Here is a 70,413-nt window from a genome sequence, read left to right as displayed (position 1 = left end):
CAAGTTTAGCTCCTATAAATAATGAAAAATCGAGGCACTGTATTGGATGGAATGCAGACATGTAACAGATCTATATTAACGACAACTTAACTTTGCGTTGATTGGTCTGATTTTCATGAATTCGTCATCTCATGGTTATCATCAAACCAGCTTTTAGGATCCCCAGATGATTCAGATCTTGGATTTCTGAGGAGTGATAATGCTCGCAAGTACGTGAAGCAACTTCCGCACATCTCAAAGAGGTCTTTTTCCCAGAAGTTCCCGAATGTTTCCCCCTTGGCTATTGATCTTGCAGAGAAAATGCTGGTATTCGATCCAAGCAAGCGGATAACAGGTACATTTACAACTGTATCATTTCCATGAATTCTTCTCATTCACTTTCGGAATATAGTCTTGATTATCTCGTGACTTGTGTCAAGTCGAGGAAGCTCTGAACCATCCATACCTCTCGAGCCTCCATGAGATCAACGAAGAGCCCATTTGCTCTTCCCCTTTCGTCTTTGATTTCGAACACGCATCCTTGAACGAGGAAGACGTGAAGGAGCTTATATGGATGGAGTCTTTGAATTTCAACCCGGACGAGAAGTCGGGATGATCGGTGCACTTACACGTCCCCATCTTTTCATTGGAGATTTTTTAATAGGAGGGGTTGGCGCAGAGTATATGTATATCTGTATGCGATGAGATTTAGCGTGCGAGAGTAAATAGAGATTCGGTTTGTCTTCCATTGGTGGTTTTGGCATGATGGCTTGCTCACGAAATCACGGTACGGAAGCAGCAATCGACCGAGTCGAGAGGAAATTGTTATGCAGGACGGGGCATTTTCCTTGCTGCCGCGGGGCTTGAGAACCGATGTTGTTTGCATTTGTGATTGTTGTTGTAAGACTGGGTAAATGAAGAGAGAGTTGTTGGGTGTAAACAGGGATTGTGTTTCTCGGGAGGGAAGAAGGCCTTCTCTCTAATTGATATGTTTCTAGAAGTATACTGTAGAAATTCATGTTACATGAGGCCTGTGTCATGTGGCGTGGATTAAGAGTTTCATTATAATAAAGAATTTTACTTATAGTTGGATTTGATTTGGGATTCAGACGTCAATGATGTGAAATTAAAGTGAAGAAAAGAAAGATGTGACATTCGGCTGTGTGGTGTAAATTATCGATTACGAAATATAGAAAAAAAGAAAAGAAAAGGAGGAGAAAAAAATGAAAAATAAACTTTAACAAAATATAGGCTTTATTCAGGGGCAAAAGTCGACGAACATGAGAAGAAAAGAAAATTCCAGAAAAAAAAAAAAAGAAGGAGGGAAATATGGAAGAGAGAGAGAGAATATTTTGTTGACGTCACGGAGATCGAGCCTGTCTTTAGCTCATCCAGCAACCAGCCCTAACCCAACCACCATTCCCTTTAAAATGGTTTCGAAGGACCAATCAGTGCTCAACGCGTGGCGACCGCGGGGGAACTCTCCCCGCGATTGGTCGGGATGGGAGATTCTAAATGTTTGGATCCGAAATATTTTAATGGAATTTCCCGTGCTCTGATTGGAAAGTCTCAACGCTTATCTGAACGTGGAGGGACCTTATTCTTTTTGCATAATCGTGGGGTGAATCGGTGTCGATGTGAAGGACGTATCTTATTAGATTGGCATTTTGAAAATTGATTTGTATCTTTTATTTTGGTGCCTTAAATTAGGGAAGCTTTTTAAATTTTATGAAATCTTATATTTTTATGAAATTGGGACAGACTTAAATAAAATGATTATTACTCAAAAATTCCAAACCTGCACTTTGCGACAAATTTATCCAAAATTATTTTTTTGACCACTAAAAACCCCAAATCGGTATATTTTTGACAAATTTACTTTATGTTAGTTTTCGTTAAATTTTATTGTCAAATTGTTAAGTTAAATTACACGTGACAGTTAACTAGTATATCGATTTATGATTTTATGCATCGTTTGTCACAGTTTACAATTTTTTTGATTTTTTGTGGTATTAATCTAATTTAGCGGAGGGTATATTTATTACAAATTTATCAATTTGAGGTTTTCTGCAGTCGAATAAATTAGTTTAGGGTAAATTTGTCGTAAATGTACCAGTTTAGCGTTTTTTATAGTTAGATGGGTAAATTTGTCACAAGTGTACCAGTTTTGGGTTTTTTGTGGTAAAAAAAATAGTTTGTGTTAAATTTCTCACATGTGTACCAGTTTGGGATTTTTTAGGGTATTAACCCTAAATAAAATGATATTTTCTTAATTTCGAACGCATTAGTGGGCTTTCATGTTATTATTATTTTTTTTTTTTTTGAAAGAAGATCTAGTAAATATTGAAATAAAATATTAGACACTACAACTATTATATTCCATATTTTTATCATACCGCTTAGTGTCGGTTATATACTACTGTATTCGTTTTGATACAATAATATTTAATTTGTGGCTAATTCGTAAGATAATGACATCGAGAGTACTAATTAGATGATGAGTTTTATTCACAATAATTTCTTAAGGTCAATTGATGGAGATAAAGTTATTTGGATTTTCACAATATGTGATTGCCATGCAACATCGGGATATAAATGAGAAATGCGTATTTTCTTGCGTAATAACTCTTGTAAATAAATAAATATATTTACATAAAAGAAGCCTCCAAATAAAATTATAAATCTTTTTCTATTTTCTCAAAAGCGCAATTCCTTCTTAGGAAATTATCCTACGGTTCATTTAGAATTTCTTTAAATTATGGGGGAAAAAAGAATAGTCGAAAGCCAACCGCAGATTCAAAACTTGGCCGGAAAAAAAAAAAATGAAAAACTTTAGATTCAAAACGCAATCCTTGAGCACGCACTTTCAGGTCGTTATCTGAAGAGCCAATCATTAAAACGGCGACGTCTCGTGGGCACGGGATCTAGTAGTCCCCGAACCTTTAATCGCGCGTGGGGCGCGCCACGTGGCGAGCCACGATCTGGACGATCTCGCGGGATCCGGAGGCGCCACTCGCCCTTCGAGCTTTTGATACTGCCCACGTCGGACGGGCCCACGCCACGCGCGGACCACGGAGCCGCTGCGGACCTTCACTTGTGACACGTCAGCATCCTTCCCCCAAAAAAATCTAGCCCCTCTCCTACTCTCCCCACTCTCTCTCCTCTCTCCTTTCTCTCTACTCTCTCTCTCTCTCTCTCTCTATCTTCTCTCTACCCTCTCGCTTCTTCTCTATCTGGAACTAGAAGGAAGAGCCTCCATCGCAATCTCCACTGGTCAAGCTCACTCCCCCTGCCGGAAGCGCCTCCTCCAGCGGCGGAACTCCCTCCGAGCGCGCGGTTTCGCAGCTCGCCTCTGCTCTGACTTCGTGCTCTGAGCTTCGGGATTGCGGATCGCCTTCCGTTCTTCGTTTCTCTTCGTCCACTGCGCTGACGTCGGTTCTCTTCCGCCGCTGCTGAATCGACCTCCGGAATGGAGGTGCTGGTTCGCTAGGGAACCGGAAGGAGGTAAAACTCGCTCCCTTTCCGAATTTCTGATTGCGCGGTGTCGTGGTAGCTTTCCGGTGCGGTGACGTTTTTGAGCTCTTGAGGTTTCGACGCATCGTCTGCGGTCTTGGATTTTAGGTCTCGGCCTTTCTCTGTTTTGAAAAGACTGAGGCCGTAGCGATCTATTAGAGTGGATTAGTTTGGATTTGGCGCCACGGTCTCACGGACGTGGAGTTAGAAGATTGGGATCGTGGTTAGGTTTTTGTTTTGAGCTACTCTGTTCTATCTTAGCTACAGAATCGGTTCCTTAGTCAGGCGTGCTTGTGCGCTTCATGTATGTAGACGGCTTGCATGCTATGAGGTGTTTTGTTTTGAAGTTGGTGGGAGGAGATTTCTGTTGTAGACGGCGTTTCTCATCAGCTCCGTGGATATATTACAGAGTACGCCGGGGCCTTAGGGCTCAAGGTCTCTTCATTAAGTTCAATTTATTAGCTGGAAGTGTGGACGTTACTGTCCTTCCTCATCATTAAGGGTATATTGATATGTATCGGTGCTGAAATCTCCATTATGGGGCACAGAAAGTCTGTATAATCAACTTATTTTTATAGGTAGGGCGAGCAAGTCATCAATTCGTAGTTGGTCCATATAAATGATGTGGATTACAAGCATACCTGATCCCTTGTTGTGTTCTTGTCTGGGATGACTTCACCTTGGTGATTAATATGATCTGTATTGACAGCGTGTGGCAGTTTTGCTGCTACCATTTGACCACTTGAGTTTCCATCTATAAAATCACAAGTGAATGTTATGATTATCTTCTGCTGCTGTGGCTTATGAGATATTTTATTACATCCAAAGATTGTCCCTGGCTGTCAGATTTTAAGGGTTGCTTTGAAGTTTTTGTTTCCCCTTATTATATGATGAGAACAGTTCTTCTTGTCATCATCTCCATCTTTTGTTTAATTATGGGTCCAGTTATTGCTTTTACTTCTCAGGCGAATTCAACCTAAACAAGTTGCTTCATTGTTTTAACTGCACTTATATAACTCCCAACATATTCACTGGATGCAGCTGGCATTTGGATCAGACTTTCTTTTGTTCTTTAGCATATAATGACTACTGATGAGTGAAAAAAGAGCTGGGTTCAATAAAGATTTCTTTTTGTTCTTTTCCACTTGCCTCATTTTTCAGAAGTAGTTGTTGGATTTGGAACTCCATTGCTATGTTTGTCTTGCAGACAGTACTTCTAGGGGACGTCATGCATGAGTTATATGGTCAATCGAGCTATCAGGCGTTTCTAGTTGCTGTTGATTTTGAGTCCGGTTGATGGGGGCTCTACCAGTGGCCATTGATAGTGGCAATGATAGGGCGTCTGTTGAACAAAGCATTCATATGCACAATGAGCAGAATGGAGGAACCAATGGAATTCTGCATGGGGAGCAATGTCAGAATTCATCCGAGGAAGACAATTCTAGGTCTAATGACATAGCAGAGTATGGTAATGGTTGTCCTAGTCTGGATATTCAGGCACATGATGGTTTTCAAATACAGCCACAACAGCCCCAAGGGTCACAACAGTCTCATGGGCCTGCGGTACTATGGGATAGGTTCCTCCCCATCAAGACAGTTAAGGTTCTTCTTGTTGAAAATGATGATTCAACACGGCAAGTTGTTAATGCGCTGTTACGGAATTGTGGATATGAAGGTTAGCATGTGTTATTGACATGGGTTTGATATTCACATAAACATTCAAGTTAGTGGCAGTAATTCTGCTGTTGTTTCTGTGACATCTTCATAGTACTGTTGTTTCTGTGATTCAACATGGCAAATTGTCAATGCACTGTTATGGAACTGTTGATACGAAGGTTAGCACATGTTATTGACATGGGTTTGACATTCAAATGAACATTCAAGCTAGTGGCAGTAAGTCACTGTTGTTTCCATGACATCTTCATAGTACTGCTGTTTCTGTGACATCTTCATCGTAAATTGCAATTCATGTTCATAAATCGGTTACCTGCATATGGACTGAATTGAAGTATTGGCTTGACACGTGATCTCAAAAGGTTTTCTTAGTTTATTTTGTTAATCAATTGAACACAAGAACTCATTTATGCACTTTTTTTAAAGGATATTCCACTTTCCCTCTAGAGCTTTTAGGATAGGATAGACATGCACGTGATTCCATATTTCTTGTTTAAAGGGACATTTTTGTTGTCTGAAAGAATCTCTTACTGTCTTTCTTTTCGCGATTCTTTTAGTCCCAATGCACTTATCCAGTAAAGGTTTAAGGTTTAAGTTTGGCAGATAGTGTATTAGGTTCATGTTCCTCGAGGGAATGTTTGGTAGGATTGAGTTTGCCTGTTTATCTTTCCCAATGCCTGTGATATTAAGTGGGGGTTAAAAAACCTTTGATTGGGAGTTCATGTTTATTGCTGGTGCTCTAATGTGTCTCATTTTACGGGATCCTCAATTTCTACTACGATTGATTATCCTGACCGAAATCGGATGTGTTTGTGGAACAGCCTTGGCTTCTTTTTACAAAATGAACCCTCTGTGTACTTTTACCTTTTCCTTCAGACCTTTTATATTCATTTTGTCTTGGCAGTTACTGCTGTTGCAAGTGGTATTCAGGCATGGAAAACCCTAGAAGATCCAAGAGATCAGATTGACCTTGTCTTGACAGAAGTAGTCATGCCCTTGCTATCGGGAATAGGTCTTCTTAGCAAGATAATGAGCCACAAGACCTTGAAGAATATTCCAGTAATAAGTAAGAATTAGTTCACTACAAATGAGCAGTTTGATGTGGTAAAGCTTTCCGTGAATATGATTGCTGATTTGATGCTTTTGAATATTGCATCTGATGAGCTACTCTTGCAGTGATGTCTTCTCATGATTCTATGGGCATAGTATTTAGATGTCTGTCAAAGGGTGCAGTTGACTTTTTGGTGAAACCTATCCGAAAGAATGAACTTAAGAACCTATGGCAGCATGTGTGGAGGAGATGCCACAGTGTGAGTTGCGGCTCATCTTTTGCGATAGTCACTCTATTTTAACTTCTGAACTTGTTTGCAAGTTTAGCATAGGTGAAAATAGTGCCTATAGGGACTAGAAGCAGAAGGAGCTCTTCTTAGGAAGGGCATGTCTTCTCTCCTCTCAATAGGATGGGAAAATCTTGTGGGGACCTTGGGTCCACTTGGACAGGGTCAATGACAACCGTTGCATGTGGGTCCCATTAAATGGAACGGCTGTACCCAGTCCATGGACCTGGGTCTCCACAGGAATATCCCTCATAGTATTTCCGTTGTTTGACATTTTCTATTTGATGAATTTGTCTATCTAATCTATTAATGTTTATCCTGGTTCAGTTGGCTATATTGAATAAAATATTATTGTTGTAATTCCCTGTTGGACATTGTGTTAAGTATCATATTTTCTCAGTCTAGTGGCAGTGGAAGTGAGAGCGGGACACACACCAAAAAGTCCAAGGAAATGGGAAGCTATGATGATTCTGAGACCAATAATGGTAGTAGTGAAGAGCAGGATAATGGAAGTAACGGTTTGAGCATGCGGAATGGAAGTGATAATGGAAGTGGCACTCAGGTAAATTTGCATGTGGACTGGTTACATGACAAGAAGTTCTCACATCTGTTCCTTGTGTGTGGTATGTATATCTAGCAGTAAGGCAGTGATTTTGGGGTTTCTTGTTTCTTAGAGGGATCAATCTCTTCTTGCTATGGTGCTTCAAGGCGTATGGAACACCTTTCCTTTCCTAATGCTTTTCAATGAGGAACGATCTGGTCAGAATAAAATGGAGTTGAACCCTTGCTGAGTCAAGTAGCTCAAATTATTTGCTGCATCGATTACTCTAGTTGAAAGTAGACTTGGAGAGCTTCTCTTAAGGTTTAAATATGTAATCAATAGTCAATGTTTCTTTCTTATGTGTCTTTGATGAGCATATGACATACTAGGAGAAGGTCTAGGATTTGGATGCCAAAGGGCAGATTTGGGAACAAAAATTAGTTGCACAGTGAACAAGGTGGATCGGGACTTGTCCACCGGAGTTGTGCGTCCATTGGATCCCTATTATTAAATGGCTACACTAGGTTCCACGTCTACAATGAATGATGAGAAATGACATCCTTGTCTTTACATTTGGAGAAAAACATTATTGAACTCTCTCTATTAATTTATAGGGGATAAGTGCATTGGAATGTTCTAAAACTTGTCATAAAAGTACAATTGAATCTTGTAACTTTAAAAAAATGCAATTAAATCCTAAAACTTGTTAGGAAAGTTCGATTGACTCCTAAAATTATCAAAAATTACAATCAAGTTTTAAAACTTGTCAAATTAGTCCAGTCAAATCTTTTCATTGATTGCATTTTTTGTAAGTTGTAGGATTCGAATGCACTATTGGATAAGTTTTAGAACTTGATTATATTTTTTGAATGCTTTATGATGCAATTGCATTTTCGTGACAAGGTATGGGACTTGATTGCATTTTTTGAAAGTTTTAGGATTTAATTGCACTTTCGTCACAAGTTTTAGGACTTCTAGTGCACTTATCTCAATTTACAGTGATTGTAATAGCTGGACGGCAGTGCTCGGAGATTGAGGCAGTTCTACCAGGATAACTGGGGGAAGAAGGAGAAACTCAAATAGAAATTAGGTATTGCTAAAATTAACATGGGGAAAGCAGCATTCCTGTCACTAATCGAGAAAAATAGAGTCAAAACTTCCATAAGAGTATTCGTTCAAATCTGTAAAAGTTTCTTAAGTTAGATTCATTATTGACACAAAACATGGTGCAGTTACATAACAAATTGTGATGACTTATGTCAAAAGAAAGAAGGGTCCATTTTTTTACTGTTGGTGTAGAGTCCGTTTCTTCCAACTTAATCTGCTTTTCCACTGACATCATAAATACTATTCCAATTCCAAAAACGTGAAATAATTATACGAGAAGCTACTCATCAATATTTGCACTCTGTGAAAGTTCAAGTGTTTCGGACTTAAAAAAAAAATGAAACTATAAGAGCCGCAATATTCGGACTAAGCAAAAAAAGTAAAAAGTAAATGTCAATCCAAATAGACCTATAGCCACTTGGTATAATGAAAGTAACACTATTGATGCTTAAAAATGTTTTCATTATTTGTTCAGAAAATAAAATATTCTGATCTTTTAAGAGCTAGAATGAGTACTACCTTTGGGGGGAGCATTCAATCTTCGGTTGGTTGCACATATGTCTTGTCTTTTTTGCCCTCGCGCTTGTGTGTGTGTGTGTGTGTGTGTGTGTGTGTGAGAGAGAGAGAGAGAGAGAGAGGGAGATCTGTTGGTACTATACAATCAGAGAAATGAATGACAAAAAGAACAAAGAAAAGATAGAAATTCAAGGCTGCATTGTACTTAGACGTGTTGTGCAGTGAGTAAGGGGCCACTAGTCTTGAGTCAGTTAAGTATCTTTCTATTCTCTCCTTCATGCGCCGAGGATCCATCCTACTGACCTAGGCAGAACTATGCCATGGAAGGGATTTTCCCCATAAGTAGAATATATAAAAAACAGGTGCAAGCAACTCATGAATTTCCTGGTTAGATGGCTAGCATCCTCGATGAGGCTTTCATAGCCTCTCCAATCCACAATAATCAATGTTTTTTTTGGTAAAGCACAATAATCAATGTTAAAATTTAGTAAAGAGAAGAATGTCTTAAATATCTTAATTTCTCCTTTCTCAGGAATTTTTTGGACTTCATAATATTTTTGGTTGAATTTGCTTGAAATGAATGTTACATTTGAATAAATGAATAACCGGGTAAGATGGTATGTGTGGATAGTTCAAAAATGAGATTGTTCCAATTGCGGGTGAGGCAAATGGGAACTGTCACATGGGCTTAATGTGCATGCGCATGCCATTCCTTCACAACCAAGCAACATGGGGTCGTAAATCTTTTACCCTCACCCAAGCATGTCTCCATATTACCCATACTCTCTCCTTAAATGTGTGATTGCCTTCTTGTAGTGAGCTTAAAAACTTCTGTGCAGAAACTATTGTCCAAGGATTTGGTTTCAACAGGTGCAAGCTATCAGAAATGAGAATTCATTGTAATGCTTCAGTGCCAAAGAATATACAATAAAAATTAAATAAAAAAATAGCAGGCTGCATCTTAGTTTGTTGTTCTGTTTCCCCCATTAAAATGTAAATGATGGAACTCAACGTACAACTGGTTTTGAGATCATTTAGTAGATGACTATGTTATAATAGCACGAGTTATTTTAGGTTTTCTCCATATACATGGACGCACATACCACAATCTTAGTGCAATAAATATTATTGATTTTTGGTACAGTGTCCTCCTCTTTTGTCTGAAAATAAGTAGAGACCTATGTAATATTCTGTGCCATCTCTCTGTTGACTTTTTCACAAAAAATGTCCCTACTGCTGGTGATCTTACCGGCATGTATGGATTGACTTTTATCTTTTCTTTCCTCTGGATCTTGTGTTGTATGCACTTTGATTTTCTTACTCCAAACCGCTCAAAGCTTTCACAATAGATAAATGTTGATGTAGATTGGAGTATAATTATTAATAGTCTTGTGACATTTGGTAATATGTTAAATTTTGGCGGGAAAGCTAAAAAGTAGTACTTTTTGCTTTTGCTAAAGCGTAAACAGATGCATTCCGACCAGATTTAGGACCTATCACAGAACTTTTTTTTGCTCAACTAGTAGTACACCAGATAAGTGCAGTTCAACAACTAAGGTATAGTGGCTAGTATTTTTAACCAGTCCCTATGAGCAATGGCATGGTAGATGACCTTTTGATTCATTAAGATTGCTGTCCGCGTTAGCATGGGAAGACCAAATTCTTAATAGCCACTATACCTTGCAGACTAAAGAGATGCCTTAAATTTTTTCATTTTATGTTGATGGTGAAGAAAAGGCTGAATATATGTAAACAGTACAAGCATAAAGACTGAAGTTTATGGGAGATCAGCGTGTTTTACCACTATCTCTGCTTATTAATTCTCCATCTTCTCAGAGTTCATGGACAAAAAAGACTGCTGAAGTTGATAGCCCTAAGCCAGTATCACCTTCCGACAAATGGGCAGATGCTCCTGATAGCACTTGTGCTCTGGTGGTTTATGCTGGGGCAGAAACACTCAAAATGGACGAAGAAGAACCAGGTACTAATCAACATTAGCAACTTGAATTGAAAAAATTCCTGTACTTCTGGTTGGTCATGTTCTCATCTATATATTTAAATCCTGTAGGCACTGCTGGAATGGGCAAGGATGCAAAAAAAGCCTCTAGATGTCAAGATTCTAAGCATGGATATCAGCATGAGAGATGTCAAGATTCTAAGCATGCATATCAGCATGATAGATCCGAGAATGCATCCTCTGTTATAGAACCTAAAACATTTGATATAGGACAACTGGGGCTCGAGCTTGATTTAGGTGGCAAATCTAGAAATAAAGTACCCAATATGGCATGTAAAAGGGCCAATTGCCAAGAGGCACAGACTGAAAGTACAGTCTTTGACACCAGAGATGGTACTTCCAGGAACTCACATACAAAAGCAAAAGCTGACTGTGATTCTAAAGAACTTCCATTGCTTGAACTAACGCTTAAAAGGCTGGAAGGAGTGGGTGAGTCTGGAAGAAGTACCCTCGGTGATCACAAAGTTTTGAGGCATTCTGACCTTTCAGCATTCTCCAAGTAAGGAGGAAACTTCTGGGTTCTACTCATCTAAGCTGTCCTGCAGATCTAAATAGACTTCTTGTTTTGATTTTTTTGTTTTTTCAGGTTCAATGCAAGCTCTTCGGTGAATCAGGTAATTTGTCTATCTTCTAAGTTGACACATCATGTGATTGCTATACTGAAATCTACATATATGCCTCTATATTATTGGCATGAAGAAACTGTTGTGCAGCAGACTAGACCAAACAAGCCTCCACACCAGTGCTGCTTTTAGCTAGGGTGTTAACAGCATCTCTCTGTTCATGTTTATTACTTATAGTGGGTGTTATCTTAGTGATGATCATGTCCATTGTGGAGCAGGGTCGGGCAGGAACTACTGGAAGCTGTCCTGCATTTGATAATTGTTCGGTTGCAGTGAGATTGGAGAGAGATTTTCCTTCTTGTTCACTTGGTACTCCTCCATATCATCAGTCTAACATGAGTGGTGGCAACAATGAATTTGTTTTGGGTAGTAAAACTCCTACAAAGCCAGAAGGAGTATCAACTTTTAAATCTTCAGAGTCTTCCGCCTTTCAACCAGTACAGCATGGTTACACGTCTTCATCCTGGCAAGAGCTGTCTGGAAGGGCAAATGATGCTTGTTCTAACACAGTCCAACCCCCAACAACCAGTCCACGTCAGCACATTCATATCCGGCACCACCATCACCACCACCATCACCACTATCATCATCATCTCGACAGCTTGCAGCAGCAGCAGCAGCAGCAGCAGCAGCAGCAGCAACAACAACAACAACCTGACCACAAGGATCTTTCACTGAAGAACATGGTAGCAGCTGCTCCACAATGTGGATCATCAAATGCATTCCAAGACCATTTAGAAGGTAATGCTGGGAACTACAGTGTCAGTGGGAGCGTCTCTGGGAGTAATCATGGGAGCAATGGGAATACCGGGAGTAAAAGTGTGCCAAATGGTGGAGAGAATGATAAGGTAAAGGATGATGGAGTTGCTGGACATACTGGAGATGGTGGTGTTACTGAGAAAATTAATGGTGGTGGAACAGATGAAGAGCGAATTGCACTGAGGGAGGCAGCCTTGTCCAAATTTCGACAGAAGAGGAAGGAAAGATGCTTTGAGAAGAGGGTAATGAGCACTCTTTCTAGTTCTTTGCTGTGAAGCTCCATAATTTTGATCCTAGACCTAGGCCGCCGTATAATCCTTTAGTGAACCAATGATAATGCTTCAAATCTAATGACTTTGTAGCTCTTAACTGACTTCTCCTTTTGTGGAGAAACATGATCGTTGTAGGAAAAATTATACCTTTTCCTCTCTAAAATTTCACGGTTCTCCTAATCAAGACCCTATGCTTTTAATTTGTCTAATAAACTTATTCTACTTTCATGAATTTTTAATCACTTCTCTTTGACACCAAGTCTGATCAAATTCAACTGATGTGGCTGTAGGACAGCTCCAAAGTATGCTGTGGATAGAGTGTCCGGATGTCAATGTGGATGTGTGTTGAATAATTTAGCCAATCCAGATAGCGTCAAAATATGATGTCAATAAAATTTAGCCACTGTAGACACCCATGTGGATGCTCACAGTATGTTAGATAGATATGGGAGAATCTGGTATCGGAGGGACTTGATTAGGAAATTTGTGAAAATAGGCCTACTTGATTAGACAAACTAAAAGGTAAATTGATTTAATAAGAAAATGCGTGAAAGTACATGATAGAAGGTAGAATATTTATCTCGTTTTATGTAAGTTTCGGAATCCACCATGCTTGATATATGAATATCTTTAGACCCGAGAATCATCTTTGCTTATTTTGTGAAGTTGACTATAATACTCAACTGTCGTACTTCCATGAGAGCTTCGTATATGCTTTGTTGTAAACTGCTGGTAGCTGACATGGCATTCATAGAAGCTATCTCTGCGAGAATGATGACTTCATGGACCCCATTCTAAATGTTCTCTGTTCTCATTAGTGTCTCCTTATCTTTTGTACTCCAGGTTCGTTATGAAAGCAGAAAAAAACTAGCAGAGCAGCGACCTCGGGTGCGAGGACAGTTTGTTCGGCAGATAACGTATGAAATGGCAATGACAAGAAATGATCACTTTTGCTCAATCTGATACAATATCATCTTCTAGCAACAAGCTGAAATAGTAATCTCTTATTGCTGGTACTGCAGGTCTGACAGCAAAATGGGTGACGACTGCCAGAGCAACGACTCGATCTCAAAGGACAATTCATGCGACAGTGTTCAATGACAGGAGGAATGCACGTTCATGGTCGATCATTGTTGTTCAGAGTGCAAAGTTGTGTATGAGCACGAGCCTTTACACCGGCCTTGTCTTTTACCAAGAGATGTGTCGGCCTTGTCATGGAAATTAACCTGCTCTATTGGTCTTCCAAGGTTTGTTATGAAAATTCAAAGATAGCACCTGGACTTCATACATATCTTGTATCTGGGGAAGATGACGAACAGATAGAATTATGGATTCCATAAAACTTTGCATTGTTAATGTGTTCCTTTTGGTTCCTCATCTAGTGAGATTGACACACAACAGCTCCAGTCGTATATAAGTCTGATACAAGTTGATTGAAAGTGAACGCCCATGACCCGTGCCATTTGCGGCCTCTAAGTCATCTTTGTCGGTTTGCCTACAATTACTGTTATGTGAACGTCGATTATACACGGCGATGTGTCGTAGAAATTGGTAAGCAGCTCCGATTATAATGTTTCACCAGGTTACAGCCCTTTCCTAGTTGTGAATACCGGCCCAGGTAGGTCCTGCAGCGGAAGATGCTGAGTTCGATTCTATCCAAGCTGCGTCATTTGTCAAAACTTGTTCGCTCTGGCAGCCTGAGAAAGTAGAAAAACTAGGACACGACGTGCTCGGTCAGGCACGTAGGTCGACTCGACAAGGTGCTGTCACACCAGTCTTGGAGTAACGACATAGTTCAGAGGTTTTAAAATGTTTGAGAGGCAATCTCGGCTACGTCCACGTTTCTCAGAGCCTAATTGCCCCAAGAGACACGAGAGAACATATCAGCCAAGCATTCTTCCGAGAAACTTGATGAAAGAAGACAAACCCATCATGTCTTTGACCAATTTTTCTAGAAACAAGTGGGAAGGGGGAGGTGTACTCAGCAATCTGGCCAAGATAGGCACTACACGAGACAGGGTGTCGATGTCACCACCATATAGGCTCGGCTTAGAATTATCGAATTTGCATACGCATAGGCTTTTAGGGCTACAAACTAACTTTATCTCGATTTTAAAGATGCGTTTGCTTCTTGATAAAGGAAATTGCTTTTGGGAAATCCTTTTTCGTTTTCCTAACTTTCCGAGTTTCATAGCTCGACGTGCTCTCTCTTTCTCCAGTTCAACTAATCACTCGATGTCGATGGGAAATCTACCCCCTAGGATCTTAATTTTCTCTACATGATTGCACTGATAACATCACTCCAACCCCTCCTCCCTAGACACGTTAACCCGTCAAATAAAAAAAATTGTCATCGCACGGGAGCAAGACGTTGACATCTCGCAAAACCTAAACGGGGCTTTTGACTTGCCCACGGAACCTCCGCAAACTCAATAAAGTTGTTTGGAAACTGAAAAAACGGTTTAGTCCCCCTCTTCGGTTCCCCTGATGATTATCTCCAACAACTCAGTGGGTTCGCGACACGTGTGCACGTCGTGCCAAAAGACTCTCTTGGTTTCCATGTGTTGCGAAGTTCATGGTTTATAAAGAAAGGCCGTGCGAACGTGTAAAGCTTCTAGATCGAAAGCGATCAAAGCGAAACCTGTCGAGTCGTCATGAGGTCTTTGGGCACCGGCCATGCACGCCCCCGGATGATGGACGGGCCACTAATCGAGTTCCAATTGGCACCTGGCTTGCGAGGGGATGTCATCGAGGGTCGTTTTCTGGAGTTTGAATTTTCTTGCCTCTGTCGATAATATGATGGATCGATCGATCTTGAAAGTTCGTTTTCAAATTGAAAGTTTTTGTTGCGTTGCTATTATTATTATAAAGCTCGACTTCCACTCAATGTGTGGATGACTTTGGCCTGAATAGTGACTCGTAAGCTTGGCGTGTGGAATTTTGTTACGACACGTCCGTCTATCCTAGATAGTTGAGCTCACATCTTCCCCACCCAACATCCTCACATACATTAAAAGTATTAAAAAGACCATAAACTTATTGCATTCGTATCGATTCAATCTTAAACCTTTTAATTGTACAAACTGAGTATTAAAAGTTTTGACAATTTGTTAATGTAGTCAGTCCGACAAATATTAGCTAGAGATAATTGTCATGGATATTAGCCATCTTATGTAGAATGATGGGAAATGGAGATAAAATTTATAATTTTTTATTATTTTCTTTTCATTCTTTGTTTGTCAATTCACAACTCTAAGTTGAGAAGGGCCACGATGCCCTTGCCCGTGGCAGGCGAGGGGCAAAGGCCCTTGTCAACTCATTGTTGGGGAAAAAAAGAAAGGAAACGAAAGAAAAATGAAAAGGATAAAAAATGTAAAAGTGAGTGCTAATCATGCCACGTAAAATTACCAATGTTCATATTAGTGATTTTTTGCTATAATTGGCCGAATTGGCTATATTGATATATTGTTAAAAGATTTAAAATTTAATTGACACAATTAAAAGTTAAAAATTGAGTTAGCATGAATGTGATACATTTAGGCTGCGCATGACAACGCTTTTGTTCCCGGGAAAAGTTTTTTTTTCAGAAATAGTTCTTTTCTATTTCGCTCCGGGAACAATTTCGAGTAAAAAAGAACCCGTTTGGTAACGACACAAAATTTCTACTCTTGGAATAGAAAAAGAATAGAAATGCGTTTAGTAACGCAACAATTTCTTTTTTGTATTTATTCATTTTTTATTCTTGCCGACGGATCGCCGGCGACCGGCGGCGGCGGCGGCCGACGGTGGGCGGTGGCTCCGAGCGGTTGATGGTGGCCGCGGCAAGAAAAAGAAATAAAAAAGAAAATTAGCTTATTTCTAAAAATTGTTCCTGGGAACAAGAAGCAACTTTTTTTTGCTTCTCGTTTCTGCTCCAAATCTATTCCCTGGCTAACTTTCTATTCCCGGGAATAGAAAAACATTTTGGCGTTACCAAACAGGTTTCTGTTCTTTTTTTGTTCCGAGGAACAAAATAACAGAAACCATGAGAAACAGAAACGTTCTCATGCGCTACCTTAAAACATTTTTGATACTTTTCCCCCGCATCATTGCCACACGTCAATCAAAGAGATAGAATGTCACATTGTCGGACACGTCATTTTCATTAAAAAAAAAAATAGGTTAGAGAATACTCGAAGCGAAGTGACTTGGATAGTTACGAATTTGATGTATCAAATGCAAGAAACTGAATTTTAGTGATGCGAAGTTATCGGAGTGCTTGAGATAGGGGTGTGCAACGGAAACCGCCTGAACCGGAACCGGACCGGACCGGCCGGTTTTGGGCAGTTCCCGTGATCGGCGGTCCGATTCCCGGTTCCTAATCTTGGAACCGGCGGCCGGTTGGTTCGGTTCCCGGTTCCAAGGTGGGAACCGGACCGACCAGACCGACCGGACCGGACCAAATTTTTTTATATATAATTTATATTCATATAATATATAAACACATATAATATATTAATATTATATATGAAACTTATTGCAATCGGAATTGTAATTTAGGTAACAACCTCTTATGTGGCCAAGAGACCACCAAAACTCTTGTTGTTACTCTTTATTTATAGAAAAAACTCTCCTCCTCATGCTCACACTCTCTCTCTCTTGCTCCCCTCACTTGCAAACGACAAGGCACTTCAAGCCCTAAAAAGTCTCATATCGACTAAACATTCAAAGTATAGAAGAGAGATTGTCTATAAAACCTAAGCCAAGCACAACTTTTAATCACGTTGTTCATGGGTTTTATGCTTAAAATTAAGCATGAAACACGTAAATTATGATTGATATTCACACAAGTGAAGTTTGAATATTTTGCACGTGGAAACATGTGTGAATAGTTTTATTAGATTGCTCGAAAACCGAATTTGATTGATCGGTTTGGAGCATGATTATTCTTTAGTGAATGATCATTCTTTAGTGAAAAAATAAAGTGCCAATTCTTTTGGACCGGACCGGACCGGAACCGGTCCGGTTCTCGGTCCTAAGACCAACGGTCTGGTCCACGGTTCCCAAAATTAGGAACCGATTCTCCCGGTCTGGTTCCCGGTTCCACCTTGGAACCGGACCGAACTGGGAACCGATCACCCCTAGCTTGAGAGCGAAAATGTCTGAAGGTTCAAAGCGAATATCAATCTATATGCATGACAAATCAATTATTTCATGGGCAACTCTGCAAGTTTTCCTAACTTAGCAGTTAAATCATTGCACTTACTCAACATGTTTCCTAACTAAGCAATTAAATCATGCCAGTTACTCATTCTATTGGGCTAAAGCATGGATGCACTTTCTTGTAAGAGTCCCGTTCGCGAAAGTACAAACCTAATTATTATATGGCGTGTTTGACCACCCAGAAAATTTATTATATGATGTGAATAGGACGGAATGGCTGCAATACCGAAAAACGAATTAAATGATAGTAAAATAATCTAGACACCCCCGATCGACAACGGCTTTGCAGAACCTCAGGTTTATTAGTTCGTAAAATTTATGTTAACAATAAAGTTAAACCCAGTAAACTTCTCTTACAATCTAAATTTAACTCCTCTCTCTCTCTCTCTCTCTCTCACGTCTTTCTTTCTGTCTAAAAATCAATTTCTAAATTGATTTAAAATCTTAAAAAATTCTCCTTATGAACATATTTTACAGGAATCTCTGCCGGCAGGAAAAGAAGATGAGGATTTTGTCTTTTTGTGGCGGTGGTGGTGTGGACAGAGCTGAACATTGACCCGTTCAAACGGTCAAAATATGCGGACGGTAATTTCTGGCTTGGCCGGCTGCACAGAAGACCGCGTCTTTCCGTGGATGACAGCGGTGTGAACTTGAGTGACAAAAAGAGGAGGAAAAATAAAAATAGATGCAGCAATCGCCGCTCCAAACTGACAAAAAAAAAAAAAAAACTCGTTCAAGTTGATCATAATGAATAATTCAGATTTAATTTGACTTGCCTCAATTCCAACGATTGCTTGAATCGAATTTGAACTGGCTAATTGTTTAGCCATTATTGACGTATAGGTAAAATTCTTTAACACACGTATTTTTATCCATGGTATATGGACTTAAGTTGAATTCAAATTTCTTTAAGATGGATTGATATCAAGTCAAATTTCAGCATCCGATTTTTATGTTGGATGAGCTCACGCAGGTCAATTGAGCTTGAGTTGAGTCCCAAGCCCCAATCACGCGAGTCTAATTGAGCTTGAGATCGACGTTATATTGGCTTTGCTTGACTCGATTGCTGTTATACTTCAAATCGAATCATTCCAAAAACATTTTAGATTCAAATAGTTTACAAGTTTGGGTCATATTGTGCCACCATAGTGAACATGGAATTCGCTCCATTTGTGCTTGGGTCAATTGGCTCTCAACTTCTCATATGATTTCTCGAGTTTTATTTTGTCGGGTACAAATCAAGTCTAGGTCAAATAATGCTGGATTGCTAGTGCAATTTTCTCCGATTTTGCATTAAATCGCGCCAAAATCGAGCATCAAGACATCGAGGTGCTTTGCTTTCGGATTTGATTCGAACTGATAATGAATTGAGTTCATCTGGAGCTCGAGTTGGGTGGGTTTCAAATTATTCAAACGATGTATTTTTTGCTGAGTGTGGGTCGTTCAATTCGACCATTCTTTCTATATTCGACTCGAGCTATGGGTGCAAGTTCAGGTGGGGTCGGAAATGATCAAGGTACGTATAAAAAAAAAGGAGAAAGCAATTCGTTCAATGCTTTTTTGGGGCGGGGGGCGTTTTAAATGTGAATGAAATCGGGTGCGGGTCCCGCGCGCTTTGGCAAACTTCGAAAAGGTTGACCTGGGAATTGGTTCTTTTAATAAGATCAGACGGTGGAGGATCGGTGATCAGATGGGTGGTGGTGGTCAACGCGAATGGTTGGGAGACGTCATAAAAGACACGACCAACCGAGTCCGCAGGCGGTAATTTATAATTAGGCAATTAATGCCCCGCACGTCACCAATTGTGGTTGATCAATTATGACCGGACAAAACACCCCATTTTCTTCTTTTTTTTTTCTTAAAATAAAAAAAAAAAAAAAATAGAGGAATTTACTTTTACTTTTATTTTCATTTTTATTTCTTATGTTCATCGGTGCTGATATTTCTGTTTCCTACTCACTATTTGATCGATTGAAAGTTGAGGCATTTGAAAAACACATGCTTATCATGTGGACTAATACTAAAAGTAGCTCGGCTTGTTTTTGGAAAAAAATGAAAAATCAAAGTGAAGATAAATGGATTTGGCATTGATTGAATTTCGACGGCCAATAGATATATGATTATATCTTTAAGTTATAATCCCAAACCATCTATTTAGATTTTTGACTTGTCACGCACCTTGTTTGATTTGGTCGAATTATTTTATGGGGACGAGTTTTGCCAGTTTAAACTAAATTTTCTTACCATTAATACAAATTAAGAGTTGTTATAATGTTGTGCTTTCCTATTTTTCCTTTTTTTTTTGGATGGTAAGTTGGCATACAAAGTGTGAAGAGTATCGGATTCATAAAAGATTAGAATTTTAACATGCAATCTCATCAAACACGATTAACAGAATGAGGTTTTAGAATGCATTCAACATTTTTGAGATTATGTCTTGGTTGAATGATCATCGAATTAGCTTTAATCATGTTTCGTCGCTTATGGCGTACCCACCGATTACCAGATTTCACTGAAGACTTTCAAAAAGCAATTGAAGTTGCATCATTGGAACTTGTCCAATGACACTCATTTCATCATTGATGTTGGAGTCGAAGTTTATTGAAAACTTAAATTTACCTTCCAATTATCTCAACTTCTTTGAATTTTAACTCACGAAAATCTAAATTTTTTTTTAACTTAGAAAGATAATAGAAGAAGAACTCGAAATGATCATCGATAATCCTAAACGTCTACACGCAAAGGTTCTAAGGAAAAATGATAATGTTCATTGTCACAGACAAGTCAAAAATCATAAAAAAACATAAGAAAGATAAATTAAAAAACTATCCATAGTTTAATCGTTACTTGACTTAAAGTTTGCAACACACCCATTTTGATTCTTTCTTAGCCATAAGCGCCCTAAAATCGCGTAATATACAAATCGACCAATAAATTTCCCTTCTATTTTTCATAGTGATTTTTAGAAGTGTAGATAATATTTTATTCCTTTTCAAATAAGGTCCAAAAATCATTGTATTTGCAACTTCTTCTTTGTTTTTTTTTTTTTTGGCACTTGCATGAGGGAACGCGGAAATTCACACATACATACATACATATACATGTATATTACGTGGCTATATTTAATTGACACGAGGGAATTTATATAAATAATTCACACTCCACCCCCCCCCCCCAAAAAAAATAGCCATAAAAAGAAAAGAAGAAGAAGAAGAAGAAACCATCCCCCAAAAATCTCAGAACTTTCTTTTTGCCACTCTTCTGTTCCCATTCTCTTCTTCTTCTTCTTCTTCTTCTGCCTCCTCTCTCTCGTGTTTCATGTTCTTCTCTCCTCTCTCTTCGCCTTTTGGGGCTTCGACTTCCCTCTCTTGATTGCACGATCGTATCGCCGAGGAGAGAGAGAAAGAAGAGAGAGAGAGAGAGAGAGAGAGAGAGGTTGTGTCATGGGGTGTTTCAGATGCAGCGGGAAGTCAGTGAAGGAGCCGGAGGACGTGAACACACGCAGCGGCGCCACCGCCGCCGCCACCGCCACCGCCACCTCCGCCGCCGCTGCCGTCGCCGCCAACAACGGCGACGGCGACAACCTTCATTGCCCGGCGAAGAAACCGGAAGATCGAGGTGCTCCGGGTACTTCTTGAAGAATTTTGCGATGCCCCCCTGTCACGTCTGTTGTCGAAGTCGCCGGATTTTTTCCGCCGGTTTTTGTGAAGTTTTGATTTTGTAGCTTTTTTTTCCGAGCTCGGAAACCGAAGGGTGGTGGGTTTGGAGAATCCGTTCTTGATTTCGCGGAACTGCTGTTGACGGTTCCTTGAATTTTCGTTACAATTTCTCCAAGTTTTCTTCTCGGGTGGATTTCGTCACCTGAAAATCTTGCATGTTTAGAAGATCAAAGCTAGAACAGCGAAAGAAAGAGGAAAAAAGGGAGCTTGAGCGTGAAGTCTTGTTATACTATGATAGCATGGTTCTTCAAATTTTCCGTGAAACTTTCGCTGTTTGTTCCCTCTGTATGGGTGACTTCAGTTGCATTCGCGAGGAAATAAATTTCAAGACTTGATGTTTGTTGTTTGCTTTTGGTGCTTGTTAGAGACTGCGAAGGTGGATGCTCGCGGAAATGCGAAGGAATCCGAGGTGGAGAGGCACGAGGTTGCGAGGGACGATGACCAGCTGAATATGGACATGAGGGATTTGGGTTTGAGGGATATCTATAAGGATGCAAAAGCTAACGGAAAGCGGGCTCGGACGTTCACATTCAGTCAACTCGAGGCTGCCACGGGCAATTTCAGACCGGATTGCTTTGTGGGTGAAGGTGGCTTTGGCAAAGTGTATAAGGGGCATTTAGAGGGAACTGACCAGGTTGGTTGAGTCAATGTAAGCCTTGTACCCCGTGTTCTGGCTCTTATTTGCTTCATTAAATCTCTGCTATTTATCCTGTCTCTGAAAGTTCTGGCGCTGAACTTTATGGTAAAAGATAGCCTATGTTGAGACTGAGGAGGATTATATTGCTGCTCTGTTATACTTCATGTTTATGAAGCTTGATGTTCTGGTGCAGATAAAAGGTATATGTTAGGGCATGTTGTGAACTGTTAGTTTTCTTTGGTTAGTAGGTGACAAGACATTAATTTTGTCGTGGATTTGGTGCAGGCAGTAGCAATCAAGCAACTTGATCAAAATGGAGTTCAAGGCACAAAGGAGTTTCTTGTCGAAGTAACGATGCTAAGTCTGGTTGATCACCCTAATCTTGTGAAATTGATTGGCTTTTGTGCAGAGAGAGATCAGAGGCTGTTGGTGTATGAATATATGCCATTAGGATCACTAGAAACCCATTTGCATGGTAAATAACTCTCCTCCAGCCTGCCTATTCTGTTGTAATGCTATCATCCTTATGATCCTTTAACTTTTGCTTATAGCGGGCGTTGATTTTTGTTTCACATGAGTTCTTTACTTCATCCAATTAGTCTTTTGAATTTGCTTCTTTTATCCCTGATCAGATCTTCCGCCAACTAGAAAAGGACTTGACTGGAACACGCGAATGAAGATAGCAGCTGGAGCAGCAAAAGGTCTCGAGTATTTGCATGACAAATTGAAGCCTCCTATTATATATCGTGATTTGAAATGCTCAAATATTTTGCTCGGCGATGAATATCACCCTAAGTTATCTGATTTTGGCCTAGCCAAGGTGGGTCCAAGTGGGGATAGGACCCACGTGTCAACAAGGGTTATGGGTACCTATGGTTACTGTGCACCAGATTACGCAATGACAGGCCAGTTAACATTCAAATCAGATATCTACAGTTTTGGAGTTGTTCTTCTGGAGCTGATAACAGGAAGAAAAGCGTTTGATCCCATGAAAGAGTCCAAGGATCAGTACCTTGTTGCTTGGGTAAGATACAACAACCTTTCTTTTCCTCTGCTGATTAGTCATAACTGATTGGACCGATAGAAAAAATATCTTGTTTGATTTGCAATGTTTCCTTATTTGTTCTTATTGTCCTTGAAATGTTATCTGCTACTCTGTCTTTTTCCCTGAGATACCCTACATGGTCTAGTTTGCTTGAAACCTTGTTATGTTTAATTTTGCTTGATCTGAAATTCAATATTCAAGGCAGATGGGAAACTTTTTGAAGAAGCAGATTATGTAGCGATGCCTGGAATCCATTTTGCCTTGGCCATCTAGTAGGGTGCTGAAAATTGTCATCATATCCTTGATCTCTGTCATAACTTCTTGAGCTGGGTGACCTAATAGACTACTGGATGTTTTAAGTAATGAAGATTAAATACATTATACCTTTGAATGTGCATCTTCTGATTTTTTGGAAGTTAGGAGACCTTCTAAGGTACTTACTCCTTGCTCTTAGATGGCGAAACTTTCAAGTAGTCACAATCATGAATTTCAAGTAAGAATGAGCTTACGGAGCAAAAATATTGATTAGAGTCTTCACCTCTCTGATGTGTCCTGAATAATTTCTGGAATGTTGCCTCTATGGCTTAGATTCCTTTGTGATTTTATTTTCCATATGATCTGGTATAAGAGTAACTTCAACTAGAATGACATTCACATTTCCTATTTTTTGTGCTTTATGATGTAAAAAAATCTAGTCATCAGATGTTGGCCTCTTGAAGTTTTATCCACAATTTTTGAGTGTTTGTAGGTGGATCATTTTGATAAACCCTGCACATCTTTTGCTATTTGGGTTTAGGCTGAACTGTTGTGTTACATATCGGTACTGTCCAGTTTACTACGTGTTTTGACTGGTACAAAATAGCTTGTATCTGAAGAAAAATGTTGTATGGGAAGAAGAGATTCTAAAACTAAAAAATATTCGAGGTCATGCTTCAAGCTCTTGATTATTACCTTCGAGCTGTCATCTTTTGAGGATGAGGTTATGGTGGTTGTGACTGCATTTATGTGCCAATTTTCCAGCAGAATTCCATGTCTGATGAACTCCTTAGCCACCTGAGAATATTTTTGTCTTCCTTACCTGTGGAATTGCCTTACATTTATCTCATCCTGCTGGAAACTCTCTTTTGTGAAGCTGATGAAAAACACAAGCTATTATACGTTGAAACTTTGATGTACATCTAAATGATATGAAAGACAATAGCATGTGTATTAGCAGTTTAGCTTGATTAAAGAGTGATGAATATTGGTCAGGCACGCCCCCTTTTCCGGGATAGGAAAAAATTCTCCCAAATGGCTGACCCAACACTTGAAGGCCGGTATCCTGTAAGAGGCTTGTACCAGGCGCTAGCCATTGCTGCAATGTGCGTCCAAGAGCAACCCACCATGAGGCCGGTCATAGGTGATGTGGTCACTGCGCTGAATTACCTTGCCTCTCAGAAGTACGATCCAAGTACCCACTCTGCGCAAAGCTCTGGGAAGGCCACCGGCAGTTCTTCTTCTAGAACGAGAAGAGAGGACAGAGTAAGCATTTTGGATGATCCGGCCTTCTCATCTTATGGATACCAAAACTAGGAAGACTGCATGACTTTTGGCCTTGTTCATATATGAAAATGCCGACTCCGTCGGTCTTCATGGGGCGCACATATTAGGTTTGACACGTCATCCTCAACTTCAATACAGGTAACTCTTTGCCCTCCGAGCCCCCACTTCATCCCCCGTGTACATGCGAGCTGAGTTTTGTATGTAATTAAAGATTCCTCTGTGAAGAAAGGAGCTGTTTGTACCCTTCCATTTAGTTGGAAAAAAAAAAGCCTCTATTCTTTCCTTACATTGTTTTGCCATGATCTGAGACACATTGTGCTGAAATTTTTTAATCCAGACACCGAGAACTCAATATTCGACCATTTGGTAGTTTTATTATTTGCCCTTATCGAGTTTACAACGATGCAATGTGAGCCATGCCTATGCGGATCTCGGGTTCCTTCTCTTTGCCGAGGCAGATGACGAGAGGATGGGCTATATAATACTCGAAAGTAAGAAAATTTGGCTCAACGCTCGAAGCCAGATGAGAACCTCATGACGTGAGAAATGCATTGAAAGCAGAACGGTAGCTCCATGCATCATGTGATTTCCTAGCAACTTGGCCCCGTCAAAGCCAACTCAAAAACTCTGAACAATCGTGAAAGGTTCAAGAGGCATGGACGAGTAACTATGACTAAACTGTTTTCTGCCTCTCTCAGGAGTCTCAGAGCCGTGGATTTTTGGTTGTTGTTGTTGTCTACCGAGCGATGGGCCGACCAAAAAGCAAGTCAGCCCCGCTCCAGCAACTCGGCCGGTGTTTTCTTGACAAGCTTGACGTTGATTTCTTGTCTAGTGTCACTACCTCTGGTATCAGGACCTTACTAAACTACCAACACTCTCACTCGTGGAATCTAAATCGAGTCAATGTCAATAGTGCGTAACCTGGATTCTTGGGAAATTACATTAGGGCATTACTTTGGGCTTTGAATGGAATAAGGCCCACCATTTTAGGATCCAACCTTATGATACGATACCGCTATTGGGCCATCAGGTTGTTCTTGTTTCTCGTACTTTACTATTAATTAAGATTTGCTTTGGCAGCAGGTAAAACAAATGGCCTTTAAAGTAACCCCTGTTGTGCAAATCACGGAGTTAGTATAAGCTGATTCTGTCCGAAACAAAAATAAAGAAAAATCTGGTTTTGCTAGCGTTTTCTTTTACTTGTAAATCTGGTGACGAAAGGAAAGATGTCCACCGATCTGAAAGCCTAGAAATATCGTAGAAGTCTTGTGAAATGGTTTAGTTCAGATCCATGACTTGTATATGCCATCCCCACTTAGAGCAGCACACGTTTGATGCGGGCTGACAAATTCTTGGTCGCAGAATAGCCCTTGTGGCACCTGGTGAGCGGAGATCGCCAAACCAACCTCTCTTTTGTAGTTGTTCTTAAGAACAATACAGCGAATCACATCCTCATATTGGACTATACCCTATCTAGTCTAGCTTGGGCATCTAGTTCCTCGAGCAAGTTACACAAAATATTTCTGTATAACAACTGGTTTCGGCCTGCTATGCCATCATCACAAGAACAACATTAACTCTTAATCAGTTTGTGCACAAAAGGCCAACCTCCTTTCAAAGTTCCTCATTAGAGTTAAAACCATTATATCTTAGAAATCTTAATACAAGCACCCTGACCCCACTTTTACGAACCGGTTATATCATCCCTTTACATTACTCATTTTTTACCTTAATGCCACATAACTCTACTCACTAGGGTACTAGCATATTGGAGAATACGGTTTGTAACATTCTCCCCACTCAATTTCGTAACACCCTCATTGTAGATTGCTTCATTGTTTCCCTAGTTCGTCAACCAACGCCACTCCCTTGGGACTTATATGAATGGCAATGCTCGCCCAACAAAATATGCAACTCCACTATATTGGCAGCTTCCCTCTGTCAAAGCCGTTCTTGTATCTTTGGTCACTTGTGCTTTCTTTGATAAGTGTGGCATTCGAAGACAATCGTGCTCCCTCAGTATCACGTCTTGCCTACTAGGCTTCTCCTTTTCTCAGCACACCAATGGAGGTTTTCCCCTTGATGGAAATGCGGTAGCAGATCTCCTCTTGAGATTTGCCCATTGATCTAGGAATGTTTTCCCTATTTGGTGAGTAGTTTAGTTCATTCCTATCTCCCCAATACCATCTTAGAAGCTTGATGAGAGTCGCATCTTGTCTAAACCCTCTTCCCTCGATGATTACTCCTCACCATCACAGGATTGTGTAGAGAGCATGCTTTCCTTAAATGATCCACCTACCAAAAGGATCTTGCTTTAATAACATTTGTGGTTGCGGAATAGCCTGTGTAGAACTTGATGAGCCGAGATCATTAGGCCAGGCCTTTTTTCTAAAGTTGTTTCTAAGAATGGTATAACAAATTTTATCCTCATATTGGATTGTACTACGCTTAGTCTAGCTTGGGTATTTGGTTTCTCAAAGGAGGTACACAAAATTTCAGTACAATAGCTAGTTTCGGCTTGTTTATGCCCTCATCATAAGAATGACATTAATTTTCCAACCAGTTTGTGTTTGGGAGACCAATCTAATTTCAAAGTTCTTTATTAGAGTAATAACCATTCTATTTTAAAACTCCTAATGCAAACGCCTTGATGCATCATTGCTTTGTAAAATGGGCTTTCTAGAGACACCCCCCAACCAATTCTCGCATGAAATACTCACTCTTCACCTCATTCACAAGGACACTAGCAAATAGGAAATTTTGCTTTGTGACATTATTCCGCACTCAATTGTGCAATGCCCTCGTGGTAGGCTACTTTGTCGCTTCCCTAGTTCCTCAACCATCAATGCCTTGGGACTTACATGAATGGCAATGCTCGCCTGATAAAACTGGTAACTCCCCTCTATTAGCAGCTTCCCCAATTAAAGCCGTCCACGTATATTTAGGAACTTGTGGTCTCCTTTACAGTGTGGCATTCAGAGCCAACTGTGCTCCCAAATGATGCTTTGTTTTCGTAATTCGCATCAACCACCCTACTAACCACGTGGAATTTTCTTCTTTCGGTCGGAGTACCACGTGTAATTTTGGTAAGCGGAAAAGTAAACGAAACTTGCAGCGCGGGCCCCGGGGGGGCAGGATCGGAGAGGAGAGGACGCAAAAGGCGAGAGCGGGTCCCGGGAGCTCAGTCTATCGTCCGCGGTAGGGACTAGGGTAAGGAAAAAGGGATGGCATGATGTGACCTCCCGCGACCGTCGAAATGGAAGATGGGTCGGTTCACGTGGCTCGTGGGACCCACGACGGCACGTGGGGTCTACCCCTCCCCCTCCCCCTCCCCCATCTCCCATCTCACATCCCTATCATCGTCATCATCGTCATCATCATCTTCTCCGAACCCTCCAAGGTAAAAAACGCGACGTACGAAGCTAGGTTGGACTTTAGCACGCACCCGAGAATCACTCCGACATCATTCGTGAAAATAATGACGTTCTAACTATCGAATTTATCTATGTTGCCACACATTTTTATAGCGCGAAGAGAAGACGTGATTCCATGCATTTATTTTCGCATTTATTTGATTAGGAGGATTTGAATATGCCGATCTAATTATAACAAGATAGATTCCATTAGTCTTGAATTGGGTCAGTTGAAAGTATTGATTTGTCTCTAGATCCTAACTTAATGGCTCAAAAGTGTTAGATAGTTAGCAAGTTTTTCTTGAAAAATTGACATTTCGATCACCCATTTTCATTTCAAGTGATGTATCTTGGAGTACACTGTCACTCGTTTCTCTCTCCAATGCTATTTTAGGGGTACAAACTTGACGAGGGAAGTGATTAAAGCCTAGTTGAGTTCTAAGACAGATATAGGAAGATAGTTCTCTCTTAATTCACTCCAACAGAAATGATAGATGATGTCTGTCCCTCCCCTCTTTTGCTATTTTTTTGTAAGTGAGAACTTGTGCGTCATCCTTTCATCTTTGTTCAAAGAAAGAGCAATGCCACTAATTATATACGGAGTGACTGCTTTGATTCTGATGTTTTGTTTTTCGTAAATCTTGCTACGCATATACTTTAATCTGATGTAGCTTGGAATGTGTGAAAGAGTCATGCTTGTCTTGAGACATCTAAGCTCCGCTCTTAGGCTTCTTTCATTGTCGAGAGGGAAATTCAAGTAGCTCAAGCAATGTATATAGTTGAGTAACAACCGCTAGTCTAATTAAAATTTGAATTTTTCAGGTTATTTTGTACATTGTTTACTATCAAAATTGAGCTCGAGTGACCTCGAGCTTAACTTGATCTCATGTCGATATTTACATCTTCATAACCAAGTTGAGCTCAACTTTATGAGCTACTTGTTCAGGGCAAAGCTCAAGCCTCGAAAACCAAGCTTTGGTCAAATCATATATCTCGATCATCGAAAAAATACCTAATTAGTTCTAAATCTATTGTATAACTATTAATTTGATTTTTAAACTTTTAATTTCCTCAATTTAGTCGTTATTCTCTATGCAAATTTTCAATGTAATCATTCCCGTCAATTTTCATCGGAAACCGTCTAACATAGTAGTTTAGTTATCATTGGTCGCCCTGCAATTGCATGGCACACATTCAAAACAATCAATCCAAAAGTAGCACCTTCCTCGCAAGGCCAGGGCCATGCTTTTCCGTGACCACCAGATGCAATGTGCCAATATTCTCCATTTGCATTTCCGACCCCTACAATCTCACTCCTTCCTATTTTCCACCACCATTTATTTATAAAAACGGCATCTCTCTCTCTCTCGCGATTATAGCAGTCTCTACCCTAAAAAACTCAGCATTTTCAGTCGGACACCGGCAACCCGCGAGAGACAGGACGACACTACAAGCGCTTCGACAGAAATCGAAAAGGCCAACTTTTGCCTCGAAGTGGAAAGGGGTAGGATAGAGAGAGATTAACGAAGGAAGCTTTCTCTCTCTCTCTCTTAATCAGAAACTTTTCCAATTCCTTATTTTTCACATTTCTGATATATTTGGGGGACTGTTGCTTTCGGTTTCATGATTGGTGGCGGGTACAAGGCAATACGTGAAGCGCCATGTGAGTTCGTAGTTGTACAGGCATGGGAGCCCAACCCCTCTTTGTCTCCGTGCGCTTATAAAGTCGTTTCCGGTCTTAAACTTTTTCCACACGTTGCTTGACATTATTTGCTCCTCCTCCTCCTCCTCCTCCTCACAGAATTTCGTGCTGCAACTTTCTTTAACCCAGGATGGTGTAGAAGATTCAGCTCGTCAGCATCATCATCATCAGAGCCTCTGAGTCCCAGAAGCTCAGTTGCACGTTCTGCTCCCGCCAGTCGAGGTAATTCTTCCCACGATTCTCGCCGCACTATTCCGACCCCCTCCCCGCTTAGCAGTTCAGATCATAGAGCACGGGCACTCCTTTCGATTGCACGTCTCGGCAAGTAGCGTAGAAGAGAGTAGGTTTCGAGAGAACGAGTGAGCTGTCGCCGTACCGTTTCAGATGCATCGTCCATGCCGGTGAAAGAAAGAAAACACAAGAAAGTAAGCTGTGCATAAATCTGCGCCGGTAAGAAGTTTCAGGGTTCGGTAAGGTCATGTCACTTCGGCTGTCCGTGCTTTTCTAGAGATTGAAGAAGAGAGAGAGAGAGACAGAGACAGACAGACAGACAGATTAAGACGTTGATGGAGATGGAGCTTTAACTAGCAAACCACCCGCACATTGATGATGCTTTAGTTGTCTGCACTGTGAAACTACATGATGCCTTTTTCGCTAGTGCAATTTCTGCATGGGACGGAAACATCCCGTTCAACGGGAGGTGAGGAAAGTCTCTCCGCGACGACCGGAACCATGGCTCTTCATTGGCCGGCGGTCGGAGTCGCGATGGCCCCGAACTCCCCCCGGGTCGCTATTCGCATTCCCTCCGTCTGGTCCAATCCCGATGCTTTAAGTTCGGCCTAATCCTATCCGATTCCAATCCTGAAAAACACATCCTATTCGAGACCACCGGCGAGTCCAGTTCATGGATCAGTGGTCCCCCGATTCACATTCACGCTCCTTTCACCATCTGAAAACGACCTTGCCTTACGAATCTGCCATTCGCCCACGTACGTGTTCATACGTGTACATTTCCCTCGTAAATATCTCCGGTTCACGTATTCTCGCACGTCGCCTTTCTTCTTTTTAACCCCCAAAGTCATCTTCTTGTTAATCTAGCCGCGATAAGCGATCTGTAATTGTGTACGAATTGCTGCAATTATTGAGTTCTGCGCTCTAGTTTTCAACTGCGGGACCTGGTCGATTAGTTCTCGGCGAAATTCGCATTCGTGTTTTTGACAAAAGCAGCGATGCCGCAATATTGACTTGTGGGACATTCATCTGGACGGGTAATGCTAGATTTAGTATTGTTTCTTATTTTAGGAGAACAACACTAGACAAAATTCTCTTTTCAACGTGTTCGGATTGATGTAAATCACTCGACTGAGAATAAATCGCAGTAGATTCAGAGCTGTTCAATGCGTGTGTGATCATCTCAAAGTTTTTTTTTTTTTGGGTAATTTATATGTCGTGCAGAGAAATGGAAGCGGCGGACCACAAATTCTCTAAATCGCCGTCGCGACTACCTCCTCTGCCCAGAGACCCGCGCGGGTCGCTTGAGGTCTTCAACCCGCCGGCCTTTTCGACCCGACCGACCAACCCGGCCTTTCGCCCGCCGCAGCGGCCCTGGCAAAGCTGGATTGGCCAGCAAGAAAGCCCGGAACACGATCCGCCGGGGCTCCCCTCCTCCAGGTCCACCAGCAGAGGCGACGAGATCACGGTCACCTCATGGATGGCCATCAAGGGCGACCCTCCGCCCCGCCAATCACAGCCCTTCACGCAGAAGCCCATCCCGGCGGTCCATCAGCATGACGACAGCGGACAATCACAGCCCCTCGCCGCCTTGGCGCAACCGCCCGCCGAAGCGGGAGCAGCTGCGCAGAGGGCGGCGGAGTGGGGGCTAGTGCTGAGGACCGACACCGAGACCGGGAAGCCGCAGGGCGTGACGGTCCGGAACTCGGGCGGCGACGACCCGAGCGGGAAGTCCAGCACCTCGAGGAGGAACTCGAACAACTCGGTCCGGAGCTCGGGGGAACTGTCGGAGGGCGGCGGTGGCGGCGAGGGAGGGAAGGAGAGAGGGTTCCCGAGGGTGTCGGAGGACCTCAAGGACGCGCTGTCCACGTTCCAGCAGACGTTCGTGGTGTCGGACGCGACAAAGCCCGATTACCCGATCTTGTACGCCAGCGCCGGGTTCTTCAAGATGACCGGCTACACTTCCAGGGAGGTCATCGGCCGGAACTGGTAACCCTCTATCTCTCTCTCTATGGGTAGTCGACATTAGTTCATGAGACGACGGGCGGCTGACGATCCGGTGCGTCGGGGCCGGCGATGCAGCCGGTTCCTGCAGGGGGCGGAGACGGACCCGGAGGACGTGGCGAAGATCCGGGAGGCGCTGCAGGCGGGGACGAGCTACTGCGGGAGGCTGCTGAACTACAAGAAGGACGGCACGCCGTTCTGGAACCTGCTCACCATCGCCCCCATCAAGGACGACGCCGGCGAGGTCCTCAAGTTCATCGGGTGGGTCCGCCTGTCTGGTCTGCCTTTGCCCCCGTCCCTCCTCCGATTCTCCCTCTCGCTCTTGTCGTGACGTGATCGACCGAGCTTCTTTTCTGCACTGAATCATGACGGTCCGCACGACACGTCGAATCTTTTCCCCCCGCTTCTTTCGGGACTTGGATTCGGATCCCACCACCACCACCTCGCACCCCTCTCTCTTCCAGCCACTCGAAAGAGGGAGAGAGATTCTTGAGTATGATTTGAAAGCGCGGGGGCTCCCATGCTTTTCAGAAGCGACAAAGATTCATTACACGCATCAGTGGACTGGCTAGTGCTTGCGTGTCTGGATATAGAATCTCTATTCTGATATATCTACGGACAAGACGGGATACTTGTTTGAAAATAATTAATCTCGTGCTTCTTCTTAGTATAATTGGAGTTTCCTTTTTCGTCAATCTTACTCAGTAAAAAGAAATATATTAAAAGAAAAAGATCTGAACAGCGCCATTTTGACCGCTTAAATTTTTAGGATAATTCGAAGGATATATACCTGAGACATGGGTTTTTAGTTTCTGGTTCAAATTTTCGTTTTTATGTCCCTTCTCTCTCTTTTTATTAATTTATTTGTTTATGAAGAATAGAATAATGATTTATGTGGGGGTGATGGTGGGCGTGGGGGCAGAATGCAAGTGGAGGTGAGCAAGCACACGGAGGGGTCCAAGGATAAGATGATGCGTCCCAATGGATTGCCTGAGTCCTTGATTCGATATGACGGTCTCTTTCTCTCTCTCTTCCATTTACTTTTATCTATTCATTTCATTTTATTTATGCTTATTTTCGTATGTGATGAGTTCGATCTTTAAGAGAGATACATTCCCATTACATCTTACTTGTAGGTCCATCACATCTTATCTGTAGGCTCAATTTGTTTCATGAAAATGATTATTTAAAAATACATATATTATTTAAAAACAATCACTTCTATCATTTGAAAATATATTCATTAAATATTTTTATTAATGATGTAAATATTTCTTTATTTATTCATATTTTAAATAAGGGATTCCAGTCTGTAAAGAGGACCTCACTATTTAAAGAAATAACCATATAAACAATGGAATCCATGGTTTTGTTATTCATTTTTATTTATTATTTTTTTTTGTTTTTACTGTTTTTTGATGTCTAGTATCAATACTCATTTCGAAGTGAAATGCCTATAAAAGAAGACAAATCGAGGTCAGGAAGGTTATAGTAGCACAAACCATTGAGTTTTTATTTTATATATTAGAAGAATCCATTTTGTTATTAATAAACTAGGAAAGGGAAACGAAAAACTAAAAGAAAGAAAATTGGTCGAACAACTGATTGGTTTTAGTAAAATGTTTTCCAAATAATTCATTTCCCACAAACAAGCTAATCCTAAAACTGTGACATCATCTTTGCTATGTCAACAAACACGGTAAAGACACCGCTTTATTAATAGTAAATGATTCTATTTATCGGTGGACCAACAATATAAAGTATAAGGAGCGTTAGTATCCTGAAAAATGGAATTCTTTTCAATCCAAAGACACTTGTTAACATGACCCTTTTGTCTCGGAAACATCGACTTTGGCGATGGGATGATTAATTGCTTGACACCCACGCTACTAAATAATGCATGGTTTGTAAGAGGCTTCTGTTATTGCTTGTTTTGCAAGATAATACAGTAAGTTTGTCGTCATCATTTGGCGCAGATAGATTGCACTTCATGCGAGTTTAGAATGAACTGAACATCGATATTGTGAGCCTCTGCTTTTGATGGAAGCATCATCTTTTACGGAATGCCGAACCATTTGCAGTTGTTATGAGGAATGAGCATGACGTTCCGAGGTTCCGTAGTAAAAATTCGAGTTCCTAATTCTTCTCACGCTTAGCACTCCATTCTAGAGCAGTAAGAATGGCAGACGTTCCTAGGTTCGCGAGAAAGGTCTCGTGACCACGTGAGTTGCTTTCCTAGTTTGGAGGTCTTTTGTTTCTTAGTCCTACTTCGTTAACGTGATCGTTTCGCAATTATGTGAAGCGCATGATGCGGGTGTTAGCAGAAGCTTCTTCTTTCCCTTCTTCTAATGCTGGATGCCAATGACGAGCCTGATGGTTTGTTTTCGCAGCCCGTCAGAAGGATATGGCAACGAGCTCGGTATCAGAACTTGTGCAGGCGGTGAAGAGGCCGAGGGCGCTCAGCGAGTCGATCAATCGCCCTCTAATGAGGAGTTCGGAAGGTGGTGGCGAGAAAGAGAGATCAGATGCTACAGGAAGACGAAACTCTGAGAATGTGGGAGGCAGGAGGAATTCAATGCAGCGGATCAGCGAGGTGCCCGAGAAGAAGCAAACGAAATCTGCTCGCCGCTCGTTCATGGGGTATCGCCTTATGTCTCTCACTGTTTAGAATGTATTGGAATTAGTGATAATTTCAGCAACTTGTATCTAGCTAAGATGCTACTGTCTCACTAAATTTATCTCCCCATCCTGGGGATAGAAGGGTCAGGACGAGCCGGTCCAGTTCCGAAAGCTTCGACTTTAGAGGAGCTGCAGACGACGGCGACGAAGACGACGACGACGTGAGTGAAACTGACGAGAGGCCAGACAGTGTGGATGATGTTGTAAGACAGAAGGAAATGAGGAAGGGTATCGATCTTGCTACCACGCTCGAACGTATCGAGAAGAACTTCGTCATCACGGATCCCAGGCTACCGGACAATCCCATTGTAAGGCTGCTGGACAAACTAAGGCGGAGCTTATTCACTCGTTGTACTTGAAAGTGGATATATGCGATTTTAAATTTCATCTCGTCCGCAATTTTCAGATATTCGCTTCTGATAGCTTCTTGGAGCTGACAGAATACAGCCGGGAAGAGATTCTCGGGCGGAATTGCAGGTATCTGCTTTCTGATTACTTCAGTAATCTCTACTTTTTTAAACTTTTAGTCATCTAACTGGCCTAGAGATGGGACTGGCAAATTGGCACTTAGATATGTTTAAGATATGAGTATAAATAGGAAATTTGCAGCTTCATGCTCTCATATTGCATCCTCCTATTTGATAGAGCTATTGATGATTAAAAGGCCCAGAGCTTGTGCCATGAGAAATCTGAAGCTTCATTTGGAAAAAAAAAATGATAAATAAACTGACCTATTGTTGAAATGTAAATGAGCTAGTTGTGAGATAACTTGTTTGAAACTTTGAATCGGTATAGGTTCCTCCAGGGACCTGAAACTGATCCAGCAACTGTGAGGAAAATCCGGGAAGCCATTGACAACCAAAGAGACGTCACTGTGCAGTTGATAAACTACACAAAAAGCGGTACGTACCTATGAATTTCATGTAGAATGACTTGAATAGAAAAACCGTGAAGTGGAATTCCTACTTCAGCATGCCCTTGAAAATTTATGAGCTTCGTGTAGAATGACATAAATAATAATTTCAGGGTAAAAGTAAAGAAAGTTACTCTTAGGTAAACATGCCTCTTGCTTGTGTATAGCAGCTTTAGCCTCGATATGAAGCTGATCTACTTTACACATTCTTGTAAGTATTGTAATGTTTTCTCCTGAATTTCAGGCAAAAAGTTCTGGAATTTGTTTCATCTTCAGCCAATGCGTGATCAGAAGGTGCACTCCACAATTGAAGTTTAGATAGATTAATACAATGCGATAATATTGTTCAAAGTACTAAGGAACTGCTTATGTGAGAAAACAGGGAGAAGTCCAGTATTTCATTGGAGTACAACTGGATGGTAGCGCACACGTTGACCCACTGCAGAACTCCATTCCTGAGTATACTGCTAAAGAAAGTGAACAACTGGTCTGGGCTCTCTTTGCCTCCATCATATATCATTCAGTTATCATCAAACTTTGTTATTTCTTTGTGTGAGGGAATATCATACTTTTCACACTTAACCCAGCTGTTCAAGAATCACTTTAATTGAGTCAAATTTCTGAAAGACGATTCTTTTTTTTAGTTCTTTCAGTGGTTGCCCCCATAAAATGCCAGACTTTCCATATATTAGTTGCTACTAGCACTGCAAGATTTTTTAGCAGAAGAATCTTAATAATCTCCAATATCCTCTGCCATTTTCCTTGCTGATAAATTATAGGTGAAAAGCACTGCTGAAAATGTTGATGAAGCAGTGAGAGAACTTCCGGATGCCAACAAGGTAGCATCCTTATTTTGATTAAAGCTTCAGAAGTCTCTCAACGTGATAATGAGATTAAGAACTTTTCTGTGAGCAGAGACCAGAGGATTTATGGGCTAAACACTCTAAAACCGTTCACCCAAAGCCACACAGGAAGGACAGCCACCCTTGGAGAGTCATTCAACAGGTACTTTATTTCTTATCCTTATTCCATACTAAGATCAGTTAATAAGTAAACCTCTAGCAAATACAATGTCATTCTTCTAATAAGCATGGTGCATGACCTGTAAATATTGGGAAGAATGGATGTGATGAATGCTTTTAAACATCCAGTGTCCTTTACCTATACGGTTCCCACATGTTTTTACTTATCCTGAGTAAATAATTCACGTTCTGCACTTCTTAAAGTAGATTAGATTGACTAGTTAACCTCTCCATGACATTGTCACCACGTCAGTTTACTACTTTGGTCTTTTGTAAGCTTTATCTCATGATTTTCTTGCTGTTATCTGTGCTTAAGTTATTTATTTGGTGAATTGTGCTCCTGACATGCAGATACTGGATAGCGGAGAGCAGATAGGATTAAAGCATTTTAGGCCAGTTAAACCCCTTGGCTCTGGGGACACCGGCAGGTACTTCCTGTGCATGTCATATTGTCTCAACTGGAATTGAATAACATCTGGTTTAACCAAACCCGAAAGCCAAATCTTTTGATTTTTTTTACAACTTTGACCCTTGACTGTCCTTCCCAAATGTCAGAAATTTAGCAAGGAAATCAGAAACTGTCAGTCTCTCTCGCACATGGTTTTATTAAACTTCCTTGGATTAATTCCTTTTCCTCTTAATCTTGGACACAGTTTTACTGCATATTTTTTATGCATATAAGCTGCAGAAATCCAGTAATGCTTAATAAATTAATGATAACTTGGAGTTACTGGCTAGTGAGGGGTAGAAACCTTTGCAATATAAAGTTTGTACTGCTGAGCGCAATGCTCAGACTTACTGATTGCACACTTTGCTCTCTTGATCACTGGTAAGGCTTGTGTGCCAATACTAAAAGTCTGGAAGTACATTAGTCTAGTTGACTTTAATCATGTTTCAGTTGCTTTGGAAATTTTAGCTTGGAAATAAGAAATCTTGTAAAGAGGTTGCTGCAATGTGGGGCAAAGGTGCAGTTGAGGGCTTTGAGTCTTGCTGGCAATTCTGAAGACGTTATTTTTTTTTTTTGGTACTTGTTTCTTTCTGCATCTGAAAGGGGCATTTTCTGTGTGTGAGAGTTTGATGAACGCTTGACCATCATGGCAGTGTGCATCTAGTCGAGCTGTGTGGAACCGGCCAATTCTTTGCAATGAAGTCCATGGATAAGAGTGTTATGCTCAACCGCAATAAGGTATTGAAATTGGTTGACTTCCATCAGGATTCAAGTTCCTTTTGAATTTATATGCGTGACATTCTCGCAATCCATAAAATAAGACTGATCATTGGAAAATCTGAGGACATTACTGATGTGGATGTAAGCACTCGTGTGTTGTATTTCTCATATAAATGGAGAAGTTGCATTTGGTGATGCCAAAATTTTACTTCTTCTATATCTAAGATGGCATTCCTAGTTCGGTTTTTAAGTTATAGGAGGATGATCTAGTGTGTATGATGGTTGGATGTTGTTCAGGAATTGGCTGATAATGTGCTTTCCTTCAATGGATTCCTTATTGATCTGTTTCATGAATCTGGGATTGCATACATCTTATATCCCTTAATATGAATTGTTTTCTTCATTTTCCGAAGGTCCACAGAGCTTGTGCTGAAAGAGAAATCCTCGACATGTTGGATCATCCTTTCCTTCCAGCTCTATATGCTTCTTTTCAGGTAAAGCATATATAATAGATTGTTATAATCCTTGTCTTCCAGCTCTACATGCTTCTTTTCAGGTAAAAGGCATTTATAATGGATAATTATACTGGTAATTGCGGAACATGAAGATAATGCAAATTGAACTGTGTGTGAGGTGCTCATCAATTTCTAGATATGGGTTATTCATAACCTATTGTTAGGCACTTTTCACTTTGCCTTGAACGATCCCAAGTCGTGCTCTCACATGCCCTTTAAGTGATTGCTTGTTATATTATTCGAGTTATGTTCGATGGTCTACCATTAGTAGATGTCAATTATTTACCTCCCCATGGATATAATCCAAATCGATGCTTGCAGTATCCATCCAACATGAATACTAATTTTAAGTTTTCTGCAGACCAAAACCCACATCTGCCTGATAACAGATTATTACCCTGGTGGCGAGCTCTTCATGCTCTTGGACAGGCAACCCCGGAAGGTCCTCAAGGAGGATGCAGCGAGGTAAAAGTTTCTGAAACAATCTTAATGTAGATGCCTCAAATGCTTATGTCAAAGCTTAGGTTCTAAAATTTATTCAAAGAGGTTATAAACTGATTTCTGAAGCTCATGCTACAAAGAAAGTTCCCCCTGATGCCTGAAGTTGAAAATTATGTCATTTAAGCTACAACATATTGTGGACCTGTGATGCTGAAAGTCACAATACAATATATGCACATTCACATGTTTAATCCACAAACTTATTTTATTAGAATGTACTATCTAATGGCAAAAAATCTAGCCAGATGCATGAAGCTCCTGCTTTTTCCTGGGTCTGGGCAAAGGTCAGACCACTTTGGGTCTAATGCACGCAGCCTTACCTTGCAAATTTTTAAGTGGCCTTCTTCACAACTCAAAAGATGCAAAAACATAGAGTAAAATCGGTATTACTCTGGGCAATTCTAACTCCACCTGTAGAAGTTGCAGGCCAAAATGTCAAAAGCCAACTTGTCGTGTTCTATTCCTTTCAATTCATTGCGTATAGTTGATGATTGCAGATTCTATGCTGCGGAGGTGGTTGTAGCATTGGAGTATCTTCATTGCCAAGGTAAAGGTCCATCACATTACATAAACCGAGAATTCATTCTCTGACAGATGCACCTGTTGCTACATTTAAATTCTCGATGGCAAATTTTGATGAAGTTGATCATGGAAATTGCAACCGAATTGTATTTTTTAGGGTCATTTGAGGGCTAATGAGTGAATGGATAGCAAATTAGACACGCTGCCTGGAGTCTTCCCATTTATTGACATCTTTGTCATTTTACAGGGATTATTTACAGAGATCTAAAACCGGAAAACGTTTTGCTTCAGAACAATGGGCATATTTCTTTGACAGACTTCGATTTGTCGTGCTTGACATCTTGCAAACCTCAGGTAATTCAACTACCTAATGATCTTCCGAATGAGCAATTGTTTCTATGATTATTTTTACAATAGAGTTTATGCATTGTGTGTATATATAATGTACTCATTGATTCTGTTATTTGAAGCTTTTGATTCCTAGTACTGATGAAAAGAAGAAGAAAAAGAAGAAGAAGAAGAAGAAGAAGAAAGGCCCAGAGACGCCAATCTTTATGGCTGAACCCATGCGGGCATCAAATTCTTTTGTCGGCACGGAGGAATACATAGCTCCGGTTAGTTTCTTCTTTTCTTGCCTCTATCTAAAGTCCAAATGTCTCCAGATTGAGTGCACCAGTTTACTTCTGTGTGGCTATGCCAACTTCCTTATATGTTGCAGGAGATCATCAAAGGGGCTGGCCACACAAGTGCAGTTGATTGGTGGGCGCTTGGTAAGTTCCTCTCGCATCTTCTAATGAAGAGGAACATGGTAATGCATTTATTTCTAGAAAAGATTTTTTTTAAACAATAATCGGTAAGACCAGGCTTGCTTTTGGGGGAATGTCAAAAGAACTCCAGTTTCTTTTAGTCAACTTCGTAGAAAAATAACATCATCTGTCTTTTAATGCATCAGAAAATTTGACAAGAGAAAAGGAAAGAAAAACTACTGCATCGCATATCTTTTACCAGATAAAATGATCCACCAACACCAAAGGACTAAAAGCATCAGTTAGAAATACTCGCCTTTTGATAGGTACTAGCTGCAATGCTGGATTGAGCTCTGCAATATGGTTAAACTCGATGCATTACGCTTTGCTTACTTTGAAGTCTTTTTTGGACCCGATAATAACATTGAAAAGATAGATATCTTGACATCAGCAGCGCAACAAAAGTTTCATGGGGAGGGAGAATTCTCTCCTATCGTTTGTACTGGTAGTTCTGTAATAGATATGTAATGACGCTTTTTACAGGGAGTTAATTCTGTCATTCACAATGCACTAATGTTGTCACTCATTTGCAGCCTACTTATGTTTCTTCAATTTGCCTGGGAAATCTTATTGTCTCCATTTCTTACAGGTATTCTGCTATATGAGATGCTGTATGGATACACACCCTTCAGGGGAAAGACGAGACAAAAGACATTTACGAATATCCTTAACAAGGATATCAAATTTCCAGGAAGTAAACCGGTTAGATACCTGCCTATAATCATTCCTATAACTTGACACACTTGAACTATGGAATTGGTCAAACAGAAGTTCATGCTTGGTCGGAAGTTTTTCGAAGACCCCCCCACTGATTTGAACTAGGAGTGCTGGAAAGTAGCTTGCTTATATTCTGCTTTTCACAGAATTGACAGTGCACAGATTGATATGCCTGTTTTAGAAACAGACATCTAATATTGGCCTCAGCGTCTCATTTCGGATTCATCATTGGTTCTTTCCCTTGAGCTTAGGTTCAGGGAAGTTTTCCCCAGTAAATAGCAACACATTTGGCCAATAAGTGGGACGTTTTCATCGTAGATTCTGTTCCTAGCACTTTTACTTGGTTGCATGATTATGGCAGCACAAGATATGTTTAAGTCGGATTCCTCAAAAGTTGCTGCATAGAAGATAAGAGTTTTTTTTCATGACCTTTAGCAACTCTCAGGAGAATCATATGATACAAATGGGACTATGTCTATCTGCAGGCAAGTCTCCATGCGAAGCAATTGATGTACCGATTGCTGCACAGGGATCCCAAGAACAGATTGGGCTCATACGAAGGAGCGGACGAAATCAAACGTCACCCGTTCTTCCGCGGCATCAACTGGGCCTTAGTTCGGTGCATGGTAATGTGACAAAAATTGCGATCATAAAGCATGTTCAACTCCTAATTTTGCTCGATGTCATGCAATGGGCTGACATGCGTGAACTATTCAGGAACCTCCTGCGCTTGATGCTCCTCTGTTCGGCGAAGGCAATGCAGAAAAGGAAGCCAAACTCGTAGACCCTGAAATGGATGACCTTCAAAAGAATGTTTTCTGAGAGGTCTAACTCCATGCTCATCCATTTTGCAGTGGTGCAAAGCAAGCAGGAATAAAAACTTCATGATAAGCACATGGACTTCAATCTGCAATAGAAGGAAAAAGAAAGAATCGAGGTCGCATTGACTGGATTTGGAAGCTAGGAGATTGGCAATTCTCTCGCTTCGACATTTGATATGTGGAGATGGCTTCGCAACATCCTGTAAAAGCTCTGCTGATCATTCCTTTTATAGTTTGGTGATGTAATTTCCTATATGCACGTCAGAAGGATTTGAAGTTCTCTTCTGCTTGCAACGCTATGTTAGTGTTTCGTGAGTGTAAATTATGAATTCTTTGTGGTTATATTAAATCTTAAGTACTTCATGTGACACATCGTGTTACGACCATATGAATCAACTCCTCGTCTCAGGGCTTCACCAAGCAGCTGCCAGATAAAAGCATCCGGAAACACATTATGTCTACATCGCACAATTTTTTTCCTGAGTTGCATGATATAGCTTGCATTCGACCGAATCTGAAGCTGGAACATCTCAATTTCTCTAAAGCCGAAATGCCAATGTCATCCAATGTGCTTTTCGGTTAGAAATTGGCTGTTCATGCCCCCATTGCATCGTGTAACTTGTGAAAGAGAAGTGGACGGTTGGTGTGGTCAGAGACTGACTGACAACGAATTCTATGGCTGTGGAGTTTACTGCGATGGAAGTTACCATGCAGAGGCTTAAACAAGAGGTTTTGATATCGGCTCTAACACCATGTGATAACGAGACCAAAGATTGAAGAGAGAAATCGTGCATCGTTGAGATTAGGACTGTCACAAAAGCCCGACCTGGCCCACCCCAACCCAAACCAGACTGACCTGAAAAGTTCGCATCTTTTCGCGTTGTGCCTCCTTTTGGTTGAGGTAATACGTAGAAGTTTGGTAATTACGATGGCTTGGTTCTGGTCATAAACCCAAACCGAAACACATTAAATCCTACTCAATTCCATTTTCTCCTTCCAGCTTATGCTCAAATAGTCCAAATCCAAGCCAAAATTTCTGTTCGGATCACCATTTGTCGACTAACACACAAAGCATCAGCCAAAAATTCACAAAATCAAAGCAATATAACAACTGTCATCAAGTACAGCAGAGTTTTCTGCTCTGCAACCCCCAACGGTCGAATAAAAATAAATTCGCAACATTTTCGCATCATCAGGAACAACCATTCACCAACTACCCACCAAAACGGATGTAGGCCATGTTTGGTTCAGTATTCCCACAGGCTTTCAGTCTCAAAAGTCCCTTGAATAAAAAATTTAAGTATTTGGTTCAGCATTTGAAGGTGTCATTAGCCAAATGCTGGCTTTTGAAATGCAGAAAACGCAAAGCAGGTAAGGACCTGCTTTAAACTTTTAGTATTTCAAAAATGCAAGTCTACCTATACTATTCATCCGTTGACTTCTTTTTTTATTTATTTTTAAACCAATCATTTTCCCCACACCCCAACCGCCATTGATCGGTGACGAAGTTTCATCAGATTTTATTTTTATATTTAAAAAAAATAATAAAAACTCTTTGCAAATGTTGGGTTTGCCTTTTTTAGCATTTTTATCTTTTAACAATCAATAGCCCAACTTTTATCAATACACTAGAATGATCATTAATTAACGAAGATGATTAATACTATAATAATTTTAAAAAAATTATTCAAAGTTGAAAACAAACTTAAAAGAATCCTAAGCCAAAAGTTGAGCTTTGCATTTAATCTCTAATCAAATTCTTTCAATATAATTTTTAAATAAATTTATTAATATATATCTTTTACATTACTCTTAGCATGAAAATGTAAAATGTTATATAATCATTGTTTCTTTTTTACAATTTTAAAAATACTAAAACAAAAAATTTAATTTGGTTACACTTAAGGGCTTTTCAAAGGGCTTTTCAAATATATGTTTATCAAACAGTTTTGCATTTCTCTAAAACACTTTTTAGTTATAGTTTACCAAACAGTCTAGCATTTCGAAAAATTTCTTTACCTCAAAGGTATTTGCATTATCCCAAAGGCATTTCCCCAAAACTGAACCAAACGGGTCCGTAAACCGTAGAAAGACAACAAAGAAACTGAACCATATCTCAACTGGAGAGTCGATCGATAACGCTTGGAAGCGGAATAGAAGCGACCCATGAATGTGTATCCATAGCTCCAAAAAGACAACAAATTGCTTTGAAAAAAACTCGAAATTGTTAACACGATCATTTGCAGCGGTTTCCAATTGATCGTGTTGCGATCCCATTAAAGATAAAGAGAGATTTCGGTTGAGATAGGATTTTGTTGGGAGGAAGAGAGAAAAGAAAAAGGGGGGGCGGGGCGGGGCGCGGGAGTGTATGCTGTGCTCTTTATTCCAATAATCTCACCCAAACCGAACCAAACAAAACCGTGTTTTCGGTTTGGGTCCTATATGTTTGGGTCACCATAAACATGCCATTGAGTATGAAAGAACCTTACCCGAACGGAACTGTTAACACTCCTAATTGAGACCATAAGCATACATTTATACTATGTTCAAGTGTACAAAAGAAGAAAGCCAAAATTATAGAACATTGCACAATCAACAGACATTTTCTATCATTCTATTTCCTATACCTAACCTGGTTAAAGACACAAGATATCCTCAGCTAAAGAAAAAACACAAAATACCTTGTGATTATTTGTTTGCTTAACTTCATGGATCAACCCGAGTATGCCCGATCACTTCCAAGCATTTGCAAGTGATTGGACAGAGAAGCTTGAACCAGATGATCTTTGAAATTTGCAGTCAATAAGCTGATATGATTGGATCTGATGCATATGTCAGTTCTGGTTTTTCATCCCTACGATCAAGAACATAGCACTTAGTCAAAGAATCGGGATTGTGAACATGAAAGGTCCAAACACGAGCACGAGAAGATACACACAAACTTCCTGCAACAAATGGTTCTGGCAAAAAAGTTTACATAGTTATGCATGCAGGTCTGCATTTATAAGCACTTAGTCCATCCTTTATTGTCTCGTGGGTGCTCAAAAAGCAGAGACAGAGCTGCATCACTTGTCACCACAGATGCAGGTAAAAAGTGTCCATTGATAATTAATTAGAATGGCATGACCATTTGCGAAAGCCAGAGCAATTTTAGTGTTTGCAGTCCAAGATTTGGAAAGTTCATTTAATGAAACACGTCTCTCTACGCAAAAGTTTTCACAAGATCTGCATACTACCTATCTGACATTTCTTCTTGATTACTTTACATCGCACTAAAGCAAGCCATCCAAACTGCCTAACCTTAAAATCGAGCACACAACTGCAATCTCACATAAATCACCGGCGGTGTTCTTGTGATATGCACAGTATACATCATTTATGTAGACCAACTCGCATTAAGCCGCCTCCTTTTCATTTATGCATGTACTAGCGAACACGGAATAGATTTAAAGAATGTGAACTGCAACCTTTAAGTAGGGCATATAAAATCTAAACAAGAGGCATACTTACCTTTGGATCACTTTCAAAATTCCTGTGCCCAATTGCATTGGCACCCCCATGATGATGCATTCACTGACACCTTCAATTTTGTCAGCCTTACCACTTGCAGAAGCGTGGAACAGGTGATCAGATGTTTTCTCGAATGAAGCCAACATCAAAACGCTTTTGTCCATTTTCTGTATGCCGAACCTTGTAATGCCAAGAACTTCACCCTGATAATTCACATCAGACTCTAAGAACACACTAGGCCAACAAAGAACAAATAAATAGCACATTAATCAGCAAAGTACTGGTTAATTCTCCCTCACAGTCACTGTGCACTGGATTAAAAAACTTCCCTCTAGACCACATAAAATATTGGAGCATGTCTTTCCAAAAACTTTTACTTATGTGAGACACTGAATTCACTACCACCCTTATCTAGTGTTAATAATTAATTCTCTCCGCGTATGACACCAAATTGACTATGCTTACTCACCCGAAAAGTCATTAGATCTGCCAAAAGCATCATATGGCGTATGTCTATGCTCATGCCATGATTCGACATGATGAACTGTATCTCCTCAATGATGCACCATCTAGCAGCTTCTATTCCAAGCGTCTGCTGTATCTCAATGATATGATTACTTTTCGTTTTCCGACCATCAACACCTTCGGTGCCCATGACTTCTTGCAGACCTGTGCTGCAAGAGTTCAATCATACAGAAAATTTGTAAGCAATTCTTGTTTCTCCTTTTCGATGCATAATGTGCAAGTAAGAGAAATCCTACGAAAGTTACATGAAATTATAAAAATGACACGAAGAAAGAGAGCTTTTAGAAAAAAATGAACCAGCAGTCATATCCTAAGCATTAGTATTCTAATGTGGAAACTAGAAAAAAAAAATTGGAGTTCTCTCTGAGAGAAAACTCTATCTATTTTCTTTTCTATTGCAAGAACTCAACAAACTCCAACAACAAATAGAAGCATAAGTTTCTGTCAATAGAAATGAGATTTCGACATCCAATTCCTACACTAATACCCATGACCTCTTGCTTGTCTGCATGAACTTTGATATGTTTGGTGAATGGTGACAATTGGACTAGTATTACGGTGTGAGTGTAAATATCGTACACAGTGATTATGTATCATTAAGTAGTTTAAGACCTCCTAAGTTGTAACTATCAACATAAATACATGTGTCTGACATGGCATCTGATACCTACCTCATGTGAAGATTGATTGCATGTGCCTGTAGTTTAAAAATGTTGTACATACATAAATATACAATTTATTTTTTAAAAAGTAATCTGCATAATTGTCTTCCTATAAGGCAATATCCTAACAACTCACCCTTCCACTACAAGACTGTACTTCTCCCTCTCCTTCACCTTCCCTTCCTTGTCCTTATATTTTTCTTTCCCTTTGTTTACCACTGCACGCTCAACCGTCTTGATTCCCTGTCAACCAAAAATCAACATAGAGAAAGTTTAACATCCAAGGAGAACTATGAGGACGAACTAGCATCATTCATTCATCCAAGTGTTCAAATGTACATTAAGGTTCTCACCTTCACTATGACATTTGGAAGCATATTCTTGAGGGAATGGAGCTCAAAATGAAGTTTACCTCTATCAACCAGAGGAACAACTTCCAATTTTGTAACATCCAAAACATTAATTTGCTGTATAATGAACACATGCATCAGATATCATTAACACTGAGTGTTCATAGATAGCCAAGCTACAAGAAGAAATACGCACCAGCTGCTTCGGTTTAATTTTTGGAGTTTGCATAATTGACTCTCTCACAGTATTAGCATCTATACATAACTGTGAGTCTTCAATTCTATTCATGTCAAGCGTGATGACTATTGACCCTAATCTTGAAGTCATAACAGTCTTTATGCTCTTTGCAATCTGCAAAACAAGCGATTATCCAAATGGATCATCAAGCTCCAATTTCATTATTTGGGAGGCAAACAGAATGTTGCATTTGTCTCCCTTCAAGAAGATGCAAAAAAGATGATTTGACTGACCAGAAGGCTTTTGAACAATAAGCTCTAACAAGAAAGACAGGTTCACCAATCGCATATATAGCTAGTCAGAAACAACATACTTCATTGATTAATTCCGAAGTCCAAAAAAATAGTGGATAAAGCAGATTGAAAGTCCACTGGTTAGGAGCTAAAATGTGGTGACGCTGCAAATTATAACCCTTCATGGATGCATAAAAGTGACTTAACAAAAAAAGCAACCAACTTTTATTGCTAAAGCACAAAGAATATGGAGGAGCTCAAAAAAAAAAAAAAAAAATAAAATGCTGCTCTTAGGCAATAGACAGGCTAACTTAAACCTTCTCAACTCTAGGAGAAGTGCCCGAAGACCATGCTGTAAGGTTCAGAAGTGCATGGTAACTAAAGCATGCTACTTGCTTTTTCCCTCAGCATGAAAATGTGCATGATTAGTAAAGCAAGGTTCTGCTTACACTAAAAGCTCATATAACCCAAACATTGGGGAAAGGAACTGGTGAAAGGGACCACCTTATTCCCAAATTCCTAAAGAAAGCCTAAGAAGAGACTGCCGTAACGTAAAAGGATATGTCTCATATAGAACTTCCAGAATGGCAATTCCAGCAATACAAGCCAAACAATTATAAGATTGATGAGAAAGGGTAAGGATGCCCCAAATCTGACTGCCTTATTTGGCCCCGAAGAAAGGAAAACCTTAGGCCCAAATTCCTAGAGAAAGCCTAAGAAGAGACTCTAGAGAAAGAAAAGGATATGTCTAATAAAGAACATCAAGAAATGCAGTTACAGCATATCAGGTGAGTGTAACCCAACTCTCAACAATCCAAATAAATCTCCATTTTCCAACTCTCAGAAGTCACAGATTGCAAGATAATGAACTCAGTATTGACAACCAGAGGGTAGTCTTCCAAAATTTAAGCATTAATCTAACAACCTCAGCAGGAATGGGGATTATCTAAGAGGAAACAGAAGTATACCTGGCCTAAAACGGTCTTATCAATCCTAGCCTTTACCATCCTAGCAATATTCACATTATCATCACGATCTAGCTCTGCAGTGATGATGGGAGTGAGTATTTTCTTGGCTCCATTTATGATCTCTTTAATACGAGGAACTCCAAGTGTTACATCTAATACAGGTTAAAGAAGTACTATGACAAGTAGAGTTCAGAGTCGGGTGCGAAGCTTCAACAACAAAAAAGAGGTTTCTGAAGTAGCTAAATTTAAGCCAAAACAATACGATATTCAGAGGATACTCATGCTGGCAACACCAGCAAAATGGAAAGTTTTGAGTGTCATCTGTGTCCCTGGTTCTCCAATACTCTGAGCCCCAATTGCTCCAATTGCACTTCCAGCTTCAATTCTTTTTAAATGATAACGAGACATGCAGGTGTCTATAAAGGCCTATTACATCATCAAACCACATGAATTAGATGCATCTTATAAAACTATCATAGAAATTAAATTGGCTAAAGACATCATCAGCAGTTCTAAATTTCTACAAGCAACTCTTTATTTTGGCAAGATCTTATACAAAGAGAGACCTGCATGAGGACTCAAAGATCTTATATGATACAAAGAGAATATGAATTTTGGTGCCAACACAATCATCATCAATAAACTTATTCAGAACAATTATTGTTGCACAACAGGAGGTCCATAGTTGATGAAAAAAATATTAAACAATAAGGTCAAGAAAATTGCCCTTCCGAGTTCCTTTCTAATCTCACTTCTGCAACTGAATTTCTTGACTACCACTATAAAGTAACAGGTCAAGCTATTTCACTAAAAACTGCTCCTCAGACTGTGGTCCCCGACCATAGCCTCAAATTTCATGGCAAGATTTTTAATGTTAATATGCCGTCTCTCTTCCTTAAGGTTAAACTCAATACTTTCTTCCGGAAAAAGATGACTTTTTTGTAGCCAACCTTGTATATAAAGCCGAGGGAAAAAATTACTGAAATGAGAATGGCTCCACTTGCTGGCTAAAAGCATTGCAACCCAAATTTAGTTGAACCGAACCAGAAAAAATTAACCACGAGTACTGTCCTCCAGTGAAAGAAATAAGCTAATCTCAGCTTTTGTTAACCTTAGTTCTGCTGAGATTACATGACAAATTTTGGATGAATTGTCTGATATTTTTAGAGAATATTTTTTCATTTAGTTCCCAAGAGTCTTATTACATCTCATAAAGTGAGCTCATTTTATGTTTTAATAAACTGATTAAGCAAAACAACTGGGCACATATAAAACAGGCGCTGTTAGTAACTGGAAACCCAAAAATAAGAGGAGAAAAGAAAAGGGGAAATAGTTAGATTATATTCAAATCAGAAACTTAGCTGAACTAGCCTAAATAAAGTCCCATCAAACTGATATCAATATAAGCAGTTGATGCATGAGGTTAAACGAAAGAAATTTCTCGTGTCACAATCAAGACATCACATACATGAGCTTTTCTGGATGACTGGTAATGCAAAATGACATGCATGTATTGACTTAATTAACCAGCCACTCATAGATTAATGGGGAATAAATGAATGGTTTTGCACATCAGATTTAATTCCCATTTCAACTCCCCCAACTATTTTAAGCATACCTCTGTAACTCTTGTTAAAACATATGCAGGCTACCAATTCTGTCCCGACATCCAAACTATAGCAAAAAATGTGCTTGGAAGCACCAAAGTCATCTATAAATGAGACAGGCACAGCAGTATTCTAATAATTTGCCTAAAGATGCCATGTCATCAATAACTTAAATCATTTCCCTATCCATAAAACATTGAAAGACAGGGTCATAGGAATACAAATAAACAAAAATATCCAAGGATGGAAACTCCCCAACAAGAAGAAAAAGGTAGTCTTTACCCTTAGCTGTCCTTCAGTAATTCCACCTATTTTCTGGGCAACTCGAATGACAGTCTCCTGATTTTCCACTGTTGCATCTTCACCAAACTTCATAATGATTTCCGATCCTTTCTCATGTTCTTCAAGTAGGAAGGCTTTCACAGATTTCTTGAAGGCTTTGGAAGCATCTGAGAGCCCTCCATCCGGAGTACTTTCACTTTCTGGTAGCTTTTGTTCTATCAATGCAGATATTTCCACAGGAGATAGATACTTATGTTCTCTAGAAGGGCAAGTTGCCTGCAAATAAATATGGAAGTTTATAAATAGATAAACCAATCCACTCTTTCATCCAATGAACTGAACAAGTTTCTGGATAATGCAAAAGACAGACTAAGCTTCATTACCTTCACTTTCATAAATAATCTGTCGAAATTCAAAGGGAACCCATTTTTTCCTTCCATAAGTGCAGGATCCATGCCATCGTCACCATAAAGGAATTGAACAATGCATCCACTTGCATTTCTTACTGTGTTGTCATAATGAATAGACAAGTCTTCCAAAGCCTTGATAAGTCTACGAGACATGTAGCCAGTATCAGCTGTTTTCACCTACAATAACCAGAGACCATGATTTTTAGAGACAGATTTAATTATTTCGTCACACAGGCAACCCTTACAGCTACAGAATAAAAAGTTTAACAAGAAAAGAGAAAACAGAATTAAAACATGACCTGCTTTGTCAGATATTATCTCTCCCCACTAAGATAAGCCAACTCCAAAGAAATCCATAGGAAAGGTGAAAACCCAACTTTTTAGTTCCAAATTGGACAAATGAAAAGATATAAAGTAGACTCACAATCTTATGACATCATGCACAACTCCCATAGCAAAAATGGAAGGACCATTATAAGGGCTAATACCACCAAAAATCCCAACTGGTACACCCGTGCCACATTTACCCCAAACTAATTTTTGTGACACAAAAAATCTCAAATCGCTACACTCTTGCCACATTTACCTCAAACTAATCTAGCTATGTCACTTTTACCCCCAATTGTGGTATATCGAGATTTTTTGGAGGAAAATGTGGCACGAATATACCAGTTTGGGGTTTTTTGTGCCATAAAAATTAGTTTTGTATAAATGCGACATGGGTGCACCAGTTTGGGATGAATGTGGCACGGGTGTATTGGTGTGAGGATTTTGTTACACAAAATTAGTTGGGGGCTAAATGTGGCAGGGTTATGCCAGTTTGGGTCTTTTGTGGTATTAATCCGTATTATAATAATCATCGCAAAATAGAGAATGTATCCAAATGAAGAGGAAAAATCAAATTCAAAAAGACAAAAGCACAATTTATGCAGTAGCAAAGAGAAAGGCGGTGACAACATATAGTGGAACATAGAATCAATACACATTGAAGGCAGTGGTGGCACGAACAAAGTCAGCCATAGGAGGACACACGAATAGTTCAAGTGGAAGCCATAAAATGATCTCCATACCGCCGTATCAACCAGGCCTTCTCGTCCTCCCATTGTATGAAAGAAAAATTCCGTAGCTGTCAAACCGCTGTAAAATGAATTGGCAACGAAACCTTTAGCCTGCATGAAAAGTTTCTAAATTACTCCAACTGTTTTTAGTGAACAACTTCATGAACTAAAAGTTTGGGTGAATTGTACCATCTTCTGCTATACTAATTAACTTCTCAAAGTATACAACTGTTAACTAAAGCTATCATTGACTCTTTCGCCTTCTCAAGAAAATCCTTCAATCTCTATCTTGCTTTTCCATTGAAGAATAGTTCTATATAGAGTGAACCTTTCTACCAAAAGAATGAGCTTTACAACAAACAATTCAAGAGTACTCACTGCAGGTGTCTTCGATTGTCTTGGAAAATGAGGAAGACTCCGATCAATGAATCCATTAGGTGCACGACGACCCCCAACCGACTGCTGACCGACACATGCAATCATTTGGCTAATATTGATGGGAGATCCTTTTGAACCACATTGTGACATGATCAATGGACTATTTCTCCAATGGAGTTTCTTCATGCACACCTATTAATATACAAAATAAATCCTGATTCTCTTTCACATAAAGTTTTCCATGGAAATGCTTTGTAGAATGAGGAACACAATGCAGTGCACATGAACTAAGGCAAAACCTAATAGATCATTCGATGCTATTTTGCACCTACCTGCCCAGTCTCATTTCGAATTTGATTTAAAATACCAGTGATCACAGCCTCCAGTGTTTGAGCAGCATCACAACCAGGTTGGAGATCCAGCTTTCCTTTGTTATAGAGCTCTATTTTTTCATCACAACTATTATAACCATTCAAAATGGTCTCTCTCTTCCTTTCATTCAGATCATTATCCGGTTGTACATCATCAATACCAATGGAGAACCCGTGATTTCCAATCCACCGGGCACTACATCAAGACAGAGGGACAATTATAGGTGTAAAATTATAAAACTTTCATTTCCAAATAAAAAATTTAGATGCAACCCATGATTGTCATCAAGAACATAAAAAGGATTGCGACACCAACCTGACTTGACCAAATAGAAAAATAGAAAGAAAGAAAGAAAGAAAGAAAGTAAGCCTTCTAAATGGCAATCTCATATATGTAAACATTCATACTCTGAAAAGATCAAACCAGAGTTAAAAAAATAAACTAAAATCAGGCGGAAACCCCAATTGTATAGAGGAACCATACAAAACAATGAATCATTACTATATCCATGCAACATGATGAAGTGTATGCATTGTTGGAAGCACAAACTAGTCAGTATTGCATGTTTTAGTGAAAGGAGGTAAACGCCTTTGATAGGTGAAGGCTTTGTCATTAGCTTTCTTGCTAAAATTTAAAAAGAAAAAATAAGTCGAAGTGTGTGAACCACAAGTTTGATAAAAGCAAAAGTTATGAATTAAAAGTTAGTCCCAACACACCCTTAGTCCAAATTCAGTACGTCATTCAAATATTTAAAGTACATAAATTATGAAGTTATTTATTTATTTCCATTCACTGTAAATACAGGTCAGCAAAGAAACCATTAGTACGCCACCAGATATAAAAAATAATAGCTCAGACAGGCATCTAAAATTAATTATAAATATTTGCCATTGACATGAAAGGCAGGTAACCCAAAACTAAAGCAACTACTTGTCAGCAAATACCTCAGTTTAGCAAGACGATTCATACAAGAAGCAGCAGCATGTGCATTGTAGTCCCTGAGGAGGATAGAATAAAGACCATCCTTGTTCCCATTACCTGAAATAATGTCGATTATTTAAGGACAAATATTTAGCTTTTGAAGAAGGTAGTCTAATTCAGCCATTGATTTAAGGATTGAATATGGTCTCACGAGTTTTTTTTTTTTTGAGCTTTAAAAAAATACATATGGGCCGTATAGCCTCTCCCTCCAGTGCCCAAAACAACCCAATAACTAATGCAATCTAGGTTTCATCCATCATAAGACAGTTTAACAGAGAAGGAACAAAATGGCAGGAGGTGCAACTGACAAATTTGAGCCATAAAGAGATGTTGAATTACTACTGGAGAAAATCCCTATCGCCATTTCTTTAGATTAATGGAAATTATGCAAGAAAGGAAAGTTACAAATTTGTTTATTTGACTTGGCATAAGATTTAGTGCAAAACACCTTAACACTGCCTACTTCATTGCCATATTTCTCAACTGTGATGAGCATAGCTAGTTGGTTGATAGCTCGCAGCCACCAGCCGTGACAGCATTACATGGACGATAGGTATGTGCACTCACATTTGCAATTAGCCAGGGAAACTTGAAATTGACCAACAATAGAATCTTAAAAGAGTCTACTTTTTAAAAAGATTGGGGAAAAGAAGAAAAAAAGGTAGCAGCTGCTTTTGGTATAAGAAATTGGAGGATGGAAAATAACATCTCCCTAACAATCGTTCTTAGCTAAATACACTAAACTTCAAACTTCTGAGCACGATAATAAGAAGTAGAAGATATTCAGTGTTTGGCAAGTCTTGAGACGTAATGCTTATGGAGAAAGGAGTCAAGATGGCCTTAATAAAGTGAAAGAACATATTAAGTGTGCATCTGCATTACAACACACAACCCAAGAGCATAAAATAAGCCTCCAAGACAAATACCTCAATATAAACATATAAGGTTCCTATACTGAATTTCTTGAATGAATGTCTTCACTTAGGAACGTTTCTTTTAAAGTTTGAATATGTTAGAAATGGCAAAGCCAGTAGCAGATCCAGGTTGCAGATCCTGTGAAGAATCAAATAAAATGCCACTAGGGCATTAAGACTGAAAGAACTGGAAAAACTCAGAAACCAGAAGCCACTATCCCACAAACTCAGTAGATTATTTCCAACTTATGACCTAATTAGGCCAGGAAGAGAAGGCTATAATGACAAACTAAATCCCATGCTACAACAGAGAACAGACTATTAATACTCTCAGAAGAGGTTTGCAATATCAGTGTCAAATTCCTACAGTAATTGACAAAAAAAAAAAATCCTAAGATAGCATCATTAAGACTAGAAAATGCAGGAAATGAAGACAACTAACCTAAAGTTGCCTTTCCAAGTTGTCCCGATATAAGCTCACTGTTACGGAAATAAACAAAACCATCATTAGGGCACATCGTTTCTAGTTCCCTCTCTGACGCATTTTTAGGCTTGCTATAATTTTTCTCCTTCAGAGTCAGATTCACGAAGACTCTCATGCGTGCATTGGGGCGCAGTAAAACGCTAAATATCTGCTTTCCTGTCCAGAGTTCTATTGGCTGCCAAAAAAAAAATAATCAACCAAATCAGTCTCTAAAAAGAAAACAAGTCTGACCAAAAAAAAAAGGCAATATCTTAACATAACAATAGTCAACCTCAACAGTCATATACCTAATCTTATATAACAAAATTATCTCATTTACAGTGACTACTGAGAAGTGGAAAAAGCTGCTTGACCCCAAAATTTCACAACCAACTGGAAATACTGTCATAACAACCAGTAGAGCTAGATCTTTTGGAAAACTAACTAAAGTCTATTCTCACTGATTTGATGCAGACTACCAGCTCCTACTTCTTGATAGAAACCAGAAGTTTGTATTGCCAACCAATGTTAATGGCTTACCCTATCAAATATGCAAGCAAAACAAGACAATTGTAATACAGTTTAGGATATGGAGAAAATGACAAACAACAAGACTTTCATCAGGTATTGAATTTAAATCCAGACTTCAATTAGAGTATTATCCCCTCCCCTTTGTGTGGATAAGACCGAAAGAGATAACGACACAAATGATCCTTAAACTTTGGTTCAATGTGCAATGTGGCCCTGAAACTTTTAATTTGTTCAATGTGATTTCTAGATTTTTTATACATGTTCAATATAGTCCCTAAACCATATGAAATTATTCAATGTTGTCATTTTATTAATTCAAGTTCAGGAACAACATCAAACATTTTCATATAGTCTTGGGACTAAAATGAAAATTTACCAAAAGTCTAGGGACCACATAGAACAAATTTTAAGTTCAAAGACGATATTGCACATTGGGCTAAAATTCATAGAACATATTGAACAAATTAAGAATTTAGGGACGACATTGCACATTGTGCAAAAGCTCAGGGACCATTTATCACTTTTCCAAACCAAAATTCATTTAAATATGTGCTGCATAGGCATGCTTGTGGGTCTTGCAGCAAGACCTGTCTGTGGGTGCCAGTTGGGGTTGGTGGCAGATGCTCGCAGACCTTACAGAAACTATTCACTGGAAGCAGTTCTATGAATTAAAATGGTACTCGTTATACCTAGAAAATAGAAATCTGCGCAAAATTAAATCATCATTCTGATTGCAATCAGAACCAAGAGGACTTAATATTAAACCGTCTACGTTAACTCCAACTCTAATCAACCCAGTCAAGCGATGAAAAAAATTAGAATAAACAATCGAACAACAAATTACATCTTATGGACCAGAACTGTCAAACAGTTCACAAGTTGTTGAATCCAAAAATGGTACAAGAACTCCTCCATCAGCTTTCATTACCTTAATTATCGCTGGCGTTGGCAGATCAATGAGATCCATGCCATCTCCCATGTAAGAACATATGAGGGAAAAGGCTGCCCGGTCATAGAATATGTCCTTCCTTGTTATGAGAAAAGAGGATGTAAGAAAATCTTGAGTTGAAGCAACCAAAATTTCTCCATTTTTGGGGGTGCATAAATTGTTTTGCACCTGTAAACAGGAACATTTGAGAAATCTTATATGTTAAAACATAAAGATAAACTTCTCTGGGGAAAAACGAAAATTCACAAATATTAATCAGGCACTACCATGACTGGTCAATTGATTCCCAGAAATAAACCAGAAACTATATCTAGCTCAGAAAGGAACTCATATTGGCAAGACATTCTTCCAAGTTGGAGGCCAGTTAAATAATTTTGCATTAACTATATCTAGCTCAGAAAATAAATACACATTCTCAGAAAAGGAAAATAAAAAAAATGTAACAAGTATATTAACCAAATCAAGTAATGATTAAGTCTTTGGATGCACTGTGACTTGATTAAAGGTGAAAGGGGTGCGTATGGTAACGTTTCTAATCCCGGGAATAGTTTCTTTTCAGAAACACTTTTTTCTATTTTTGTTTTCAGGAATAATTTCTGAGCATTTTAAAGTGTTTGGTAACTATAAAAAAATTTCTGTTCCAGAACAGGAACACGTTTGATACAACCCAAAAAATTTAATGACTTAAAATTTCTTTTAATATATTAATAATTTTATTGCATTTTTCTTTTTTCTTCTTTTCTTTTTTTTCTTCTCCTTCCTCTTAGTTGGTCGCCAGCTTGGTCATGGCCGGCTGGCCAGACGAGGTTGCCGGCCTCGGGGTAGCCTTGCCCGGCCACCGGCGAGGCTCGACCTTGCTAGACCAACGCGAGGTTGACGTTGCTTGACCTCGCGGTGGCCGGCAAGGCTCAGTCTCGTCAGGGTTCGACGAGGTCACTAGGCCTTGTCTGGCCGGTCATGAGCTATTGTCGGGCCGGCGACCAGCTAGGGAAGAAGAGAGTAAATAAAAGAAAAGAAAAAAAAGCTTGAGTTGTTCTCAAGAACGAGAAACGACTTTTTTTTTTTCTTGTTTCTATTTTAAATCTATTCTCGGGAAAAAAAAAATTACCAAATGCGTTTCTATTATATTTCTATTGCGGAGAACAAAAGAACAGAAACGGATGTTCCTTGGAACGTTACCAAACAGTACCTTAATGAGCAAGCACAAAGGACAGAAAAGATCAAAATTTAGGAAGTCTAATAATACAGTAGAAAAATTTAGGTGTTGTTTGGTAACATTCCGAAAAACACCCGTTTCTATTCTTTTGTGTTCTGGAACAGAAATAGAATAAAAACGCGTTTGGTAATTTTTTTGTTCCCGGAAATAGATTTAGAACAAAAACAAGAAATTAAAAAAAAAAAAAAAAGTTAGTTTCTTGTTCCCATAAACAACTCAAGAAACGAAGTTTTTTTTTTTTTTCCCCTTCCTTCCTTCTTCCCTAGAAGGTTTTTGGCTCGGTGACCAGCCAAACAAGGCCTGGCAACCTCACTGGAGCCTCATCAGCCCTCGGCGTGGTCGCCCTAAGCTCGCCGGCCACCGAGAGGAGAGCCTCACCGTGGTTGGGTGAGGCCCCATGAGCCTTGTCGTGGCTGGGTGAGGCTCAACCTTGCTTAGATCTGGCGAGGCTCAGGGGGGCCTTGCCCAGCCATAGCGAGGCCGAGTGAGTGAGGCTTGACCTTGCTTAACCACCGGGAGGCCGACCTCGCAGTGGTTGGGTGAGATCGCCTCGCCTAGCCACGGCGAGGCTCGGGGGACCTCACCTGTGGCCAGCGACCTCGTCGGCGGTCGCCGGCCGGCCATGGCCAAGCCGGCAACCGACTAAGAGGAAGGAGAAGAAAAAAAGGAAAGAAAAAAGACATAATGTAATAAAATTATTAATATATTAAAAGAAATTTTAAGTCACAATAATTTTTTAGTTGTACCAAACGTGTTTTTGTTCCCTAACATAAATTTTTTATAGTTACCAAACGCTTTAAAATGTTTAGAAATTATTCCTGAGGTGTTTCTGAAAAGAAACTGTTCTCGGGAACAGAAACGTTAACATACACACCCTTATCTTATTATAAGTATCATAAGTAGCACTATTTGTTTGATGATATGGATTTGAAAGAAGTTACCCCCATCAACATTAAAGCCTCTGCACGAGCCTCTTCTGTTTGAGGAACATGCATATTCATCTCATCTCCATCAAAATCGGCATTATATGGGTTGCAAACAGATTCATTGAATCTCAATGTTCTCCATGGCATTACTCTTGCCTGCTCAGACAAAGGAAGAAAATCCAATTAATATCAAAACCAACATGATTGTGTTAGAAAAGTATATGGTAAGCCTACAGCTCATGCTCATTCACCCTATGGCACATGATAGACATCCGATGTAAGCTTGGTTGTCTGTTGAAAAGAACAACATCACCATCTTCCAAGTGGCGGTCGACTATGACACCAAATCCTAACTCATCAGCAAGGCGCTTCCTAAAGCTTCCCATCAGAAGCCTGCAGGAGATTTTTTTATTTTAGGTTATCGACTGAAAAATGAAGCTGGACTTCACAATGGAAAGGGCTGCAAAAGTCACCTCATTTCACCATCAGGGTATCTAATCATCCTTGCACCGGGATACTTGTAAGGGCCATTGCGAACACATTGTCTCAATTTCTCGATATTGTATTGGTTGACACGCTCAGGATAAGTCAAGATCCGAGCCATTTGGATGGGGATTGCAACCTGTGATGATTATTAGAAACATATAAAATATCAAGCAAGAAAGCTTGAGAAGGAGAAAAAAGACCAGAAGTTCAAGACTACGTACATCACCTCACCTCTGTTATCTTCAGATTGGGGTCAGGTGATATGACTGTCCTTCCAGTATACTCCACTCGCTTACCAGATAAATTTCCACGAAAACGCCCCTGCTTTCCTTTAAGACGCTGAATGAAACCGGCCAATGGTTTGGCTACTTGGAAAGGGTATGGAACACCACGAACATCACTGTTTATATATAACCCAACCTCAGCTTGGAGATGATCCCAGGCAGCCTAAACCATTATGTTTACTCTAAGAATCATGGGAGAGCTCCTGATTTTGAATACATAGATAGCAACAGACTAATAACTGATGAAAAATGAATTAGTGCAGGCCCAAAACAGCACGCTTCCATTCCCCCAAGCATTGAAAAAGACATTGTAGCACATACGATAACCAAAAGGAAACTAGGACTGGAAATAGATGCTCGATCAAATGAAATCAAATTTAAACACATAATCAGAAGCAATTAAAGAGATCAACACCTCCAGATGGCGGCAGCACAATAGAAAAGCTTAATCCAGATATATGGACCTTCCGCACAAGTATTTACATGTAGGACCAATACCACAAATAATAATTACCTAGGACACTCTTCAGTAAGGCAAATAGAAGTCAATGCAAATTTATGGATCTCTAGTGATGTATGAGATTGTCACTTATATAATTTTCAAATTGAAATTGATTAATACACTCAAGCAATTAGTATTATAGAAGATGGAAAGCCTCTTATACAGCCATCCTTTGGTCCCTGGAATTAATCAAGACTTGCTAAAACAATAAAAAAACAGGATAATACCACAACCTACTTAAACTATATAGCAAACATGGTGCTATACAAGCAGCCTCAGCCGCCAGAAAACGCCAACCACAAGCTTTATTTAAGAGCCTTTACACAACACAGGCAGGAATTCCATCCAAATTAAGAAGTGTTGAAATATTGTCCTACATCGCTTGACAATGGGTCCTAAATGCTCTTCATATTCATGTGGTCTCCCTCCACCTATTAGCTTACACTTTTGAGTTGGACTTTTTAACATGGTATTGGAGCCAGTGTTATCCCTTTTGCGAATACGCATGATCAAAATTCCATGTGCCGCTCATAATTTGGTTTGCATGTGAGTGAGGATGTTGAAATATTGTCCCACATCACTTGACAACGAGTCCTGAATACTCTTTACATTCAAGTGGTCTCCCTCCAACTATCAGCTTAAGCTTTTGGAATGGACTTTCTAACACTAAGCTTAGATGAACTTTTCAACGGGGAAAAAATCCAGCATGGTACATTGAAATAACAAGATCAACCACTCTTTACATTGAAGGAATTAAGAGTAGTGAACGACATTAAGTAGGGTGATGACAAGCCAAATCTTGGGCATTTTAAAAGTCGTAGAGCTTCAAACGAAAATTGAAAGAGGGAAATAACTAAGCAATCGCAACTTGAATGACACAAAGCAGAAAAGGCAATGCCATGACAATGAATTATTAGCCCAAAAAGGTTGTTATGACTACAGTTTAGTTTTACCAAGAAGCCAACAATACATCCTAGAACTCAAGTAAGCAACTACCATTGTGCCAAAAACATTGATCACTCCTAGTCTGAGCAATTGGAAAACAATTTCACATCGCCACATCATGCATAGTGATTTATAAAGACCCTATACAGCAAGGCAGTTTATAGCTTAATCTATTGGCAACAAACAAGTTGAAAGCATAAGTCTATCCAGCTTATGAGAAGCTCCCATTTGTCAAAACCATAATGATTCATCACTCGTCCGCATACTACTTGCTTCACAAGTTGCAAGCTGAAAAACAAGTTTCACAGTTTATGCATTATTCTAGAGTGATTGGTAACGCTGGCACAGAACTGAGGGCCTGTCTAATTCCACCTAATTTTAAATGGATCCAAATATGAGTACTTTATATACTTTTAAAAATCAGAGATGTTCATGTCAAGTAAATATCAAATCTCAAATGTTTAGGGTGCTTTTGTTCTTACTTTTTAAACGGCAAAAGGCAACTTTTTTCCTTTCCCACTAAAATATAAGATATTATCTAAATTTTTTAAATATTATGAAAAGTTTATATGTGAATCTACATGTCAACATTCATATGTTATAGAGATTCCAAGTGCTTAAGCTAAAAGTAGTCAAAGTGCGTCTGCTAAACAAAAAGGAAAAGGTAATAGTTAATTCAAAGACGCCCTTAAAGGAATGGCATGAACAAAAAATTAAAACAAAAAAAAAATGCAAAAGCCCCCTGAGATTACATCCTAAGCTTTCTGGTCTCCTACAAAAGATTACATCATTCAATCATTTTCTAAGACCAAGTCTTGACGAAACTACTTTGATAATGATATTGCTCCCAAAAGTAAAAAGGAAAAAAAAAAGAAAATGCTTTTCTGATATTTTATTCCTAAAATAAAATGTAACCACAAGACTAGAAAGTCCTGTATTGAATTAAAGATGAAAGAAGATGACCTCATAAGCTGCTATCAAGATTCAAGCATAATTATTAGAAGTTTGCACGCAAAGTATAAAATGCAAGTACCCATGAAGCTAATTAAATCCATCAGCATCGACCAATCACATCAACCAAGATTCAAACAAAAGGGTAAGAGTCTGAGAAACTCCCAATACCATATTTTTCATGTCTTGAAGTTCTTGCTGAAGTGAAGCATTGACCTGAATAATTCTTTTTAACCTCTCTGTGATGTCATTTTCATTACTGCAACAAGAGAAATCCACATGAGGAAGTAAGAACAAACTAAAAAATAAATGTCTTAAAAAATCTGTAAATGTAGCTGACAGCACCTCTGCGATCCTTCCATCATGACTGAAGGACGAATTGCTATTGGTGGCACAGCTATGGTTGTTATCATAAATTTCTCTGGCCTGTCTGCGATATTGAGCAATTCACAATCCTGCATTTAAATTGTTCTTGTTAGCTAGAATGTGATGAATGACTTAAAGATGTGTAGCATATGAGAGAGAGAGAGAGAGAGAGAGAGAGAGAGAGAGAGAGAGAGAGAGAGCCTTGTGCTTCATTTTGGCTACTTTTTCCCCAGGAAATTTAGTGTGAATGCTACCCAAATGATGTCAATGACCAACATATACATGCATGATACATTACAGAACAAACCTTCATAGAATTTTAATATCATAGAACTCAGATAAATTACACCTAAAGACATGTACCTCATCTGACATCCTTTCAAAGAGAGACAGAACATCCCGGGGATTAATGATATTACTAGCCACACTCAAGGACCCCTTGGACTCTTTTGTGTGGGAAATTGCAGATTTACACTCTTCCAGGCTCCTGTCACTAGTCTTTGAACGGTCATGAATGTAGCTAATTGCACCAATGGCTTTTTTCACTGTGCCTGTAATTCAAGCGGAGCAATCACAACAAGATCACTTTATCAATGTATAGTACGCAAGCACAATGCTCAAACATACCCAAATTTTACCATAATGACAGGCAATTGAGTGACAACCATTTAATGGAAAATGCAGTATGCAGCTAAATGTGAAAATTAATAACTGAAGATACTGTTTTCTCCAAGTTATTGGAGCACTAGAGATGTGCCACATCTAGAGAAGGAGAGTCACCATGTAATGCTATCCCATTGAGGCTTCCTTGCAATAAGAATCAGATCTTACTTGAAATCTCTACCAGAGAACCTCATCTCGCAAAGACAATGAGTTTGTTTTTGTTGAATCTGTCCTCATGACTGAGCAATGTGGAGACAAAAATTTCAAGATTACCAGAAAACACTATTTCAAGACAAGTTTGCACCATTTGAATAAATTTTCCGTGCCACCACAGGACCTTCAAGCTAACCATGCTCAAGATTTCTCTATGGTTCTGATACATCATAACAACAAAATACCAGTGGACCATTTCAACCGTGTCGCCTTGAAATTATGTGTCTGTACCTCAAAAAGGCTCCTTTTTAACCAGTGGGAAGAATAATAGTTGTACATGCAAAGAGTGCAAAGGACAAAAAAGAGTCCCCTTCTAGTACATCGTCCCCTACCTCCCTCTTTCCTTCCCTCCCCATATTAAATTTACCCAGCCAAGCCCGAATCTCCTCCTCCACTAAACTTGCCGTGACCCCATTTGTCTTTAGTAAGCATATATATTTTTACCAAATGTGCCACATGCAAGGATAGTGCCAACGAATTTGAGCAACACTTTCCCCTTTCTTCATATAAAAAAAAAAGAAAAAAGAAAAAAAAAGAAGATTCGACAGAACTTTATCTTTCCTCTTTAAGTTGTCCAAAGGGAGAACACATCCCTCATACATTCCAAAACAAAGAAAGGAACTTTTGTTTCCATTTTCTATGCCCCAAATTGCCTCCCAAGGAATATTTCATTGTTGACGGGGTCAGCATCAATTTAGGACCACTTCGTCAATAAAATTTTACCAGAACACAACCTTTCTGCCTCGTATCTGTCGGTTGACATTCTACATTAAGTCACCATACAAATTAATTAAGGAAATCTGCTATATAGTTGTATTTTCATAAAGAAAAGCAAGACATAATGAGTCAAGAAACTGGTTGATTAGAGGATAAACTTCACATCAAGCATTGAGCCAAAAATGTCTCCTCCCAACATCTAGCTTGACTGTCATTGAAGTCCTTCCAAACATCACTAGTTCATCTCCAAACTTCTCTTTCATGGGTCATCCTAGTGCCATTTGAAATTCATCTACGAAGTCTAACTTAGTTGTTACCATCTTTTCACCATCAATGATTCTATTTAATTACAAAATGCCAAAGCCAACTAGGCTTTATTCAAAATTTCAACAAAGAAAAGAAAAGAAGGAAAGACCTAATATTTAAAGTTTTAAAACTATTATACCCTTGGGTTGTTTAATTGAATTGATGACCATATAAAGTCTTCAGCTTCCTCCACTTTATCCAACAGAAATCTACTAACGTCTTGGCTACAGGGGAGTGCTTTGGGCTGATGTTAAGGTTCCTCCTTTTGGACAGAGAGATCTTTTCATACCTGATGACTCTTCCTCGAACAAAAATGCGTTCTGACGATTTTTTTTTTTTAAAGCCTTAATAGGTGATTTTCTTGTTTTCAATCAGAAAGCAAAAGGATTTTCAAGGATCTAAAGGAAAGTTTGAAATGCTGTGAAATATCTTTGCGAAACATACCAAGGTGAAATGTCATAAACAAGTCAGTCAAACTGATGAAGATTAATTTGCAACAAAAATTTATACTTGAAAAAGAAAAGACAAGTATGTGTTCTCCAAGGAGATAGACTGACCATTTATGTATCCGCAATGGGCACATCTCCCTGGTTTACACTTGCTGACTGTTTTCTTTGCAAGCTCGGCTTTGTTTAAAGCATCCCTCTTCGGATGTCTTATCTTCTCCAACTCTTTTCTGCGTGATTCCTCATCCAAAAGTATCCGTGAACATGACTGCAGAGGAAATGTTGCTATTGCATGAAAGTCTGACCGAAACAAAAAACTATATTCGAGGTGGAATACTACACCAGTTCATCGCATCAGTCTAACAGCAGCCAAGGACAGGGAAACCATCCCATCAGAAGACACTTCTTTTCACATTACCATATGCACATTTTTATAGACGATATATAAATATTTGTTCATACATATGGGCATGTCTACCAAATTTGACATACATAAGGTACAAATATCTCTGTTTAGAGAAAGCCATGGAAGGCAACTGAAGAGAAGAGGCATGAAATGTCCGAGAATAGAATCCCCAATCAATCAAGTACCTTGCATAAAGACTTCAAGACCTCCAGAATTTTGTCAAGAAATCCAACATTATAGACAGGTAGAGCGAGAGTCAGGTACCCATAATGCCCTGGACAATCCTTAAAATCTCCATGGCATGTACTGCACCTGCAACTCTTGTTTGCAGGACCCTGTAATCACAAGAGAAAACACTTCTCAACCTTTTCCATCACCCGAATGGCGTGAAAATGCAATGAAATCATATTTCTGTTGTCATATCGATACCTTAATCCAAACTTAAAAGTTTACAAACTGTACTTACCAACACCGCCAACACCCCCCCAAAAAAAAAAAAAAAGAAAAAAAAAAGAGGGCAAGAGGTAAAAGCACAAATTGACGAATAACACCAAACGAACGAATATTCATGCTGGATATGTAAAGAATCATCGGAACACATCTCTCCTCTCAAATTATCAGACAATCGGAGAGCCAAGCATTAATATTGGCACTGACTAGTATCCTACTCGATAATACTAATTCAGCCATCAAATCACACAAAGGCACACAGAAATACAGCGATACAATAGAGAGGACGAACAGCGAGAGAGCTAATACCATGCGTGGATCCAACAAGCCGCCCTCCAACGGCTTACGAGTCCCGTCGTAGTAGACGCCTTTATACACCTGAACTTCCGCAACATTTCCGATCTCCGAGGCGGAGAACATCGAGAAATGAATGCTCTTGCTGCAGAAAAAAAGCCAAAAAAATAGAAGAAAAAAAATCAATCAGCACAGCGAAGCAAACTCGAAACGGTACAGAACGGCAACTTCCGGAGCGAGCGAAAAGCCGGAGTCGCCTTACATCCTGCGAGGCCCGACATTCTCGACGTAAGGCTCCTTGGTGAACACATGCGACGCCGCCTTCATCTCCGATCGACAGCCGCAAAAGATGAACCGGAAAATTCAGGCAAAGGACCGTCGAACTACAGCTTGAGAATCGCGAGCGGATGCGGCGACTGATCGGTTCGCGCGGGACGTGAGGTGCGTACGCGGGAGGAACGAGCGTGAACCGCGCGACGGCGGATGAGTCGGAGAGCTCCGGCGGCCGGAGGCGGAGAGGATTTTACGGGCGGTGCGCGGAGGGGGTGGGGTGGGGAAGGCGGAGAAGGGGAGCAGGAAGCGGAGCGATGTTGGGGTTTAAGGGAAGGGCTTTTGGGCTTTAAACGCTTTTTGGGTCAGTGGCGGTGGCGGGACCCGGCTATGGGCCCCACGACCCGCCCCGGTCTTGCCCCGGACCCCTTCCGTCGCCGCCGTTTGAGGAGGGTGGGGCCCGTGTAAGCTTCACGTGAGCCTCACGTACTAAAGCGGGCGTGGCTATGGTCCCATCTTTGGTTTTTTTTTTTTGGTAATCCAGAAATCATAAACCGACAGCCGGTGAGCAAACCCTGGGAGTATAAGAAGTAACTACAAGACCCACCACCACAATACTCTACATAAAAATCCCTAACGACGCATTTGAAGTCAAATTTCTCCCCTTCGTGAGGGGGAGAGAGCCTGAGTTAGCTGCTCTGCTAACGTTGACTTCGATTACTTCTCTAAAGTCATTCCTCTGTGTGCTTGTCAAGTGATTAATTTGCTCTTTTATTAAGAGTAAATTTAGCCAATCTTCCATTTTAGTCCCCAAATTTTGCATATGTTAAGTTGTTCCTTTAACTTTTCAACCTTTTTCAATGTTCCCCTACAAAAGCAAGGGTCTTCTTCATGTTTGTGGCTGTTAGGGCTGCGCAAAAACGTTTGGTGGCTTGAAAACTCGAGCCATATCTACCTGGCTTGGCTTGAAGTTTTTGATCTTTGATATACTCGAATTGATCAATTCAGTCTTTCGGACTTTAAGTACTCAAAGCCTAAATGCTAACAACATGCAACAGGACCGGCTTTGCTCGGAAATCAACCTGAATCATCCTAAAAATGGGATAAGTACACTAATGGTGCCATAAGTTATGTATGTCGCTCACTTTGGTGTCAAAAGTTTCCGCCGGATCACTTAAGTGCCAAATTGGAGAAAAAACGCTCACTTGGTGCCACTGGCAAGAAATTCCGGCCAAAATAATTACGTGGCATTTATATTTAAAAAAAAATTCGACAACTCTTAATATTGTCCACAGTGGATGGCATAAAACGACGCCGTTTCCTTTTCTTCGTAAGAAACGACGTCGTTTTACCATTCCACGTGGATTACCTACAAAACGATCATCGTAAAGTGGATTCAATACGGTGAAAAATGACGTGGGCCAAAAACGGTGTTCGTATAGGGTTCTCGCTCGATGCCGCCGGCTGTAGATCGCTAACCCACCGTCGTTCACTCGCCTGCCGTCACTTGGCTGTCGTCGCTTGGCCACCGCTGTAATTGCGCCGTCGTTCACGTTCGTTCACTGGTTGCGTCCTCAACTCTCACTCACTCAAGTTTGTCATGTTCTGTACGTGGGTCAATTTACTGAAAAATTTAGGGTTCCAATGGGCAAGTTAGGGCGTGGAGGGCAAATTGAGGGCTTGGCTCAAGGGGAAAGTGGTGGGGATCAAATTGAGGGTTTCGTCGTTCATTCCCTTTCTTTTGTGGGGACCGAATAGAAAAATAGGGCGCATAGGGGAAAATGGGGTCGACTCGGGGGAAACAATGGTGGGACCGAATTTATTTAATTAATTGGACTGCTTCTATGGGGGAAATAGGGGAACCGAATGTGATTAAATTGAAAAATGGGTGGTGGGACCTCACTTTGTTTATTCAACTCGGTTTCTTTTGTTTCTATAAAAGTTTATGTAAGTTGTACATCGCTGTGTTTGTCTTTTATGGACTGAATTTTAAATTTGTTATGTATTTTTCAGGTGAGAAGACGAGTAATTGCACAAGTTGCAGAGGCTGCTCTTCCATTTGTTGCTGCTGAAAATGATGCACCACAGCGAACAAGAGGGGCTATTGGAAAAAAGATTAAGGTAATATGGTTATGGGATTTACATAGATGAACGAACTGGAATGACTATTTTGAATGTAAGATTTGTAGGCCTCATGCATTTAATTTATTATACTTCAATTCATTTGGTTGACAATATCGCTATGTTCTTATAGCTTGGGAGAATTTCGGAGGTACTTCTCTCTCAAGGTGGGCCGACTCAAGAATCAAGGGCACAACCAAAGAAGAGTGCTCCAAAGAAGAAGACAATGGGAATAGCTGCAAAACAACCATCCAAACAGAACCCAGCACCACTTCCATCTCAACCAACAAATCTAGTAGAATCGGAAAACGTTAAGCACAAGCAAAATATGCAGTGACCCATTTAGAAGTATCAGGAGAATCTTCCTAAGATGTAGGAATAATAAGACCTATTCTATCTTTTCTTGTCTTTATCTTTAGACAATGTATAAAAATATGAAAAATAGAATGTCAAGATAGATCGTAGAACAAGAATAGCCACCATAAAAAACAAGGAAAAGGAGGTGACAGAACGCCCAGTTAAAGAACCTGCACATCCAGTTCGAAAGAGTACTCGGATTATGAATCAATTCAAAACCCCAAGATGAAAATGAGATCAGGATGTTGTCCATATTGACTGATAGGAGGGTATGTAGTGCTGCTAATAGGAGGGTGCTGGACATAGTTTATGTTTATTTTTATGTGGTGCTGGACATGGTCGCATCTTTTTATGTTTTCTTTTTTTAGGAGGGTGCTGGATATTATATCACTGATGGTAGTTGCTGCCTCCATATTGCCATTGGTTTTTTTTAAGAAGATGCTGAACCTTCAGTGATTGGGGAGTGAAGTTCATGTTTTTCTTTTCTTTTGTAAACAATCAATCAATATCAATGACAATAGCTGTTTTTGTATATTTTGCTGTTGGTGCAATGTTCTTATGAGGTCGCTATTATTTTTATATTTAAATGTGTGCATATAGTGTTGCTAGTTGAAGTCGTTGATGCGTTGATGCTATCTGTCGGATTCTGGTTGTATGTGCTGAAATAGGATGCAGTTGATGCGTTGATGCTGTCTGTGGGGTTCTGGTTGTATGTGCTGGAATAAGATGCAGTTTTGGGTGCTGGTGCATCTCGTTGCAGGGCTGTTGTGTTGCAAGAAGATGCACCAGCAAGCCAATTGGTACAAGAACAAGATGCATGATGCACCACGACTGGTGCAAGTTTGAAATTAACACTCAAGCGATCACTATTTACAACTTGTGCAACCGAAGTGATCACTTTGTAATCGCGACTGACACTTAAATGATCACTTTTATAAAAACTTAGCAGTCAAGCGATCACTATTTACAACTTTTGGCACCGAAATGATCAATCATTAATTTGCTTCCATCCCTTAATTTTGCCATGGTTTACAGTTGCAGCAAACTAGCAAACCAGCAACGATAAAAATGCAGCAACCATTCTATTTGAAGCAAAAACTAACCAAAACAAACATTGCTAATACACAACTAAATAATAAAAAGTGCTCAGAACTAATGCATTCCAACTCCAACCTTCCATTTCGCCATAGTTTGCAATTGCAGCAAACCAACAAACCAGCTTGAAGAGATTTGATGAACATAATAGAAAATAGAAATGAGAGGGAGAAAAATGAAAAACGATGCAGAGAGAAAAAGTGTATTCTTATTCAATGAGAGCTCGCTTACATCAAAGAACTTTTTTAATTGTTTACTCTTGGCTCATCAGTTTTTATATCGATCTGGAGGATAACAACATAATGAAAACCAACTAACTAACTGAAAACAAAAACAGAAAGTTTGACTTTACACGCTTAAAACTAAATACCGATTCCTCAATGTAAACATGCTACACGTGTTATAATCTCTATTGTTGCTTTCTTCATTTTCGTCAGCTTCTTTCCTTCCTCTGTTCTCGACACTTTCTTTCCTTGCTCTGTTCTTGACATCACTAGTACTTCTCTTAACACAAATCAGGAGGGCAAATAAAAAATGCAGTAAGCAAACATTGCATTTATGAAGTGCTCACAATTAATGCATTCCAACTCCAACCTTGCATTTCTACCGTGGATTACAACAAAACTTTCTGCTTCATACAAAAATGGTAGACATACAAACTTCGATTATGGTAGATATACAAACTTCTTCTCATTACTTAACTTCACATTTGAATAAACTACACAAGAGAATAAGAACACAATCAACGCTCGATAAAAGTTTTTTTTAATTTTCAGTTTTGAAACCCCCCTCTTCAAATGGTCGACTAGAGATGTTAAACCCTTCATTTGAGCTTCCATTGAGTCGACATCCTCCAACTCGTCCATTAACGTAGGTGAAGGTTGATTTCGGCCTTCAAATAACTCCAGGATTACTTCTATTGCTCGATCAGAGAATTTCCTATCAACCCATTTGAAATATTTGCACTTCGAGCATTCTCTATATCTGCCGCACCCATGGAATCTTCTCCCGGGATTCAACCGAGTCCAAGATGTTCTTCTCGGACTCGGTAACGCACAATAACGGTAACACTCACCATCTAATTCGCTTTTTTTATAGGAATGTGAGCCGCTGCTGAAGCTTCTGCCCTCCATTTGCAAGAGCGAGCTGATAACCTTGAGAGAAAATCGAAGTATGCACTCAAATTGGTCGAATTGGGGATTTAGGGTTTTCAATTTCCGATTCTACTCGAATTTGGGGATTTAGGGTTTCTTATTTGGGGGAAAAGATGCTAAACAACGTCGTTTTGTTGATTGCATGTTGATTGTATTCTTCGGCGATCCACGTCGGTTTCAAATATTAATAAAAAAAATGCCACGTCAGATTTCCGGCCAATCAAATCGGAGTTGGCACCAAAGTGAGCGTTTTTCAAAAATTTTGGCACTTAAGTGATTCGGCGAAAACTTTTTGGCACCAAAGTGAGCATTGTACA

At 39.8% G+C, this 70,413-nt stretch overlaps 5 protein-coding genes across 16 annotated transcripts in view; 4 read left to right on the top strand and 1 right to left on the bottom strand.

The window, feature by feature from the left end:
• Positions 1-1,076, top strand: part of LOC104423871 (mitogen-activated protein kinase homolog NTF6) — a 7,060-nt gene extending 5,984 nt beyond the window's left edge. For both annotated transcript variants that reach the window (XM_039303765.1, XM_010036311.3), the window contains exons 5-6: positions 151-334; positions 420-1,076. In XM_039303765.1, the coding sequence (XP_039159699.1) occupies positions 151-334; positions 420-595 (360 nt within the window). In that variant the 3' untranslated portion in view covers positions 596-1,076. The remainder of the gene's footprint in view (positions 1-150; positions 335-419) is intronic.
• A 2,060-nt stretch (positions 1,077-3,136) lies between these two features.
• On the top strand, positions 3,137-13,811 carry LOC104423870 (two-component response regulator-like PRR73). The gene is made up of 11 exons (XM_018863729.2): positions 3,137-3,483; positions 4,700-5,167; positions 6,071-6,232; positions 6,343-6,476; positions 6,904-7,065; positions 10,504-10,648; positions 10,736-11,183; positions 11,271-11,298; positions 11,526-12,308; positions 13,182-13,255; positions 13,361-13,811. The coding sequence occupies exons 2-11, from the start codon at positions 4,789-4,791 to the stop codon at positions 13,437-13,439; spliced, it is 2,394 nt and encodes a 797-aa protein (XP_018719274.2). The 5' UTR covers positions 3,137-3,483; positions 4,700-4,788; the 3' UTR covers positions 13,440-13,811.
• A 6,913-nt stretch (positions 13,812-20,724) lies between these two features.
• On the top strand, positions 20,725-24,845 carry LOC104423869 (probable serine/threonine-protein kinase PBL5). 3 transcript variants are annotated; one of them, XM_039303762.1, is made up of 5 exons: positions 20,725-21,158; positions 21,625-21,893; positions 22,182-22,371; positions 22,529-22,920; positions 24,193-24,845. In XM_039303762.1, the coding sequence occupies exons 1-5, from the start codon at positions 20,984-20,986 to the stop codon at positions 24,511-24,513; spliced, it is 1,347 nt and encodes a 448-aa protein (XP_039159696.1). In that variant the 5' UTR covers positions 20,725-20,983; the 3' UTR covers positions 24,514-24,845. The 3 variants fall into 3 exon arrangements, with proteins under 3 accessions (XP_039159696.1, XP_039159695.1, XP_039159697.1); XM_039303761.1 differs by having other exon boundaries at positions 20,725-21,167; XM_039303763.1 differs by lacking the exon at positions 20,725-21,158 and having other exon boundaries at positions 21,750-21,908.
• A 4,416-nt stretch (positions 24,846-29,261) lies between these two features.
• LOC104422540 (phototropin-1) lies at positions 29,262-41,867 on the top strand. 9 transcript variants are annotated; one of them, XM_039303899.1, is made up of 25 exons: positions 29,262-29,400; positions 29,541-29,621; positions 29,728-29,820; positions 31,054-31,818; positions 31,912-32,094; positions 32,756-32,847; positions 34,224-34,473; positions 34,592-34,820; positions 34,919-34,989; positions 35,308-35,414; positions 35,670-35,719; positions 35,808-35,912; positions 36,205-36,264; positions 36,341-36,430; positions 36,799-36,875; positions 37,549-37,633; positions 38,029-38,109; positions 38,492-38,595; positions 39,129-39,178; positions 39,401-39,507; positions 39,624-39,767; positions 39,872-39,923; positions 40,549-40,661; positions 41,162-41,302; positions 41,394-41,846. In XM_039303899.1, the coding sequence occupies exons 4-25, from the start codon at positions 31,058-31,060 to the stop codon at positions 41,496-41,498; spliced, it is 3,057 nt and encodes a 1,018-aa protein (XP_039159833.1). In that variant the 5' UTR covers positions 29,262-29,400; positions 29,541-29,621; positions 29,728-29,820; positions 31,054-31,057; the 3' UTR covers positions 41,499-41,846. The 9 variants fall into 9 exon arrangements, with proteins under 9 accessions (XP_039159833.1, XP_010033190.2, XP_018719267.2 ...); XM_010034888.3 differs by having other exon boundaries at positions 29,541-29,631; XM_018863722.2 differs by having other exon boundaries at positions 29,265-29,559; positions 29,698-29,820.
• A 1,995-nt stretch (positions 41,868-43,862) lies between these two features.
• LOC104422539 (DNA-directed RNA polymerase III subunit 1) lies at positions 43,863-65,649 on the bottom strand. The gene is made up of 27 exons (XM_010034886.3): positions 65,362-65,649; positions 65,115-65,244; positions 64,541-64,690; positions 64,061-64,217; positions 61,968-62,155; positions 61,584-61,693; positions 61,410-61,497; positions 58,788-59,003; positions 58,544-58,692; positions 58,322-58,463; positions 58,086-58,226; positions 55,908-56,096; positions 54,428-54,644; positions 53,035-53,128; positions 52,051-52,285; positions 51,719-51,910; positions 51,353-51,451; positions 50,256-50,459; positions 49,873-50,148; positions 48,262-48,409; positions 47,984-48,135; positions 46,741-46,896; positions 46,548-46,661; positions 46,331-46,437; positions 45,477-45,681; positions 45,008-45,210; positions 43,863-44,351 (listed from the first exon to the last, which is right to left on the bottom strand). Exons 1-27 carry the CDS (start codon positions 65,424-65,426, stop codon positions 44,297-44,299), a joined length of 4,182 nt encoding a protein of 1,393 aa, XP_010033188.2. The 5' UTR covers positions 65,427-65,649; the 3' UTR covers positions 43,863-44,296.
• Between the last annotated feature and the right edge of the window lie 4,764 nt (positions 65,650-70,413).

The sequence above is a fragment of the Eucalyptus grandis genome, chromosome 10 (genome assembly GCF_016545825.1).
Source record: "Eucalyptus grandis isolate ANBG69807.140 chromosome 10, ASM1654582v1, whole genome shotgun sequence".
NCBI classification, from domain to species: domain Eukaryota; kingdom Viridiplantae; phylum Streptophyta; class Magnoliopsida; order Myrtales; family Myrtaceae; genus Eucalyptus; species Eucalyptus grandis.
This window is presented reverse-complemented; position numbering and strand designations above follow the sequence as displayed.

Coding starts and splice junctions, on each gene's coding strand:
- LOC104423870 (XM_018863729.2), top strand. CDS start 4,789: ATGGGGGCTCTACCAGTGGCCATTGATAGTGGCAATGATAGGGCGTCT. Junction 11,299..11,525: donor CAAGCTCTTCGGTGAATCAG/GTAATTTGTCTA, acceptor ATTGTGGAGCAG/GGTCGGGCAGGAACTACTGG. Junction 13,256..13,360: donor CAGTTTGTTCGGCAGATAAC/GTATGAAATGGC, acceptor CTGGTACTGCAG/GTCTGACAGCAAAATGGGTG.
- LOC104423869 (XM_039303761.1), top strand. CDS start 20,984: ATGGGGTGTTTCAGATGCAGCGGGAAGTCAGTGAAGGAGCCGGAGGAC. Junction 22,372..22,528: donor ACTAGAAACCCATTTGCATG/GTAAATAACTCT, acceptor ATCCCTGATCAG/ATCTTCCGCCAACTAGAAAA. Junction 22,921..24,192: donor ATCAGTACCTTGTTGCTTGG/GTAAGATACAAC, acceptor AATATTGGTCAG/GCACGCCCCCTTTTCCGGGA.
- LOC104422540 (XM_039303898.1), top strand. CDS start 31,043: ATGTCGTGCAGAGAAATGGAAGCGGCGGACCACAAATTCTCTAAATCG. Junction 31,819..31,911: donor GAGGTCATCGGCCGGAACTG/GTAACCCTCTAT, acceptor CCGGCGATGCAG/CCGGTTCCTGCAGGGGGCGG. Junction 39,179..39,400: donor GGAGTATCTTCATTGCCAAG/GTAAAGGTCCAT, acceptor GTCATTTTACAG/GGATTATTTACAGAGATCTA.
- LOC104422539 (XM_010034886.3), bottom strand. CDS start 65,426: ATGAAGGCGGCGTCGCATGTGTTCACCAAGGAGCCTTACGTCGAGAAT. Junction 58,464..58,543: donor TACCCTGATGGTGAAATGAG/GTGACTTTTGCA, acceptor AATCTCCTGCAG/GCTTCTGATGGGAAGCTTTA. Junction 46,662..46,740: donor AAATTAAACCGAAGCAGCTG/GTGCGTATTTCT, acceptor TTCATTATACAG/CAAATTAATGTTTTGGATGT.